The sequence below is a fragment of the Dermacentor albipictus genome, chromosome 10, assembly GCF_038994185.2.
Source record: "Dermacentor albipictus isolate Rhodes 1998 colony chromosome 10, USDA_Dalb.pri_finalv2, whole genome shotgun sequence".
NCBI classification, from domain to species: domain Eukaryota; kingdom Metazoa; phylum Arthropoda; class Arachnida; order Ixodida; family Ixodidae; genus Dermacentor; species Dermacentor albipictus.
This window is the reverse complement of record NC_091830.1, coordinates 92,913,717-92,977,000: the sequence shown is the minus strand read 5'-3', so window position 1 is coordinate 92,977,000 and position 63,284 is coordinate 92,913,717. Positions and strand designations below refer to the sequence as shown.

General features: G+C 45.2%; 1 protein-coding gene across 2 annotated transcripts; it reads left to right on the top strand.

Moving 5' to 3' along the window:
- The first annotated feature begins 3,440 nt into the window (after positions 1-3,440).
- Positions 3,441-33,125, top strand: LOC139050637 (cathepsin D-like). 2 transcript variants are annotated; one of them, XM_070527227.1, is made up of 8 exons: positions 3,441-3,708; positions 6,292-6,391; positions 6,458-6,754; positions 21,481-21,662; positions 26,978-27,231; positions 27,618-27,756; positions 31,304-31,399; positions 32,899-33,125. In XM_070527227.1, exons 5-8 carry the CDS (start codon positions 27,062-27,064, stop codon positions 33,055-33,057), a joined length of 564 nt encoding a protein of 187 aa, XP_070383328.1. In that variant the 5' UTR covers positions 3,441-3,708; positions 6,292-6,391; positions 6,458-6,754; positions 21,481-21,662; positions 26,978-27,061; the 3' UTR covers positions 33,058-33,125. The 2 variants fall into 2 exon arrangements, with proteins under 2 accessions (XP_070383328.1, XP_070383329.1); XM_070527228.1 differs by lacking the exon at positions 6,458-6,754.
- Positions 33,126-63,284: the final 30,159 nt, after the last annotated feature.

Sequence of the window (63,284 nt, the reverse complement as noted above, 5' to 3'; positions counted from 1 at the left end):
CCTATTACCATAGCGGCTAATTTATTAGTTCGCGCATCATAACTCACTTTTGGAACTACATGGTTATCGAAGGTGAAAACAGATTGGAAATACTAGTTAAGTGTATTCGAAACTACGGTGGGATCGTTAGTAATATCGTCCTTAATCTTGAAAGAGGTACTGCACATTGGGCTAGGTAAATTTGATGTCCGAAATCTGTGAGGTTTAGATTGAAGTAGTATAGGTAGCTGATTTAAGTACTATAGGTAGTTGCACTGAAAAATGGAAATCTTTAGCATTTATAGTACGTGTACAAAAGTCATCCTTGGCTTTTTCAAAAGGAATGCAAAGCGTAGAATTAGAATGCTTTTATTCACGCAGGGTACCTACACGGCGTGACTTGTTCAAGATAACCTGGTTATTCCAAGGAAGTTTATCATTTATCTTTTTTGTTTTAAATAAAACGTAATTACTAGTGCAATATTTCACTAATGTCTCTAAACAATCAACAAGACTGTCAACATGACATCCGGTACTGAGTAAAAAATAATGGTCAAAGTTATCTGCCAGAGTATCAGTCATAGACATATTGTCAGCCTTCTTTAGATTATGAAATGTGCAATGGCTAAAAAGTTTACGTGGAATAGGACAGTTGATGTGTATGAGAACTGCGTTATGATCTGAGAATAATTCCAGGATATCATATTTAAAGCCTAAGGGAACAACACTGTCACTGATAAACACTAAGTGAAGTACGGAGTTCTGCCGCGTATTCTTATCAACTAATTGTATCAGTTTAAGGGACTAAGAAAACGTTATTAAATATCTACAAATAGAGGCCCTAGTGACGCAATATGTAAAGGAAGGCCAGTGAATGCCGGGAACGATGACGTCACCATGAGCGATTAACTCAGAACAGTCAAGGCTATGGTCATGTATAAAATGCGAAATGTTATCGAACAAATCACTAGGGCTATCAGGGGAGGGGGGAGCATAAAGATAACCAATTGTTAAATTCTGCTTATACATTAGTAACTTGCACCAAACGTATTATGCATTGGGAGGACTTGGTAGATATTTAGAGGTAGAATTTGAGCGTAAGAGCAGCAGTGTAACCAGGAGGTGAGAATAATGAGCCGTGAATATCTTCATGGCGCCACGTTTCTGTGATGCATATAACATGAGAAGAACATGATGAAACGAGCGAAAGAATCTATTTAACTTTTTTAGTTATGCTTCTTGTAGAAGCGGTAATCTGTGGCAGAGTGATCAGATTGTCAACATAGTGAAGATGATACGTTTGAAAATATTGCGCTAGAATCAAAACCAGGAGTTGTTACTAAACTGTTTGAGGCACTGTCCCAGTTGTAACGAACGTTACCTATAAATAAATGATCGAACCTCATTTTATTATCTGAACTGTCGTTCCGCTGTACAACCAAAGCGTCCCTAAGCTTTTTACGTAGTGGATGAAAGATATTATGAAAGATATTAGGATCTGGATGAAAGAAATAGGAAAGTTTAAGGCTGGAATTTTGAATCTTAGAAGCGTTTTTCAGCAGCACTAGCTTATCGCTGAAGTAAAACATTTCAAAATGATAGGCGAGAACTTCCAGGGCGCACTCTGCATAAGCTATCGAAGCGTTCAATAGGTGGACTGTCAAGGAAAAGCTTACTGAAAACGTTGGCAACCTTGGAGAGCAGTGTCTGACGATTCTCGTTGGTATCCTCTGTATGCCTTAAGGATTACGGGATTTCTTCGTGAGCGGTTTTCATGATCCTCATATTTAGCAGTTAGTTCAGCAACGGTGCGCTTTCGGCAAACCGCGTCATAACTGAAGCTCAGCAGGGTCTTGATCAGACAGTGCCTTCGAACATGAGGTATTGAGAGCAGCCACAAGGAATTCGAAGGCATCGAAACGTGTATTCACAGCATTTTTTTGTTTGAGATAAGTCTTGTGACATATTTTTCTGGCAAGCAACTCAATCGGAAAGAACCTTCAAAGAGAAGGGTTATGGGTTAAGAATACATTGGCAGCTCAGCCGAGTCTCAAGGCCGTTAAAGAGGCTTCCTTGGGATTCGTCAGGTTTGCCAGTTTTAGACGCCGGTCTCCTGGGATCAGCGTTAAGCTCCATGTCACCGCTGAAGATAAGACGAATAAGGTAACCGACGACATAGCAAAACTTTCTCATGAGTCTGCTACCCCAATAACTGTGTGGTCAACACAGCGTTCAAGACCGCAGTATTCATAAATAAAAAATGCAGAATTTAAAAATTGTTATGTCATTGTCGTCATGCCTTCGCTGTCGCACCGCGTCTGTCGTTCTGTATTAGTTACTGCGTTGTAGTTACCCTCATAGGCGACCTTAGCAAGCGACTGCTTCATCAAAAGGCATGGATACCGCTGATGGCCTACGTTACACGTAGCCAGGGCAACGAAGCCTCGCAATATCCATTGTACGTCACATGTAGCTGAAGCAACGGAATTGTCGTAAGGACCAATACTGATTCTAAGAAACGTGACTTAAAGAACACACTGCTACCCCAGTATATTCTTAGTATATTCTTATCGGCAGTTCATCTAGTTTACGGATTGATATCTGCTCTTCTTATGGTATCTTCGACTGATCGCCTGTACGCCCCGAAGCAGAGTCGGGTAGATCGGGCGTTTCCCGCGCTCAAAGATAGAGGACAAGCGCGGAAGCCGAACGTGCGACTCGCTCTCGGAGGAGGAAATAGCCGATGCGAAACCACGTGACTACTGCCAACATCCGATGATTCGCCTATCCAAAGCTCCCGGCGCTTCCGGAAAAACCGGCGGACGTGCCGGCGGGACGAGCGTTCGTCGAGACGCCAGCATGCAGTGGCCTAGGTTGCCAAGGTTACGGTGGACCGTCGCCAACAGCAGCGACGCGGCGCTGCGATGACGTTTCAATCTCGATGACTGCTCCGACGACAGGGCTCGGAGCGCCTCAGAGCGCTCCAAGATGGAGGAGAGCAATCGAGAAGAACCAGCCGAACGCAGGGCGCGCACCCTCTTTCAACCAGCCGAAGACAACGCCGCTCGCGAGAGCGCTCCAGAGCGCTCAGAAACGACCAGCCGAAGATAGCATTAGTCTAACATGATGGCAAGGGATGTTAAGTCAAATTTTTTATCGTTTTCACAGACGTACGGTGAAAAAATGCATGCCTCAGGTCACAGACACTATAGGTGAATAGACGTGCCGTTTTTATTACACCGCCAAGTGTAATCCTGTCGACTCCGTTCCTGACACCTGTCATGTCGTTATCCGCATACTAGGCCGTTGACTTTTGTATATGTCTAAAAACAGCGCCTTGTTGACCCCTCCACTCTAGAAAGTGACGTCAATCGTCATTTATACATTGGGCCGCGAGAAGCATAAAAGCGCGTAGTCAACACCTTGCCTGTCGTGGAGCGGTTGCCGATAGGTGCAAGCTTCCGTGCCGCTCTGCCGTCCACTTTTTCCAAGCAGCGAACGAAGCCAGTGCCATCTTCGCTGACCTAAGCGCCTGGTCAGCGTCTGCCGAACAGCACGCTGCCTTAGCGCACTCGTACTAGCACACAGAGGCTCAACAACTTCGCACAAGCAGGTATAGTCTCCGTGAAACGAAATCTACCAGATCTTGGAGCAGCTTTTCATTGACGCAATGAATTTCTATGCCGTAACGTTCCTCGCGCTCTTCAGCGCGGCATCAGCTGATACGAGGTAAGTTGCCTAACTTTCAATTGAAGCTGTCTTCCATATTTTACTGGGTTTCGTTAAACCACAGAACTGTTCTGCTTTTAATCACGTACGCATTTCTCGTGACTGCGGCCAAACAAACGTCAAGCATGCTGAAGGTTCTTGCATGAGCTTCTTGGTCTATCACGTACATGTGGTGTGCTTTATTGGCTTCGTCGTGTTCTGACAGGCAAGATTAAATTAATTCTTCACAAAGCTCTGCTTGCACGCATTAAATAATAATTAATTAATTGCATTAAATAATAGCTATAAATTATAACTGTTTCATGTAGGAACATTTCAAAAAATGCAGCAACATTCAGAAGTTTCTACACAATATGACAGTACGTCATACAACGATTGTTTGGGGGCGAAATGCGAAAATATTCGTGGTATTTAGAATTAGGTGCGCTAAGAACCCCAGGTGGCCGAAATTGCCGAGTCCTCCACCACGGCGTACCTCACGATCAGAAAGTGGTTTCGGCACGTAACGCTTCATAATTTAAGTTTAATATAGCGAATGTGACCTACCTGCCAATATACGGCGATAAGCGCAAACGTCTTATTTCCGAAGCGTTCCACATTCATGTTAGCGGAGAAGCGGGTGTAAGCCTTCCCTCTATCGCTCTTTCCGAAAGAGATTGCCTTCCTTTCGCATTAATTGTATTTTTCTCCACTCTGCATGCTGAATTCTGTTGATTCTGTGCTTCGAGATAGCGATGAAGTATTTATATGCTGACCTAAAGAATAAAGACACTTGGTTGTTAGTCATCGCTGGTGTCCCTCTCCCCGTCCTGTTGTTTAGCGCTGTTTTACTGGTCGTAATGCGAGACGTCTCATCCATGCTTTTATTGCTTTGTCTTGTGTGACGACATTGTCGCTCTCAGTTATATGAAAGGTCGGGCCGGCACAACACAAGAAGTCTCGAAGAAACTTCTTTAGCAGCTTGTAATGCTGACGGCTGCAGATTTCGAGTATGCCTCTAATCAGACTTAAAATTTCGCTCCGTACACACTACGTACCATTCGTTATTCCACCTCAGCCACCATTTGGTAACGATGAAATGTTTGCGGAACCAATTATGCCGTTTTGATTCACGACACGGTTACCGATCGTTCCCAGCAACCGACTGACCTCTTCTTCGTTCTTATCTATTCGCCCAGCCATATGTCCCGTTACACACACACACACACACACACACACAGACACAAACACACACACGCAAGCGCGCGCGCGCACGCACGCACACACGCACACACGCGCACGCACACACGTACGCGCACACACACGCACACACGCATGCACGCACGCACAACACACATACTTTTATATCTAGAAGTTTCTCGTGAGTTAGAGCACCATCCGATCCCAACCCCGTGATACGTACATGCGATTATGTGAGGTGCTCCAAGATGTTCTTCTGGGTGGTTTATCTCTCCTTTGTGGTCATTGGGCCAATTTTCTGCTTTCCTTATGTTTAACCACAAGCTGTCATTTCTCATAAGTTACAATCCTTTGTGGTCATTGGGCCAATTTTCTGCTTTCCTTATGTTTAACCACAAGCTGTCATTACTCATAAGTTACAATCGAAAACAAACGAAAGAAGTATCTAAATAATGAAACAAATAATAAATAATGACCCCTTGTTATTCCACAGTTCTGCTTGACATCGCCTCCGATAAACCTTGTATTTGACATAACAGCATTTGTATAGTACAGTGAAAGCTCGTTAATTCGAACTTCAATAATTCGAATTTATGGATAATTCGAACTGTACGATTTGGTCCGGCCAAGCTCCACAGAAGTCTATGTATAAAGAAGTCCGATTAATTCGAACACGAGAAGGTTCCCTCACGGATAATTCGAACTACGTTCGCCTGGCACACGGCCAGAGAAACGCGCCTACTGCTTACACACAAGGCTGTATTGCCTCCGAAACGGAGAGAACGGCGAGAGAAGGCAAAATCGGAAAAAAATCTAACCGACGCGGGGTCAGCTAGAAGGCAGCAGCGGCTGCCGCCTCTCCGTTCTACGTAACCTCCGAGACTTCTTGCCCGCTGCGAATCTCGGAGGCTTCGCAAATCTTGTACAGCTGCTAATGCTGTGCGGAGATGGCACGGCAAGCGCCAAAACACAGCGAATCAAGTACGTCGCAGCTGCGCTTGCAATCAAGAACCAACGAATCAGGGCCTTCGCCACCTTCACATGTTCAGCGTCTTTGTCTCGGCAGCCTTCATCGGTTGTGCACCTCTGTTTTCAGCTTGGGAGGCATCGGCCGTCGCGATTCATTGTGATGGTGTTACCCTCGGCTAGCATTCGTTTCATTGGACATCGGTGGTGTGGCACAGTCGGACCCAGAGCTTCGACTCGAAGATGGCGTGTGCCCGCGGCATACGCCAGCACTTTTCGACTCGCCAAATTTCTGACATGCCCTACTGCTTCCAAATCGCAGTAAACTGTTGCTCTCCTTCACTTTCGTTAGTTCGAACTTTCGTTAATTAGAACTGAAGCGGCTTCCCCTTGCGGTTCGAATTAACGAGCTTTTACTGTATTTGCCTTCGTCCCTAGGCCTCGACAGAGCAACCAAGTAAGAATCAGTGGACATAACTACAGCGCGAACCAATGGGACCGTGGTGCCGTCGTGACTATACCTCTGAAAAGGAGCAATGTGAGTATACATAAAGTGCTCTTCACAAACGCGCTACTAAGATTTACTTTGTTTCTTGTGTTGCAGGGTTTACATGCACAAAGGCAAATTGATGAAAGGGCCTCACAAGCCAGTCTGAACCCAAGCGAGCACGAGCTTCATCCTTGCGCGTAGCGCCCACAAACTGGGTTCCGCCGCTTTCTTCTCTACACTGGCACACGGGGAAAGAAGAACCATCCTGTTGGATCAACGCGTAGTTAGTGTAGCTGGGTCGTAGTCTGGTTTAATGCGACTGACGTATCTATTTCCTCGAAGAAATTGATCAGGGCTTGGTGTCATAGGCTGGACATTCCATTTCACGGACGAGGAGAGGGTGACTATGCGGTAAGGCTTCAATATCGGCCAAGCAGTTTACTAGAAAGCGCACCACTGTTCGGTTAAACCTGAAGCTAACCGAGGGCACAGGTAGAGAAAGCAGGATGAAGCCGGTCACCGTCGTGTCACAGTTCTTGTCGACCATTGTTGTGTGTCGTTAATCAACGGGTGAGATGTACACAGAACTCCGCTTACTTGGAGACACAGCAACAGGTGTGCATATGATGTGGAGCCAGGCCTGTACGAAAGCAAAGTGTTCAGCAGGCACGATTGCTCGCCTTCATACAATGCGAAAAAAGCAAGGAGCGGCTGGTCGCTTGCGTAAGGGGGTTCTACACGTATGCAACGAAAGGGAGGACGGTTTGTCAGTTCGTCTGGTCATATGCAGTGCACGTTGTCAAGTGTGAGGATTGAAGCGTTCCGGTAAACAACTAGCTTGTTGACGGGTGTATGGTCGACGTGCCATGAAATATGTGGTAGACGTACAGTGCTTGCATACGGTATACGTTCAATGCTTGAATACCATAGTACAAGAACGCAGATTCTGTGTAGCTCAAAAGTTTAGGGGGAACATCCTGCCAAAAAACTAAGTTGCATAGCATGAAGAAAGCAACTTCTCTTGCGGTTGATGCGATTAGAGCTGCACTCTGGGCGTGGCGCGTGAGCTGGCTGAGGCTAACGGAGAATCTCCTGCTCTGAGGAGCGGTGGAAGGAAGCCGTCCATAGAGGTCAATAGCGACCTGGTCTGAAGTACGGCAAGTGCAACGTCCACGCAGACATCCGCCGGTAGCCCGTCGCGTGGAGCCTTCCATTATTGGCAAGTGAGACAAACACGAACTTGCACACGAAGTCATAGTTATTTTTTTAAAAGTTATTTTGCAATATCGTCGATGTTTTCCCAGTAGTTTTAGGCACAGAATCATCAAAAACGTTGAATTTTATCAATATCTTCAAACATGTAATATATGTCGAAGGGGACTAATGCGAAGGCAATGTATAACCATTTAGACTTTAATATTGGGTCACCTATATAATTGAAAAGTTGCTTTGCCACACTTTACAGAATCAATACTACGGGGTCATCAGTATCGTAACACCACCGCAAACTTTCAATGTTGTCTTCGACACAAATTCTAATGTTACATGGCTGCCTTCAGTTGGTTGCAGCAAGGCACAATGTGATAAGTATATTTTCCTGCAGCGTTAAAACAATACGCTTAAACAAATATTTTGACAGAGCTTTTTTTATAATGGCCTCTTTCTTTCACATAAGACCGGTTGTAGCTGAACTGTACAAGAACGCTTAGGGTGCTATATGAATTCGCGGCGCTCGTACTGCTTAAATCTTCTTCAACAAAATAGCTTGTCGAAAGAAAGAGCTACCTTCTTTCCGGAGCTCGAGATCATACAATGAGCAATGCTGCTTCTCTAACAGTTATCCTGGCGCAGTTGTCGTTGCCACGGATATTTATTTTTTAATAAAGCAACTCTCGGTGGCCAGCAGATGCGAATAAATTGTTTGTGCACAATATTGTGCGCTCTCGCAAATTGTTGCACCTTGATAAGCAAAAAAACTGCCGGAACACATCTCCCGATGAATGTCGGCGTCACTGCAGTTGGCGTTGAGACAATGTAACGATACGCTCTATTGCAACCGCCATAACGCACCGAGCATAATGCGTGTATTGACCGGGATGCACTCCAAAGCTTCCTTCTATAATGTCTGGGCAGAAATGTGCGCGCCTGTTTAGAACAGAGAACGATGCGACAGGTGCGTTTCGTCTGTCATGTGCTGTTGGTCGGAACCATGGCGAGCGCTGAAGTTACCTTCCAATCACGCAGCTCGGCCGTGAGATCAAAGCCTGCCACTACTCGTCGACTATCCGGGTGTTCATGCCAAACTGCGTTGTGACGCTATCTGACGCCGCAGGCGATTATTGTCGAGATATTGCATTCCGCATACGTGTCCATTAGGGACCCTGTGCCTGTCAATACACCCCTGACTTAAGGACAACAGGTGCGGCGCTAAGCAGACGAAGATGCAATGCGAGAAACACAAGGTATACGGGTACCAACTTCCAAATGTTTATTCGTCATAAACCACACCATTTCATACATGACACAAGGTGCAAATTATTCATAGTAAAAATCAGCTAATAAGGGTGGTAGGAGCTAACATCCACTCTTTAGCCTGTGATCACCAGTGTGGATAACAACGTAACTGCAGTGACCTGAACTTAACTACCAAGGCAGGCGCATGCGCATTACAGGCGTAAACCGAGTTGAAAACCAAATGGAGCAGCTGTACGTTCTAATCTTTGCGGTGATTACAGGCTACCTTTCATAAATTACATGCCATTGTTCGATACTGCTTGTGATGGCGTGCTAACAAACGTATTGCCTTCACTTTTTGTTAAGAACGCATCGAGAACCTCGATTTTACTGTGGTTTCTTGCTTTCCCTAGAAAGATTGTTTGGTCCAGAACTGGCACACAACCATAGTGCTTCCAGTAGTATGCCAAGTGCCCACCCATGTTGCTGTTAACCGCAAACCGGTGTTCTCTCCTACGATCGTAGAAGCATCGTTTGGGTTACCCACTATACACCCTGCCCCTGCGTACGGAAATATTGTAAACCACATCGCTAACACAACCGTGTGGTGGGCTTCTTCAAGCCTATAACCGGCAACTTATTCGCCATCAAAGGGCAGACCTTGGCCACTTTCCACGGAGTGAAAAACACAGTGCGCACATTGTATCTGACTGCGACCTTCTTCACATTGTGTGACAGTAGATGTACCTACGGTATTACGAGCGTATTCATCTGTTTCCTTGGCTCCTGCACTTTTCTGTGCGTGTGTTATCTTCTGCAGGAGGCTTTCGTGCAACCCGCAATATCATCTGTTTCGGAAATCTAGTTTTCCTCAAGACGCTAATTTGATTTCTAAAACCTGTAACGAGATTGTGCTCGCATGACTTCATTAATGCGGAATTGAGGCATATCTTAGATACTCCCCTCTTGACCAGTTAACTTTGTGCGTTCTAAACTGGTAGAAGGCTTTTCGTTGTCCTTGAGTTATACATCCAGCACACGTGTACCTTTGTGAGGCTTGAAGTGAATTGAAGATATTGAATTGAGTTATCCTGCTGCAATTGCTAGCTGAAACCTAGTCTGCCAGATTCTGCCAAGAAGGTGTTTGTTGATTTTTCCCAGGCAACGTCGAGGCTAGTGTCAGTTAGATTTATTAGCCCAAGATATTCGACCACACACTGATAAATCCTAACCGCATTACAATCGGTGATTTTTCGTAAATGCATTTGTGAACGAATGAATAATAAATAGCGCGCCAAACCAGAGCTACGAAGAGGTGATGCATATACCGTCTTTTCCGAAAGCATTGTCGAAATACTTCAAGCACAATAGGAAAGACGATATGAGCGTTCCTGCTTTGAGTATGCAGGATAAAATTATAAGCGCTGATCAAGAAAAAGCGGATGTTTAGAACGAATAGTTAAAATCAGTTTTTGCTGAAAATGCACCTGACGAGATGACAGCGGTCCCATTTGCCCAGCCTTCAATGACAAACTTTCAGATTGGTGGTAATGATGTTGACTGCTTGCTACGACAGGTAGAGACATCGAAGGCAGCTGGTCCTGATGGATTATCGCTGGTTCTTTTCCAGAAATATCATAGTATTTTTGAAGATTATTCGAGCATTATGTGTGAAATAAAGCCTAATACTGGAATACTCCACAGGATTGGAAAGTTGAAAACGTGATGCCGGTATACAAATGAGGTGACAAAAAAAAAACGTCGAAAATGACAGGCCCATCTCGTTAAAAGCAATTTGCTCTAAGCTATTTTAGCACATCATTTACAGTGAAATGATCTAATACCTTGATTCTATTAGCTTCTTCGCAGTATCTCAGCTTGGTTTTAGGTATGGACGCCCCTGCACTACGTAGCTAGTCGAACTTGAACCTTACATTTTACACTCTTAAGACATTAATCCCCATGTGGATGCAATGTTTCATGGTTTCCGCAGAGCTTTCGACACCGTATCACATAGCCTATTAGAATTTGCGATGCTTTCTGCAAAAGCAAGCCTTAAAGTTATTATTTCGGTAAAAAAAATTACTTACACGGTTTCCAACAAAGTGTAGTTATTAACGCCTCAAAATCATCTGCGGTAACATTGACGTCTGGTGCGCCACAAGAGAGCCAATTGAGACCGCTGCTGTTCTTAAATTTTATTAATAGCATCGTTGAAGATGTCACCTCTGCCATTAAATCACGGAGAGATGCTGAAACGTTGCAGAGAGACTTGCGCCCAACATCGTAATGGAAAATGAGCCAGAACGTCCTCAAATGTTGCCGCATAGCGTTCACCAACCGTATCCATTAATCAGAAACAAACTATACCATTAACAGTTCAATGATTCTGACAGCCATAAGTGGAATAACCACAAAGAAGTTTTAGTGACAAGGGCAAGTAAGATGGTGTATTCTGTACGAAGGAACTTTAAGGAGGCTTCATCAACCGTAAAACAAGCCCTTACTGTTTGTATGTACGATTCATTGTAGAATATGATCGTGTGTTTTGGGACTCCCATAAGGAGTACCTAATTGAAAGAACAGAAAAAACTGCAAAATCAAGCACTATATTTAAGTAATAAGTATAAATAATTTCCAAGTATTTCCGAAATAAAAAGTGAATTGGGATGGGTGCCACAACCAATAAGAAGAAAGCAACTGCAGTTTAAATTTCTTCATAGTGACTATTATAATAATAAATACATTATTCTCCACCAATACCTCCCAGAACAGACGTAAGTCCCGCTTCGTCGAGATAATTTCCGAAAATATTAGACTACCCGTTCAAAATACACAATTATGGTAGTGCATTCTTTGTGGAAAGAATGCAAGTATGGAACCGCCTCCGAGACGATATCGTTAGCAAAACCAATAATGAACTCTTGTTCCGTTCCATATGATAACATCGGCATCGATAATGTCTACACGAACAGAAGTATTCTCCCGAAGTGTTTCTATTGTTTAGTATGTATGTTTGTGGTAATGTTTATATATTCTGTATGATTTCGCATAATTTGCGTGCTATATTCTGGTTTTATCACAAACCTTGAACAACAATCTATGGCTATTTGTGTTATGTTGTGATCCATGCACCCCCCCCCCCCCCCGCCCCCCAACGCTATGCGTTATGGTTATGGTTATGGCGTTATGGTTATGGTGAAAAGTGTAAAAAATAAATAATTAATTAAATACATAATAGCAGCGGGTAAAACACGTAATGGCGGGCAGTGCGTAGGCTAGTAAAATCTCTAAAACCTGATCAGAATTGATTGCCGCATTGTTCTGGAAGCAAACTGCAACCGTCGCTTCTATAGTTTCACAACTGCGTTAAACAATCCAAGCTGAGGTACGTAATAAAAGAAATTGGTGCACGTCAATCGAAAAACCACTTGTGCTTGCTAGCTTGCCTTCTTCTAGATCTTGAAGTAGATCTGTCGGGCTACGTACCAACAAAGTTTCCTGTACGACCACAACGGTAAGGATGCGTTGCAGGAAACTTCGAACGTCTTCTTGCCAAGTAAAGCACCTTTCTCGGATACAATCACTCTAAGCGGGCCGTCTGGCTAATGTGTCTTACTCGTGAAGAAAGCTTCAAGCCTGTTATTACCACACTTATTACGCAGTATGGGTGGTCACTTGAGAGACCATATCAAGCGCTGGTGTTTTGCGCCATTCCAGCCCGAAACTATCTTTCTAATGAAAGCAAGAGGCAGCAGTGCCAGGGATATGATCGAGGTGCTGCTTATCAAAAGAGCAGACACTAAGTGCGTTAGCACGCCATCACGAGCAATAAGGGACAAAGCAATATCATTCATAAAAGATAACCGGTAATTGTCGCGAATTTTAGAACATGCTGCTGCCCTATTTGGTCTGCACGGGAAATTCGTGCGTATTCCTACGTGCTTGCCTTGATAGTTCAATTCACGTCCCCGCAGTACCATCGTTATCCACTCTGATTATCACTGTCTCGAGACCGGGTGTTAGGTCCCACCACAATTGTTCTTTTTATTTTTAGTGTAATTTGTTAGCCCCTATATTTCATGTATAAAATGGCGCAGTTTCTCGTGAAAAACCAGTTCGAAGTTGGCGCCCGCATATGTCGTTTGTGTCTCATTTGGTCGTCGTCTGCTTATCACTTTACCTTTTGTGCTTCATTCATTAACCAACCACCGTAGCGAGAAGTTTCGTTCAATAAACCCAGTTCTTGCCATCCTGCTGCAGGAATCACGATGATGGCTTACGATTATGCAAGGAGCGTGCCGTCTGCTTCGGCCAGCGGGGCGTGCAGTGTATTGTCACACGTCACTAATGGCCTAAAGTAACACCGCTCTCCCAGCGTTATCTTCTACAGTCATCCCATAGTAAAAGCTTGAAAAGAAAATCTATATGGCCAGGACTCGATGGGTGTGATGGCCTGACGACGACTGCGTGATGACAATGAGGTTACAATGCTGGAAGAACGACGGTGACATGGAGATGATGCAGTGACAATGTCGGCGTGACGGCAGTGAGATGGCATCGCTGGTATGATGCCCACGTCATGAGGACATTGACATAAAGAAGCTGGGTTGCTGACGACAAAATGAGGATGGAATTAACGCGACAGTATGACAATGAACACATGGTGAAGATTATATGGCCATGACGGGAGGAGCACGACGGCATGACTACGAGGCCATGATAATGACTAGGATCGCGTGTTTTCGACGGCGGAGACAATGACATAATACGCTGGCAGAAAGGCGATTATATCGCGATGAAATGACGATGAAATAACGAAGATAGGCTGGTTTGTGCTGGAGCGCACCTCCACAGTTATGTGCATCATTCAGTGGCCCGAGCCGACTCAGTTTTCACTATATACGGTGCTCGCTTGCACCCCATCGTGTACGGGCCATTCGTGCAAAACCCCAGCCAGGAGCCAGTACCTGTAAAGTAGGGGTAAAAAGCAAGGAAAGCATCGCTTTTTTACAGGTCTGTAGAAATCACGGATATACATGGCATGAAAATGCTTGGGCGAATTGCACCAGATGTACTTAACGGGGATTGCCAAAGTCGGGCATACTTCGATTAGTTAAAGAACAGACCTCGACGAATTCCCAGAAGTGTGACCACCCCCGTGTGTGCTCTCTGCATGTATCTGTCAGAGGTCGTTATGTCTGTTACATCTTACTTACCCTATACTTGCACCGCTAGACATGTGCCAATTTGACACAATGGGTATAAAAGCGTTAATTCATGAATATTTCGCTTCGAACTTCTCTAATCCATATAGATGTCTTCACAATTTGTGTTTCTACATCACACTAAACATCGCCTTCACCCTCATAGCATAGCTCCATCGAAGTCCCATTTGGCCTTGACATGTCCTGCCCATGCCCATTCCTTTTTCTTGATTTCAACTAAGACGTCATCAACTCGCGTTTGTTCCCTCACCCAATCTGCTCTTTTCTTATCCCTTAACGTTACACCCATCATTCTTCTTGCCATAGCTCCGTGCGTCGTCCTCAATTTAGGTAGAACCCTTTTCGTAAGCCTCCAAGTTTCTGCCCCGTACGTGAGTACTGGTAAGATACAGCCGTTACACACTTTTCTCTTGAGGGATAATGGCAACCTGCTGTTCACGATCTGAGAATGCCTGCCAAACGCACCGCAGGCCATTCTTATTCTTCTGATTATTTCCGTCTCATGATACGGATCAGCGGTCACAACCTGCCCTAATTAGACGTATTCCCTTACCACTTCCAGTGACTCACTACCTATCGTAAACTGCTGTTCTCTTCTGAGACTGTTAAACATTACTTTAGTTTCCTGCAGATTAATTTTTAGACCCACCCGTGTCTGCTTTGCCTCTCCAGGCCGGTGTGCATGCATTGTAATCGGTCCCCTGAGTTACTAAGCAAGGCAATATCATCAGCGAATCGCGAGTTACTATTATATTCTCCATTAACTCTTATCCCCAATTCTTCCCACTCTAGGTCTCTGAATACCTCCTGTAAACACGCTGTCAATAGCATTGGAGAGATCGTATCTCCCTGCCTGACGCTTTTCGTTATTGGAATTTTGTTGCTTTCTTTATGGAGGATAACGGTGGCTGTCGAGCCGCTATAGATATCTTTCAGTATATTTACATATGGCTCGTCTACACCCTAATTACGTAATGCCTCCATATCTGATGAGGATTCGACTGAATGAAACGTTTTTTTTTTCGTGATAAATGAAAGCTATATAAAGGGTTGGTTATATTCCGCACATTTCTCTATCACCTGACTGATAGTGTGAATATGGTCTATTGTTGAGTAGCCTTTATGGAATCCTGCCTGGTCCTTTGGTTGCCGGAAGTCTAAGGTGTTCCTGATTCGATTTGCAATTACCTTAGTAAATACTTTGTAGGCAACGCACAGTGAGCTGATCGGTCTATAATTTTTCAAGTCTTTGGCGTCCCCTTTCTAATGGATCAGGATTACGTCAGCGTTCTTCCAAGATTCCGGTACGCTAGAGGTAATGAGGCACTGTGTATACAGGGTGGCCAGTTTTTCCAGAACAATGTGCCCACCATCCTTCAGAACATCTGCTGTTACCTGATCCTCCCAAGCTGCCTTCCCCCTTGGCATACCTCCCAAGGCGTTCTTTACTTCTTCCGGCGTTACTTCTGGGATTTCAAGTTCCTCTATATGATTTTCTCTCACAATATCTTCGTGCGTGCCACTGGTACTGTATAAATCTCTATAGAACTCCTCAGCCACTTGAACTATCTCATTCATATTAGTAATCATATCGCCAGCTTTTTCTGTTAACGTATACATCCGATTCTTGCCTATTCCTAGTTTCTTCTACCTTGATATAAAGGGTTTTGTATTCCGTGTTTTGTTTTATAACATTTAGTGCACTTTTTACATAAGCTTTGGCTCAGGTAGCTTCCAGCACGTGCATTTGATAGGAATATGTTTTCTTTAGATGCTTTCCTAAACGCGCATACTTAAAGCGCATAGGTATCATTGAAATATGTTTATATTTTAATTGCCTTACAAGGGACTTCAGTTTATTAGCGACGACTTCTTTATGAATTAGTATTTCGTGCCCTTAGACATTTTACCACATGACGAAAACATGTGGACATGCCAGGCCATGATGTAGAGGTATATGGGCTCGACAAGCTGCCTACGCAACATTTTCCGTGCTCCTCTCTATGAAGCCGTAGACGCAAATGAACTTCAAAGTATGCATCGTAAATAAATATGCGTATTGTCGCGTGGTTCTTTGTCTTGCGTGTCAGTTTGGCCTTGGCGTCGGGCAGGCACGTACCCAGGGGGGGGGGGGCGCCGGGGGGGTCCGCCCCCCCCCCGATATCAAGTGGCACCCCCCCCCCGCCCCACCCGCGCCACCACTCCTCACACAGTCCTAAAGCGCCACCAGATCAATAATGAGACTTGACAGCAGTTCATCGGTCAGCATTATGCTGCCTTTTTCACTCCTTCTATATGGCGGTAGTTATCGGCACCTCTTGTAATGTGAAGGACAGGTTTCTCATAGATTCCGCACCCGCGCGATTCACTCGCGAACTCGTTCAGTTGTCACCATCTATTCAACCATCACGCGCATAGCTGTTGCTTTTGTTAGTTCAACCTTCTTTTTTTAGGCTGATCCTGTGACCAGGAGAGGGATGCGGCTGTTACTCAGCTGGTCGGTACTCTCATGGAACGGTTGCGGCCGGAGAAAACGCCAATTGCGTTTAACTTATCCCTTTGCTTCATTAATTCCTTGAGTTACGGCTCGCCGCGACGCTGGCAGATGCCCGGAACCATATACACGTGGTATGGGTTAGATAAGGTGGGAAATAAAATAATGTGAAAGAGCGTCCATCATGCAACCCTGCAATAACCCTCAAACCCATAAGCAAGATGACTGTCGCCCGTTACCTCGTCTGTTTTTCCCTAACTGTATAGCACTTTTCGGGCAATATTGGCAACTGGAAACAAAAATCGCAAGGAGTAAAGTAGTTAAGCGATATACTAAGGGACACAGCCAAGGCAAGAACCAACTGCGAGCAGAAGCGAATAATAAAAAAGTTAAGCTTTGTTTATGAGACTATTTATGGATCAACATCTTTTTGTTGAAAAAGGAAGTAGAGAAAACGCCGCCGGAAGTGGAGAACAATTACTTGTTTTGAATGACGCTTCTACAGTTATCGGTCGAACCGCCTCACATAGCCACTTCTCTGCTGTGCTTATGTGGGTGTTTTTCTAACCTTTCGCGGTGAGCGCAGTACGTCTAGAATCGCAGAGTCCTGTGCTCTACCCAGTTGTATGGGACTGGCGGCCGCACAGCATTACGCAATTCGCGGAACTGTCGAAACTGATCAACAAGGCGAAAATAACTGATATTCAAAACTATAACATGAGAAACACTGAAGAAGCCATAAAAAATGAACGCGGCCTGAAATCAGTAAAAAAGGAGCCTGGCATAGGACAAACCATGATGTATGCACTAAAAGATATAAAGGGGAATATCATCAGCAATCTCGAAGATACAGTAAAAGCAGCGGAAAAATTCTAATCTGACCTGTATACAGAACCAAGAGGAGTCACGATACCTCACTTAGAAACAGTAATGAACAGGATACAGAAACTGCTATTTGACAAAAACCCCGTTTGAAACCCACAGAAACCCAGAAACCCACGTTTGACAGCTTCTCCAGAGTATAAACACCTGGCATTTCCCTGGCATAGCGAATCTTGTTACATAAAGATGCTTGAGGTCTGCCTCGCGAAATTACGCTGCCGTATTCCCTCCCTAAATTTCAATTTATACAGGTCGGGTTTGGTTCCCTCTCCCCTTAGTTCTTTTTGTGAGAAAGAGGAGGCGATACAGCACCTTCTTCTATCTTGCCGCCGCTTTGCTGCGTTAAGAAAAAGATTGTTGGAGATACCTTTTCGAAGAATTGGCATGTACTTGATAGAACCTGCAATTTTTTTGTTCGGGGTGTCCACTTTGGAATTCAGCCACAGGGATGCATGCTTCGCTGTCCAAACATTCCTTACAGAATCTAAACGAATGCCGTGGTAAATTCTATTCTTTTATTACTTTTAAATTAATTATTCCTCATTCAACAGCACCTTCCTGATTTTATTTTAGCCGGCAATTCAACCCTATTCAGTGCTATTCGCATAGATATTAGGAAATTTATGCTCTATATTATTTTGGAATAATCCACCCATTTCTTGGCCAATCCCCCATCGTGGGTAGGAGCCACACGTGCCACAGGCTACAACAACAACAACAATAAAGGAACAAGAGATCAGGATCGCCAGTCGGCCACTAGAGACTGTGAAGGAGCACGTTTACCTAGGCCAATTAATCACAGGCAACCCTGATCATGAGAAGGAAATTCACATAAGAATAAAAATAGGTTGGATCGCATACGGCAGATATTGCCAGCTCCTGACTAGAAGCTTACCATTATTATTGAAAAGTAAGGTGTGCAATCAGTGCATTTTGCCAGTGCTGACATATGGGGCAGAGGCTTGAGAGCAAGTTAAGGACCGCGCAAAGAGCGATCGAACGAAGATTGCTAGGCACATCGTTAGGAGAGAGAAAGAGCGGTTTGGATCAGAGAGCGAAGGGGTATAGACGATATTCTAATTGACATCAAGAGGAAAAAATGTAGCTGGGCGGGTCATGTAATGCGCCGGTTACATACCCGTTGGACCATTAGGGTTACAGAATGGTTACCAAGAGAAGGAAAGGGCAATCGAGGACGATGAAAGACTAGACGGAGCAATGAAATTAGGAAATTCGCGCGCGCTAGTTGGAATCCGTTGGCGCAGGACAGGGGTAATTGGAGATCGCATTGCAGGGAGAGGCCTTCGTCCTGCAGTGGACATAAAACAGGCTGATGATGATGATGATGGTGATGATGATGGAGGTGGTGCCACCCCCCCCCGTGAAAATATCCTGGGTACGTGCCTGGCGTCGGGTCATGGCTGTGTCGCGCTGACCTGTGGGTAGAAAGTCGCCTCGTTAGGTCTTCCTTTGTCGCTGTATCATTTGTTTATTGCTCTGCTTTACATCCTCCGTCGCCGACGAAGGCGCCGCCATCCCGACGAAGCCAACCGTACCTCCACCGGTTGCTGGTTTTAGTTTTCCGGATATTGGCTTGCAGACGGGCCCTAGGCTGATACATGTATGCTCAGCGTTGCCGTGACAGGTGGCGGCCAGGTGACGGCGAATGGACGGTCGTCGAGGTCTCCACTTTGTGGCGGCGCGGTAGTCGGCGATGTCACGGTCTTTGGTCGTGGCGCGTATATAGGGAACCCTCGTAGACCCATCTAGCTGTATGGGCATCAGTGGTAGACATCGCCCGCTTCTCCGCAGTGATACGAAAGCGGATGATGGTCGGGGGCGTGCTAAACGCCAGTCTTCCTTTGAATGCTGAGGAGGACAACGGGTTAGAGTGCTGGCGGCGGTGGCGGTTCAAGACGAAACTGAGGCCTTAGCCGGACCTGCTCCGGGCGTGAAGTACGAACGCGACGGCGGGCTACGGCGGCGTACGTCAGCCATTCCAGGTGACGCTGCGGGGATTGAGGGATCCCTATTGACTGCTCAGTTTCCTCGCCGGAGGTTTCGGCAGTCAAATCCAAGGGAACAACTTGCGAAGCTTTTTCCTCACGACAGCTCTCATGACCTCAAGCAAGTCGTTGGCGCTGCGATACAATTTTGGTGAGATCATGCGGCCCTTGAATTCTTGTTTCCAGATTTCAAAAGCTTCCTTGATACTTGTGCGCTCGCGAAGAAACTCTTTGACGGTCTTCATTGCCTTTCATTACATTCTCGCAGAAAGTTCTTGCCTGACCCCACGCCTGACAAGGCGAGCTTTCTTTTCCTTGGACATTTCCGGGCCGGCGGGGCGCAATAGACGGTTCAAATCTTCCTTAAAAATGGCAACGTTCTTGTTAGGGAGCTGCAGTCGGGCTTCCCATAGAACTTCGGCCCTTTGCTTTCGGAGAACGCTCTTGAAGGTCCTGAGGAAGTTACTGAGGAACAGGTCCCACGTTGTAAGGGTGGACTCATGGTTCTCGAATAATGTCATCGTGGCGTCTTCCAAGGAAATGTACACATCACCAAGCTTATCCGCAGGGGTCCGCTTGTTGAATGCTGAGTTGCTTTTGAAAGTCTCCAGCAAGATTTACAGATCCTCCAACAAAGTTACACGGAAGGCCGGTGACTGCCATTGCAGTTGTTGACTTGGGCACGACGTTGGTGGTCGTCTCAGGCAAAAGTCCTTGTTTCGCGGGCACTCCTTCCATTCTGCGGCTAGCTCGCTGGTCCTTGGACACGTTGGTGCTGTCTTCGCGGTTCGCGTTTCCATCACGGCTTTGGTGGGACTTTTGGTACATCAACGCACCAGCACCTCCACCAATGTCACGTGGTAATGACCGTCGAAAACACAGTAGCAAAACTGTGAATGACGGTCACTGCCATGTGACATCTGGTGGAGGTACTAAGGCGTTGATGTTGGCCGTCGTCGAAGCCAACAGGCGGGTTGCCACGCTGCCCTACATAGCCTTCGCTTACAACACGGCAGTGAAATAAACGCAGGTCACTCCGTTCAAGCTTGTTTAGGGCCGGAACACGGCGACGACTACCTAAGTTATGCTGCCGCACGTCACCGCAAAGAGAATCTCGATGTTACCGCCTTTCAAAAGCGCGCCAAAGGAGCCTGACAGGCTGCCCGCCTGGGCATAAAAAACCAGCACAGGCCCAACATCCGACACTACAATCTTCGACGCTACTGCATCGAGTATCTGTCCAGCGACCGTGCTTGGGTCTGGAAACCTAAACGCCGAGGAGGACTTAGCGAAGAAACTGTTACGCCTCTATTTCAGACCCTACAAGTTCATCCGACGCATTGGCACAGTGGACTGTAAGGTCGTGCGAGACGGCATTTCGAAAACACAGTGGTGCTGCGCATGACCTGAAGTCATGCACGTAATGCTTTTAAGCCTTTATACGCTCGCTCAAGAGCTTAGGGACTTAATTTGTTTGGTATTTTGTCATTATCCGTCCTTTTTATTATGGGTGGTTTTGTTTTCACATTTGTGTTTCTTTGTAGCACCGGTACGATGTTTCATCAGAAGGGGGTACTGACACGTGTACTTCTTTATAGGGTGACCACGGTTCACCGTCTAACAAATTTTATCGCTCAACACAGTACGCGCGCACATGGATACCAGTTTCGCGAATGTTATCAGTGGTTCTACGGCTTTCTGTTGTTGCCGAAGCATGTGTAATCTGATTGCATGTATGTGTGACGCGAATTGTGTAGACGTTCTGGAAGACATGCGCGCAGCAGTGATTACTCCCGAACATTCGATGAGTGATGTATAAAAGCCATCGGGTTTGACCCGTTGATCTGATTCTGACGGTCGCCGCTGTCGTGGTGCTTTGAGTGTAACCTGCTTTTGTGAGCACAAGTTTCCCTAATAAAAGTTTGTTTCGTCATTACCAGTTTTGCTTCTGTATTTTGATGGTCACAAGACAATATTATGTGATGCAGCATTATTAAATTGTGTTCTTAACATTTTTATAAGCACTCCCTCCATACAAAGTTTCAACTGAGCTTACCTTATCCCCAAATTTAGGAGATCGCAAGCTGTACGACAACCGCAAGTCCTCTTCGTACTCTCACTACGGTATATGGGTCGACGTCCCGTCTTTTGCTGGGAACGGCATCAAAGGAACTGCCGCACGTGAGACCATTGACATAGGTGGTATCAAGCTCACGGACCAGCTTTTTGTTGAAGCAACCGTCATCGATCCTAAGGTTTGCTATTCTTTTGGAATGAACTATTTCTTTCTGGGTCAGCCACTTCGGCAGTCTGGGTTGAAATAGATATTGATCACCTCTCACGGCAGAAAACGATTGAAAAATATTTGAGGCAATGTGTAGGAATAATGATTTACTTCATTTTTTATAGGTTTACGTGCCAAACAGATGATATGACTATCAGGCACCCCTTAGTGGGGAACACCAGATGGATTTTTTAGCATCTGGAGTTTTTACATGTATTTGCTGCCAAGTATTTGGGGCTAACATTACAGCATTCCATTCCACGGAGGGTCATCTTACTTTAGCACTGACCTAGCGAAATTGTGTCCTGAGCTCAAGACTTACTTTAAAGTAACCGTTTTTCCAAGTGAAGGTGCCTAAAACTGCCTATTTAGTGGCTACAGAAACTAAGTGGCTAGAGTCAAGAAGAACTAAGATAGTTGCTCAGAGTAGCTCATATGTTGTAGTAGTCTCAAACAGTGCAAAGGGAAAAACGAGAAGCAAAAACTTTACAGTGATCACTTCCGCCAATATTTATAGCGTCATTCGCGCTAATCCGTTGTCCGGAGTCTATAAGCGCGACTGAACGAGGACGTAGCAAGAAAGAGATACGCAGAGGCAGCGCTTCACTTTCAACTATAGATTTTATTTTCGCATGCATCGATGTATGTATACTGTACGAGAGGAAAAAAGCGTGACAGGAAAAAAAAAGCAACATTCAGTGGTGCGTATCGATAAACTGTACCCGTGTGCAAGGCATGGGGAAAACTTATACCCCAATGCTTACAAAAATAAACCGAGGAACCGTATCTCAATTTCAGGTAGCGACACTGAAGCCTTGTTCATGCGCCTTTCCTGTAATTTTGCTATTTCGTAGGCTTCCATTATCTCCCTTGTCATCCTTCTTTGAGCCCTATACAGAATGGAAGTACTTTCAAACATGGGTTTGCAGGAACAATCTCAGCAATCAATACCCAAACGTACCAAGATTACCCTAGTGACGTTATATCGATGCTCTTTTAATCTCTCATTGATGCATATGCCGGTTTGGCCAACATACGTTCTTCGGCACGAAAGTGGAATGCCATAGACAACGTTATGAGTGCAGGTTACAAAATGTTTTCGATGCTGAGTAGAACATGCGTGCCTTTTGTTAATTTCTGTATTAACCTGTTTGCACAGCTTCTGTAGACGTTCAGGGGCAGAGAAAACCACGTCCACCTCAGATGTTGCCGCTATTCTTCAGAGAATATAGGAAATGCAATGAATGTATGCTTCCACAGCAGCTTTCTTTGCTCTAGCGGTGGCACGCCTTCCACTCGATGCGTTTTTACATTTCCTGCTGAAGACTTCCGTGACAGAGGTGAGCATACGCATCGGGTAACCGGAACCTGCCAGGAGCTTGGCCTGATCTCTAAAACTGGCTTCCACTTTGTGGTCAGATGACATTGTCATATAATTATTGCATCACGATGTTACTACTGCGCGTTCTACGAGTTCTAAATGAACAGAATGAAATGGTTGGACTGGCTTATTGCCTCTCGGCTGATAACTCCAGCAGGTCGTTTTGGGGAAAAAGTGCAATCCCAAGTCGAAAAACCTTACGAAATTGCCTATGGAGACTTCATGTTTCAAAGAAGCGCTGTCTCTGTGTATCTGTTTCTTGCTACGTCCTCGTTCAGTCGCGCTTATACACTCTATCATCGATTCTAACCAACTAGCCCCCCGCGTGTTTTGAAAAGTTATGCCCTAGCAGGAGGAGAGTGTTACGACGCATTGCAAGATACATCCTACGGTTTGCCTGGGTTCGCCTTCACAAGTAGGCAGCCATCAATGAGTTCAATCTCTTTATCTAACAAACTAATTGAGTTGGTGCTTACACAGTCTGCACCTTTCGCTGCGATCCTGCAGGCTTCACAGATTTACTTTGTCCGTTTAAATGTGTACTTTTGCAGTGTTGCAATGCGTACTCAAACCAGGAAGGCATCCACATTTTTTACCAAAGATTGGAGTGGTTGCTACTGGTCCACGATATTAAAGAATTTTTATGCTGCCGCAGCCTCTCGGTGCATCACCCGATGTTGTGCTATGTGTAACTGGCCACACGATAAAGCGATGTCGTAGACGACTCCTGTACAGCAGGCGGCGCACACGTTACGGCATATCTCGATGCATAATGGGGCTTTTGAGGCATCCGAATTTACTTTTCTGTGCACTTTTTTTTGTGTGGTGTGGAATAGACCGCACGCATCCCTGCGTGGCACGCCGTCCTTTTAAGCTTGAAGGACACGTTGTGCGCACACGGAATCCAAACAGCGGGCTTCTTTTCGTCTGTCAAGGTGCGCCTCTGCACATTTTTCTCTCTTTAGCACTTCTGCTAGGTTGCCAAGGAAAGCCTCTGCAAATCGCGCTTGAATCAAACTGGCGTTGTATATGATGCAGGCATGGAGGCACTAAGGCATTATTAAGGGCTGCAATTTGTATGCCTCACTTAACGACCTTCGAGAGAGCCGACGAGAATCGCAGAAGTCTTTTCTTTGACCTGGTGTTATATCGACTGCAGGTGTGATGCTTTTTAGGCATTATCACAAGGTCCTAGAAGCGGAACCCTCCTTTTAGTAAAATTTTGGCATGCATGGTATATGTGGTAGCGGGGAACAGACGTAGAACACCGTGCCTCTAATCTAAAGGTCATAAGTTTTAATTATGCTCAAGTCCCCCATATTTTCAAGCTTGGAGAAGTGCCTGACACCGGCAAGAAACTTATCGAGAGCCAGTGGAGCTATACTAGTCCAGGCGCAAGCAAATTAGATTCAATTAATGTTCAACAAAGGAACTCCCTTACCCGAACAATAATTGGCCGCCCTGGTGCAGTATTTTGCCACTGCCTCTCTCATGACTCCACCAATTAACCCATGGCCGTCAGTCCCTAGCAGCGGCTGAGCACCTGACCAAGGAGGTGGTCAGACCTGTGGTGCGGTAGAGGGTGTTAAGAATCTCTGTATCTAGACAGAATACCACTGGAAATCATGGCAACGTTTAACAGATAAACCCTCTCAAGTGAGGCTGACTTAGCAGGGCTCGTTGAGGAATTATCAGGCAATGCGTGGGATATTATCGGCCTTATTGAAGTTTGAACTGGTGAGGCTTATACAGTAGTGACTAACGGCCACGTCCTCTGCAAGAGAGATTTTCCAGTTAAGAGAGATTATTTGTTAGGGATTATAATCCATAATAACACACCGTGCAATATTGAATAACTATACAGCAATAAATAGAGGGGAGCAGCCATCGTTATAAAGCTGAGTAGCAGGGATAGAGTAAAGGTATTGCAAGGAGCGTACGCTGCGACCTCTAGTCATGATGAAGAAATGGAAGTTTTATGAATACGTTGAATGAGCACTGAAAAAACGTACAAGATTAGTATACTGTAGTCATGGGCGACTTCAGTGCAAAAGTGATGAAAAACCAAGCTGGGGAACAAGCACTGGCAAATACGTCATATATTTTAGGTACACTATATATTGCGAGAGGTTGGTAGAATTCCGAGAAAGGAATAGGCTATGAATAATGAATGCCTTCTTCAGGAAGAGCATAAAACTAATTGGATCTGGCAAGCCCTAATGGGCAAACAAGTAGTTACCATAGGTTAGTGAGGACTTGGATGTCTCTCAGTAGGAAGAGGTAAACAGCAAAATTAGTCGAGAAGACCTACCTAAACGCAGTAAGGGCAAAAGGAGATGACTTCAGGCTGGTGTTCGTAACAAATGTGCAGCTTAGAATAGGATGATGAAGACAATATAGAGGTAATGAATGAAACCGTATAGTGACTGATTTCATAAAGAGCAATTGAGGTGGAAGGAAAGACACCAAGGCGACCAGTAGGTATACTCTCCCAAGTAACGAAGGACGTAATGATGCAATGACAAAGCATAACATTGACCACCTCATGGGATTCGTTAGAGTTCGATAAACTGTCAAAACTGGTCAACGAGAAGAAAGTATGGAATATTCAAACTTATAACGTGGGAACAATTGAGCAAGCAGTCAATAGTGGCAGCAGCGTGAAATCAGTGAGAAGAAAACTTGGCATAGGAGAAAGCAAGATGTAAGCCCTGAACGATAAGGAGGAGGATGTCATCAGCAATTTCAATGATATAATAAACGCAACAGAAGGATTCTATACTGACCTGTCCCTGTACACCTATAGAGTAGCCGTGCTACCTTAATTCCAAGGAGTGATGAACAGGATATTGAGAGTATTTCTATAACTAGCGATGAAGGTATGAGAGGCTTACAAGACATGACAAGAGGGAAAGTGGCAGCAGAAGGTTTAATAACGGCATGTTTAATCGAAGGTGGATGAGATCTATTGCTTGAAAAGCTTGCGACTCTTATACGCAATGCCTCTCGACTTCAACTGTACTAGCGAGCTGGAAGAATGCCAACATGAAACAAAACCATAAGAAGGGAGAGGTCAGACAGTTGTAGAATTATATGCCCACTATATTATTCTCAGTAGTGCGTAGCATATTCACCGATGTAATCCCCAATATCATATCGGCAACACTTCAATTCAGTCCACCAAGAGAACGGACTGGCCGCAGATTACGGAAGGGATGCTCTACAATGAATCACCACCATGCCACATATCAGGTAAACGAGGAGTCTGCGCAGTACAATAAACTTTTCTATATTACTCTCATAGATTACGGAAAGTGATATAATTTAGTAAATATATCAGCAGTCATAGAGGCATTGCGTAATGAAGGAGTACAAAAGACATACATCAATATATTCGGAAATATGTACAAAAATTCTGTGCGTAGTGAAAGTAATGGATACCTGAATAAACAATTCACAGCGACATCGGCCTTTTTAAATTGATATTTCTGAGTTCGTGGGTTTGTCTTAGATTTTTTACATATGCGGCCGTTGTTTGTTTTCCCAAGTTCTCGTCAGATAACAAACGACAATAATAGAATAAGCAGTCAAGACCTCGCGACAGGGTTTGCTTCGGTATATGGGCGTTTTGCTGTGATTTCCTACGTTGCGTTGTTGCTGTATTGCAGCTGTCATCAGCCGTGTGCTCATGTGGGTACTGCCCGTCGTCATCTAGGGCCCCTTGTTTGCTTCGTGTGATAATAATTGAGGAGTTTCTGTAGTATTAAATGCGTTATTTCTAAACACACTCGTGAGCACTGGCGGGAGTCTGGGAAGTATCCGGCATCGCACTACTTGAGTTCGCAGACGCACAATAGGCGGAAGGCTGCAACTTTTCTTATTGCACTTCTAAATCCATATTACAGATTTACAACGGTCTACCCTTCGATGGTGTCGTAGGGCTTGGAACCGAGCCTGAACTTCCTGAGCACTGGTCCGTCTTCGATACGATGAACCAGCGACGCCTACTGTGTATGCCTTTATTCGGCTTTTACCTTCATAAAACACCTGACGGCGCAGATGGAGAGATTAAGTTCGGGGACTATGACCCGGATCATTATCAAGGAGATCTACGTTTACTGCCTCTTCGTGAACAAGACTGGTCCATTCGCATGTACTAGTAAGTACTCGCTTGGTATCGTACTCTATGTAAGGTATGTCATTTCAATAATTGCCCTACCAGAGACATGTATTGCTATACCAATTACTAGCAATTTCCTTTGTGCTTGAGTGATAGAATGCCTGCGCGAAATATATTAAGTGATTGCTCTTCAGGTTCTGCATGAGATCGTAGTAGATGAACAGCATCCCACCTTAAGCAAATAAACTGTGTATAAATAAAGGGAGGTAAAGGTATTAGGCGTCTAGGATGCGCAATAGATACCACTGATCCTAATCAGTATAATTAAAGGTGAAGTCCAGCGCTTTAATTATAGATATCTCCGCAGGTATCGCATTCTATGGAATCACTTTCTGATTCATTTCTGTCTTGCATCTCATACTCAGCGTAAAAATCACAAATTTGGCTTTATGGGGGACATTCGCTGCCAAGCCTGCTTCCGCACTGCCATACATCTATGGGCCAGAGAAGTTCATTAAGTATATCCACTGGGCCCTTGGAGCAACACGAAGCGCTCAAGGTGAGGTGCGTATCTCATGCAATCGATTTATTAGCTTCACCGTAATACTGGCAGTAAATAAGCAAGTGGTATTAGGTGTCGTGTCACTGCCAGCTAATTAAATATACATAAAACCATTTGCTTGACTTGACTATGAAGAAGCAGCGTAGTAAATCGTAAATAATCACTGGATCGAATTTCAACCAGCTGAAAACTTGAAGTAAATTGAAATGAACCATGCAGAATATCCTATTTGAATATCCGTATATCCTATATACGTAATTGCATCTATTATAATGGAGAGAAAAACAGATCCTTCCGAAGTCCTTCTTATGTTATTTCAAGTACCCTCAAGGCTTACATGAAGCATTACAGAAGGGAGGTGCTAATAGATACAGATAACTATACAAAGAAGAAAACACAATAATCAGATAATAGTGCATAGTCCAACCTTAAGATAACGCGAGCTGCCAGCGGATCGGGAAAGAAAGATATCATCCAAGTATAAAGTCGTAATACAGATATTTCAACCTGAATGACTCGACACAACAATCAGGTAATATATACATACTAAACACTCCACTAAAAACAAATATCCACGCGGACACGTCGATTGAGCGCATGATACCTGATCCTTTCTGCGAATGTGCTTTACTTAATTGTCTTACGCGCTACAGCAAGGTGTGTTTATTCAGTTTGGTTAATGACACAAGGTTGTTTTTCTGGAGCATAAATCTCTGAAACGATCTGTTGCGAAAGCATATTTGCAAGCTTGACGAAGGTAAGCGAATCCGTAGTGCACCATAGTACCACGCTCTGTCATGGCCGCATTGGGAAGCCGGGAAAAGTAACGGAAGCTAGGAAAAGGAACTAAATTACGCAATGTACATATTGTAGTTCCTCAGAGTTTAGCAGTGAGGGCTTAACTTTCTCTCTCTAGATTCTCTTAGCTAAATAACCATTGCTTCTCACCTTACGGGGCAACAGAGATAGGGCTGGTGGCACACATAAGATTGCGTTCTTTGCCGCGACAAAAAATCAGAAGGAAACATACTATCAGGAAAATAATCTGGAAGCCAGGTATAAAAAGAACTCTAAAGAAAAGTGCATTTCTCGTTGAGTCGTTAACGATGGCTAGATCATTGTCGATTTAAGCCTTCAGTGGTTCTTATTGACTAAATCAGGTAATTAGCATGCACGGCTTCCCGTCTATGAAACCACATGAAGGAGGTCATAATCTCCGCCTAAAATTAGAATCCATAGATATTTTTGCTTTCTTACTGTATCGACAAGCTCTGAAGCGCCGCCAGCAAATCTTATTGGGCGAGTTTCATTTCCGACAGCCATGTTCTTCCTGACGCTGTTCCCCTCCCGCAGTCACTTGCTAAAGCTGCTGAGAGCGAACTTCAGGGCTGGCTGGAGAGCAATTATAGTGAGCAGTCTTTCTGTGCGCGTTTATCTTGCAGTGTTTTTACGTTTCCGAAAGATATTCTGCGGTTGGCACGACCATTCTCGGAAACGCCGCGTTGCACGTGGAACCTGGCCAGACGTGTGACAGCGTTTGGCGTTTCATGGCGTATGCACTTCCTATGAAGCGCCTCGGTTCTTACACATTTAGGATTCCTGGGCCCTTATAACAAAAAACTATTCCAATATGTTTTTCTTCCAATCTCCTGACGTCAAATTTGCATAACCGCCGACGCAACCATTGGACGGTGACACGCAGGGTTGTTTAAGGAGACCAATCAAATGATTTCCTCGCTTATACGAGGTCACTTGGAGGTCACCTGGAGAAACCTGGAGGCTTACGAAAAGGGTTCTACTCATATTGGGGAGGATGCAACGAGCTATGGAAAGTAGAATGATAGCAGTAACGTTAAGGGATAAGAAAAGAGCAGATTGGCTGAGGGAACAAACGCGAGTTAATGACATCTCAGTTGAAATCAAGAAAAAGAAATGGGCATGGACAGGACATGTAATGAGGACGGAAGATAACCGATGGTCATAAAGGGTTACGGTTTGGATTCGAAGGGAAGGGAACGTAGCAATGGGCGGCAGAAAGTTAGGTGGGCGGATGAGATTAAGAAGTTTGCAGGGACGACATGGCCACAATTAGTACATGACCGGGGTTGTTGGAGAAGTATGGGAGAGGCATTTGCCCTGCAGTGGGCGTAACCAGGCTGATGATGATGATTAATGGCAGAAAGGCGTCGAATTAGAAATAACTATTTTTCTTTTGTTCTCTGCAGTAATGCATAGTCAGTGTGATAACATCATATCAGATGAAAAGAAACGGCGGTAACACTACGGTTTTGGTGACGTCGCGTTACAGACAGACGAAGAGGGAGTTGTTAAAAAAAGTTGTTCGTCAATGGTGGAGCGATGATTGCAGAAATGGAACAGAAAAGTTTGGAATAGCTTTACCTCATAGCGCCCCTGACTGCGTACATCTACCGCAGCCGCCTTTTAGCACGTTTTATTGACGTGAAGCGTAGTTTCCCCATTCAACACATAGCTTCTTAAGGGAAAGCTTTAGCTCGGGTGCTTCTATCTAAACACATGTAAAAGAAGAATTCCTTTTTGTCGCGAACCACCGCACCAAATTTGACGAAGTGTGTTGCATTTAAACAAAAAAGCTTAAGATCTAGTGACTGCTTGTTTTTAATTTGTTATTTATGTCGTAAATCTTTAATAAAATTTGGCGAAAATCAGAAATTTTTAGAAAACGAAACCATAAAGTTTACAACTCGGTTTTTCAGCAAGGAAAAAGGTATCACAATTCTGTGAATTCAGTCTAATAGCACATCTAACGGGGTCAAAATTGATACCTCACACAGGAAGATAAGAAAATTTGCTAATATAAAGGTACAGCTTTTGCAGAACTCTTATACACAACGTAAGAATTTCACGTAAGGCATAAGATGACAAATCCAATTTGTCCGCTTTGAACGATCTAATGCATACCGTTTACAGAGCCGCAATATCTGTTCTTGATGCAGAGCTATTAATTTATAAACTTCGTGTTTCTATTTTTTTTCAAAACTTCCGAATACTTGAAAATATTTTTTTAATAAATTCAGGCCCCCAAACCGAAAAGCCGCTTCCAACATTCACTAGAATTTATCCTTCTCTCTCAAATACAGCAAACATCATTAAAATCGGTCCAGCGGTTATCTCAGAAAGACGTCTTTGCGTTTTTCATCTTTTTTGAATAGGCAGCGTCGGAGTTGGACCCGAGCTAGAGCTTCCTCTCATGTCCCTATAATGCGCGTGTGCCATTCGGGCCGCGGCTGCAGCGTGTCCCTAGAAGCGGCGTAGACTCCGCTTCAGGAGGTCGGGAAGGACATGGCGCCCTACGCAGGCTGCGAGTGAGGGAGGGTCGGGAGAGGAGGTTAGATGTCGCTACTCAGAAGAATGCAGATATTCTAGGGGGTTTATTTATAATGGGATCTAATCGCCTTCACGAACCGCGGTATGGATTAAGATGAACAACAAACGATGTTAGCTTGCTGTTTGCAGCGCTGCGACAATGTTGTTCGACTTCTCTTTAATTTTTCTTGTTTTTCATTACAGTACACAGTAGACTGTGAAAGAGTTCCAGAGCTGCCTATTGTCGTACTTGCTGCCGGTTCTGCGATGCTACTGGGTCCCGAGGACTACGTCGTTAAGGTAATAGCTAGTTAATTCGTTGGTTTAGGGATCGTTGTTGTAACTGTAACTTTTGTTGTCTGTTTATTTCTTGAAACAACTAGAAACTCGAACTGGTGAATATGCGCCCCCCACGCCGTTGCCAGTCAAGCTCTTTCAACTTATTTTCCACCCATAAAGAAAGAAACGAGCGTATTTAGTACGCTCTGTGCAACTCCCAATTTAGAGATCTTTACATGCAATTTTCATTTGGCAATCTAAACGCATGATAAAAAAAAACGAAATTATTTTAAGGAAAAGTGCACACATATTTTGTGGACACAAACTGTCCCTCTAGAAATACAAGCTCCACAACCATCGTGCACGGATATATAGACGTGTTCTTGTTAAGGAAGAGAGTACACAGAGCACAATGCGCCGTTGCCGTTCACTAAATGTCTATGGCGTCCACTTTATTTTGTCACGGCGTACCTGATTTGAACGTGGGACGCATCTGGGCAAGGGGGCGAACTGCACCACGAGAACTCAGCATCTGCAATGAATCGTGGCGTGGCCAAATGCACCGTCGTGCAAGTTTCTTTTATCGGATCCAGTAATGCATTGAGTGACATGCTATTGTTTTTCGAGTGCATCGTATTGGGAAAACGGCTCCGCGGTTGCTCAGTTTGTAAGAGCATCGCACGCGTATGACGAGGACATGGGTTTATGCCCCATCAGCGTCCAGTTGCTTTTTCATTTCCATTCGGTAATAATTTCTTTAATTCAAATACTAAGTACATGCAATTTCCCAGATGCTCTCCCTGGTGTCTTTAGTTGTTCGCTTCTTGTGGTATAAGTAATACGAAAATTGAGCCCTCGGTTTCATTTCATCTCGTTCATCATGCTGATAATTCAAAGGAGAGGTGCGAGTGTTCAATGACAAGAACGTTGCCGACAACTTTTATAAATGTTATATATGACTTTTTCTGTAGACAACCTTGGCGGACTGTAGATATGGGCGGCACACTTCTGCGCAGTTTGTCCATTTATTTGCATTCACCCAGATTGAATAACAGGATGCCTTTTTCCCCTCTTACTTGACCATTTATTGTTGTCATCCGCACCTTTCTGAAACGCCTGAACGGAACAGAAAGTAATTAAATCAACTGAAGTTGGTGCAGATCAACACGTTGGATTTGGCTAAAAGACAAAGACGGAAGGAACGAACAGACCTAAAAGCACAGTGGCATAAAGTGTATTCGTCTTACTTTGGTAGTCACACTACTTTTACTGATAAAATAGCGTGAGAAAAAGAAAAAGAAAGAAGGCTCCATGCTCGTTGAAAACCACTTCCCATTATATTTTCTATATGATGGCTTCGCATAATTCTGTGTCCATTTGCGACCAATCAGAGTTTGCTATAGTACATATTGAAGAGCAGAGGTGGAGAAAGTTCCAAGAATCATCTATAGTACATGTAACACATAACACGAGAGCACTAATCGATGTGTCTGACTTACAACTTTACATGGTGATCGCAGGTTGGCACTGTGTGCTACAGTGGCTTCGCTGTAGGACAAGAAGGAGTCTGGCTCTTGGGACAGAACTACCTTCGCTCTGTCTGTATGTTCTTCCATCTTGGCGTATGGAACAACCGAAAGGAAATTGCCCTCGCATACGTCCAGAAACCAAGCAACTAAGCAGCGCTACGTCTACGTCGTCAAATGATAATTTGATTTCAGAACTTCGCAAGTGCCCGTTTGTATTGAAGAAGCAGGCAAGCTTGGGATTTGGCTCGCATAAAAAACATTTATTTTGCCGTAGTCTGTGTGAGAACATTTGTCTTAAAACAGATTACAGCCGTTGGCATGACTTGTTGTCAACTTTTTCTTCTGCCATTCTGCAAAAGTAACAGCACCCACGTGAGGGAGGAATTCCCTTCATCACACCAAAACGGAACAGCGTCTACAAAGGAGTATACACAAGAGGGACATTTTTGAGCGTGATGTGGGTAGAATCGAGTGACGTCAGCCGGCGCGACGAATTCCCCGCAGACGTGCCCCGCTCACACGGGCGAGTCTACCGAGCAGACAGATCAGTGTTGGCAGACTACTATGGCGGCTTCTTCTCTCGACAGCACTCTTCCTTTCTTCATGTACACTTTGTTTCACGCTTCATATTTAGCGTCCCCAAGGGACGGAAAATGTTTACCCAGCCGCCCACCCTGCCCCCCCCAGGAAAAATATATGAAGGGCGTCGTCACTTACCTTAATTGTCCTCCTGGCACACGTGGAACCTTTGCAATTGTGACGGGACCACCGACCTCATCAAGGAAGAATTTGTGACACCGTTGCCACCCTATTGTGCAGCCACATTAGTCAATGTCTTGTGACAACATCACAAAATTCCGCTTCCTCCCCCGCCAAGCGCGGATCGTTCGTTCCGTTCGGACAGGAGTTCTCCTCTCCCCGGTGATACGCAGCGGCGGCCCGCCATATCCTAAAGCTGTGACGTCGATGTAACGTAATGCGCAGCTGCCGTGCCGAAAGGCAGGATTTCTAGCCGATGTGAAGACCCCTCAAAGGTTTCCCCAGCACGCCACATAGGGAATTTCAATTTTAGGCAGGAATAAGTTAGATGCCCTTTAGGGAGTGTTCTACCGCAAGAATTGCTCAGATTGGTTAACTAATATTGAGATACAAATATTTCATTGCCGTGAACCCATGATTTCGGGAGCGGAGTTTCGGCGCCTATACAGACACACGTCACTTGCCCCTTCTAGCCTTGCAGCAAGATGGACGATTTCGTAAAAGCTGACCCCCACATTCCTAAACATGCCTTCACTTGAAGCTTCTCCTCGACTCAGCCAAGTCGAGGCGACGGGGCTTCCTTCACTCAAGTTTCCGTTGCGTTTCCTTAACACTACTTCACCTGTTCTCCGCCAAGGAACGCCTTGAAAGTGCGCCCTCGACTCAAGTGAAGTGTACCGAACGAGAAAAGTGTCTGATATCGAGACTATTCTTGAATGTGCTTATCAAAAGACCCATTATATAAGAAAAATATGTGTTTCCGTTAATTCGTCTTCCTAATCAAACGACTACATGGCGCGATGCACAACTTTAGCTCGGCAACGCTGCCACTGTGAGCGTTCGACTGATACAGCAAGCGGGAGCTGTGTTTGAAGTCTGGCAACAATCGCATCCAAACAGCTGGGGGCATGGCGCATGGCTGAGAACCAAGATTTCTTGCGCCGGCATTTGTTTGCTGCTCTTTGTTTCCTAGTGTTTCATTGGTGACTGACGTTGCGGTTGTTAAGAGCGGTTATGATGGGTGATTTTGTCCTTGTGCGTATGGTGACCGAGCCTGAATGACTTCTGAGGCCACAAATGGTACGGCCGATGGGCAGCTTTGTTTACCTTCAAGACCGAGTAGTGCTGTGAGTTTGCTGAAAGCAACAACAGGACAGAAAATATGGGTGAGTAAGCCATTTTTTCTTGGAAGCACAGTATGCCAATGCGGTTTTTGTGAGGTTACAAAAAATTATGGGGTTTTACATGCCAAAACCACTTTCTGATTATGAGGCACGCCATAGTGGAGAGCTCCGGCAATTTCGACCACCTGGGGTTCTTCAACGTGCACCTAAACCTTAGTACACGGGCGTTTTTGCCCCCATCGAAATGCGGCCGCCGCGGCCGGGATTCAATCCCGCGACCTCGTGCTCAGCAACCCAACCTCATAGCCACTGAGCAACCACGGCGGGTTTTCGTGAGGTTGCTGTTTCTGATGTGCACGAGCATGATTGACTCCAGTTGCTGATGCTGCCGGCATTAATTAGTACCTGAAACATATTCGAGTCAGCATAAGCTTGTGCAAAAGATATATATTGTTTTTGCTAATGGGAACTTGTGGCAGATTCGGCACGGCAATCTGTTGTCGGTTTCGCTTTTTTAAGCAAAAATGAAGAAGGTACAGATCGGCGCAGCATCCAACGATCATTCCACTATCGCGTATGAAATCTTTCAGTAGAGGAGAAGCAGTTATAGTGTACATGTGGCAGAATGCGTATATGGTTGAGTGCGTAGCTCCGGCAGGGTGAAAAAAAAGACAAGCGTTTTTTGAGTCCTGTACTTTGTTTTAGAAGCCATGGTGGTCAGTCGGTTTGCTCAACTTGTAGCACATAAGGTCAACGAACCAGCACTGGTGCCTGCATTTCCAGTGCTTCCTCACTTCACATATACGCTACGCAATGTTTTAATCTCCCAAAAATTCACTTGTCAATAGTTCATCACCGGCATTTGTTTTTCTTCTTAACTTTTTCAGTGTGCTGTGTGGTAGCAACTGATGCACGCTCCATAAGCTGCTTTCAAGTTCACGCAATGTCCAAATTTTTTTAGTTGTGCTACGTCTTTTCATTTCCGTTGCTTAGGTATACTGAATTTACTAAGCGCGCGAGCGCCCTGTCTACATAAAAGCTTCGGCATTCTGGTGCAAGATGTGAGCTTTGGAAGGACCAGCTGATGAAAAAGATCAACGTCTGTGCTGCATGGTAAGGCTTCTGGCAGACCTGAAAGCATCGATAGATATGGTGCCTGCCTGTTGGAATTGCACCAGCTCGCTTCCCTGAAAGAACCTAGGTGCTGAAGTACTTGACTAACCTACCCGCTAATTAGACTGTGCTTATTTTCATAAACTTTGTAAAAATATTGATGTTACGTGTCCACACATTCACAAAATGGTGGAATGGACGCCGCGTTATTTCGAACCACGAACATGAAACAGCAATCCAATAATAAAATAAAATAAATATTTTATTCCTCTTCAGCTGTCATATTTTTCTTTTAAATAGCATGAATATGATGGGCGAACTCATCAGTCACTCGTGGTGCGTTGCTGTTGCGACGGGAGCTTTTTGTTGCCCACAATTTGTGATACAACACTCTCGTAGCATTTGTAGCCAGCACTTCAGTATTTATGGCATGCTGAAGTTACTTTCAGTAAAACATGTTGTGGGGCTAGTTGGTGCATAGCTTTCAATAAATGAAGCGCCAATAGTGACGGCACACAAGAAGGAATACGGACAGGACAAGGCGTTTGTTCTGTCTGTATTCCTTCTTTTGTGCCGTCACTATTGGCGCTTCACCTATTCAAAATGAAGCTACTTTAGCATGAACAAGTGTAGAATAAAAATATGCCATAGCTTTTCTGAAATAACGGTAGTAATGCGCTCTATACTGTATTTTTCAGCATTGTCATTGTGACAGTTTGCATCACCATTTGGCCTATTTTGGTATCCCACAAGACACGCTGCTACCCTGGGTTTTGTACTTCGGTCAATTGCTGACGTTCGGCAAGCCTCATTGAAGCCAACTGTCATCCGCATCCAATGGAAGAAACTCATTCTTCCGGCTGTCATAATTTATCTTAAGCTGAAGCTAGAAGCAGGGTAGAAACAGCATATATTCTACAAGGATTTACCACTGCATGTCTTCGGGTGGCTACACCCGACAGACTAATACCTTGAGCAGATACGGTGTTTTATTCTAGAATATATTTGTCAGCAGTACTACTCCTTCTGTTTATATCCTTGGAAACAAACAAGCGAAGACACCAGCGACAACATAGGAGAAATTACTTCTAGTTACTAATAAATTAAAGGAATGACAAATTAATGACAATGAAAGTGGTTGAGAAGAATTGCCATAGGCGTGCGATGCTCTAACCAATTGAGCTACCGCGGCGTAGCTTTCCCATCCGCTGTCTTGTGTATATATATTTTACTACTAGAACCAACTACTACTACTACTACTAGAACTAGATCATTCCCCACCTGCGGCAAGTTGTTTTTTATCCACTCTCATTGCTGTTATTTTATCATTTCTTTAATTCAATTACTAAGTTCAAGTAATTTTCCCTATGTTGTCTTTGGTGACTTTGCTTGTTGGCTTCTCATGATATGATTATTAAAGATCGCGCGCCTCGGTTAATCCCCTTTCTTCTCCTTCCTTACTGTTTCTGTTTGTAGGATAAGAGTTAACGCTGTATTGCATACTATCAAAGTACAAAAAAGGGAGAATAACGTTAATTTATTGTTTTAGAAAAAAATTGGCACTTGAATTGACCTATAATTATTAAGGGGTACATACTGTCTTAATAAATATGACTGAAGAAAGGACATCTGGATGAAAAATACAATGACTTCAGCTACAACGTGTCTATGAAGGCAAAACCATGCAGTCACACTGCTTTTCGTGGTGATGTTTGAGTTCGTAGGATGTCAGAAAAGTGATAGATGTTTTAAGCAGAATGTTTCGACCGCTACTATAGTGCAGGAGGACATTAACTGGACCTCTCCTCCACTTGCACACCAATGGAAACGCAGCTCACACAGCGCAGTTGGAACGGCAGTTGTTCTTCGTGCGTGCCTAGGCAACCTGGCTCCTGCATAAGAGAAGGGGTTGGTGATAAACATACAACGATGTTAAAAAAAAGGTCCATGAAAACTAGATAAGGTACTGTATTCGTTTTCTTTAGTTTACATTTCGTACTAATACATTTGTTTAAAACTTTTGTGTTATCGAGCGCGATTTTTTTTTACGTTAACGAACTCAACTGTTTTTATTTATTTATATTTGCAAAGATACATCTTTCAGCTGGTCTACCGCTTGCGCAGGAAGATCGACATACAGCGATCTAACCCTTTGACAATGAACCCTATAGAGAGCTGGAAAGAAATTGTAACGATAAAAGTAAAAGAGAATATATCGTTGAAAGAGGCTCGAAGGCGGGTAGCAAACCTGCCAAAGAAAAGCTGTGCCGAAGTGACGCGTCAGGGGGCAGCGTCAAAACGGCCCCCGGCGTCTGTCCGACCCACAAGCAGTGAGTCGGCAGTTACGCCATCTGCCCCCACGGTGGTCGCAGCTAGTGCTGCTCCACCAACCAAGCAAAAGGGAGTATCGACCCCGAAGGTGGGCGCAGCCGAGACTGCTCCAACCTCCCAGGCCCCTTCCAGCGCTGTCAACAGCCGGCGCAGCCAAATCCCTCAGGGAGCCCCATCGACCTCCGGGCTGGTGGGCGCAGGGGTCTTACCCTCCAAGGCGGGACTCTATCGGGAAACTTCTCGCTCGCAAGAGCACGTGTCCGGCGTCTCACAAGAGGCAATGGACACTACACCTATCCTCAAGGCAGACCAAGCGTCTAAGGAGCGGCGAGGTTCCCTCGAACGCTTCAAAAAGAGAAAAACCCCGGTTACAGGGCCTCGAAAGAGCTCTGGAATATAATCTCTGAAATCTCTGTAATTATTACTACTGTTTCCCTATACACAGCACCTATTTACTTCCAACATGGATACACCAATAATTCAATGGAACGTCAGAGGTCTTCTTAGGAACCTTGATGACGTGCAAAAACTTATCCAAAAACACAATCCAAAAGTGCTGTGTCTACACGAAACACACTTAAAACCACAACACACAAACTTTCCCCGACCGTATGTCAAGTTTCGCAAAGATCGCGATGATGCTGTCGTATCATCAGGCGGTGTTGCCATTTTTATTCATAAAAGCATTTCAGGTCAAACGCCCCTTGAAGCAGTGGCGGTTCGAGTTCTCCTAAATAAACTCGTCACGATTTGCTCGATTTACGTACCCCCACACTACAAATTAAACAAACATGAATTTCAGTCATTTACAGATCAATTGTCAGAACCTTATGTTGTTCTTGGCGACTTCAATGCACACAGCTCCCTGTGGGGCGACGCTCGTATAGATGCGCGAGGTAGTCTTGTTGAACAGTTCCTTTTTTCTTGTGGTGCGTGCCTTCTGAATAAGAAGGAACCCACATAATACTCTCTAGATCTCAGCATAGTTCCTCCTTCTACTCTTCCTGAAGTCAAATGGGAAGTTACAAAGAACCCTTACGGAAGCTATCACTTCCCCATACTAATACGAACACCTAAAGAAAACGAATATCCACCACAGGCACCTCGGTGGAAGATTCAGACAGCTGATGAGGATAAATTTCGCACTCTTACTGGTATCTCATGGCATGACATCTCCTCGTTAAAAATTGATGCTGCTGTGGAGTATTTTACAGCCTTGATAATAGATGCCGCATCTAAATACATGTCACAAGTGAATGGCTTGCAATGTAAACGGCGTGTGCCGTGGTGGAACGGCGATTGTAGGATCGCTCGTAAGAAACAAAACAAAGCGTGGTGGTTGCTACGTGCGTCCCCCACTGCGGAGAATCTTATAAACTTAAAAAAAATGGCTGTGGCTTAGCTAAGGTTAAGCCCAGGATGCGAAGCATACTAGCCTCTATTTTAGTTGTTGAACCACTGTTTAGCCTGGTGAACTGCTGTTGCTTGGCTATATTTGGTTCGGCTAGACGAAGAAACAACTCATGCGTTACTCTGCTTCGCCTTCAAGAGTGGAACGCGACAGCGTTTCCGTCGACCCGCCAAGGGGTGTAAGAGAATGGGCTACGGCGCAGCGACTACGCGCCCCGCATTGGACGCGGTGAGCGTCGAGCAACGCAGCGTTCGGGGCGGCAACGAAATGTGCGCCTGAGCAAGAGACGCACGCCTGAGAAACAGCTCGTTTCTAAGGCAACACCGCATTCACTGGAGGCGCTTTTGTACCGCTTTAAAGCATCGTACTCGTGGCTCAGTGGTAGCGTCTCCGTCTCACACTCCGGAGACCCTGGTTCGATTCCCACCCAGCCCATCTTGCAAGAGTTGAGCCAAAGCCACCTAGAAAATCAGTCTCTGTAGCACGCCGCAACCTTCGCTTCTCATTCCAACGAGCAGCTCTGTCTCCAGGAGGCATCTCACCTCGTGAGTGTCTAGCAGAGGCAAGCGCAGCTGATTATATACCGCCGCGACGCCGCGAGCGACGGCGCGAGTTGCAGCCGCGTTTCTCCTCTGTCGTGACGTCACGGTGTCACGTGGTATTGAAGGCGACACCACCGCGCCTGAGAAGCTGGGTTGAGCTCTCGTAATATGCGTCGCATAAAAAGAAAAATCCCAAGGCAGGCGAACCCGCCGACAGGCCAGAAGAGAGAGTTGGGAAACGTTTTTATCCGGTATCAGCTCGCATACAGATGAGGCCAAAGTCTGGAACAGGGTTAGTAGGATAAGAGGGCGACAAACATACTCCGTCCCTTTGGTAAACACAAAAGGCGAAACCCTTCAAGACCAGGCAGATTCACTCGGGGAGCACTTTGAGCGTGTGTCGAGCTCTCCTTTCTTAAACCTAAAGAAATAATAGAACGTAAGCCAATCATTCGAAAATCCAGGCAGAATGAACCGTATAACCGGCCTTTGAGTATTGCCGAGTTGAGAGCTGCCTTGAACACATGCAAAAGCACTGCACCGGGACCTGACAGAGTCATGTATGACATGATCAGAAACCTACATACTGACACACAAGTTACACTACTTACACTATTCCACCCTATTTGGGCTTCCGGATACCTCCCATCCACATGGAAAAAAGCGATTGTGGTTCCTGTTCTGAAGCGCGGAAAAGACCCCTCCTTGGCGGCAAGTTACCGTCCGATAGCTCTAACTAATTGTCTGTGTAAGCTTTTTGAAAAAAATGATAAATCGCAGACTTATACATTTCCTTGAGCTCAACAATATGCTCGATCCTTATCAGTGTGGATTCTGAGAAGGGCGGTCGACAACCGATCATCTTGTGCGCATTGAAGGAAATGTCCGCGATCTATTTATACATGAACAGTTTTTCCTATCGATATTCCTCGATATGGAGAAGGCATATGACACGGCATGGCGTTACGGGATATTGCGAGACCTGTCGGAAATTGGCATCCGTGGAAATATGCTGAACACTATTGAAAGCTATTTGTCAAATCGAACCTTCCGAGTAAAAGACGGTAATGCACTGTCACGTCCTTTTACGCAGGAAACTGGTGTACCCCAGGGAGGCCTGCTCATCTGCACTCTCTTTATCGTTAAGATGAACACGCTACGTGCTTCACTGCCACCGGCCATTTTTTATTCCGTATAAGTAGACGATATACAAAAAGGCTTCAAATCCTGCAACCTCACAGTATGCGAGAGACAGGTACAGCAGGGCTCGAACAAGGTTTCCAAGTGGGCAGACGAAAACGGATTTAAAGTGAACCCCAACAAAAGTTCTTGTGTGCTTTTCACAAGAAAGATAGGGCTCATTGCAGAACCCAGTATCGAAATGTATGGTCAGCGAATTCCTGTGAACAAAGAACAAAAGTTCTTAGGCATGATACTTGATTCTAAATTAACCTTTATTGCACGCACAAAGTACCTGCTTAAAAACAACGAACTTACTTAAAGTGTTATCCCACACAACATGGGGCGGCGACAGGAAATGTTTAATGAATCTTTACAACAGCCTCATTCGATCACGGTTGAACTACGGTGCCGTGATCCATCATTCTGCAGCCCCGAGCGCGCTAAAGATGCTAGATCCGGTCCACCATCTAGGAATCCGACTAGCCACTGGAGCTCTCAGAACAAGTCCCATTGAAAGTTTATATGCAGAATCAAATGAGTGGCCACTTCATCTGCAGAGAACATACATCAGCCAAACATATTTTCTGAAAGTCCACTCTTATCCTCAACATCCGCGTTTTAATACCACAAAGGATATGACATATGCTACACTCACTCATAATCGTCCCTCCGTAAGACAGCCTTTCTCGCTGCGTGTGAGGGATCTTAGTGATCAAATGCATGACCCACTCCTCGAGCTCCGCCTAATGCATCCAGCCAAGCTGCTGCCTCCTTGGGAGTGGCAGCTCATGCAATGGGATATATCTTTTCTGCAAGTCACAAAGCATGCTGCAGAGATTGAAATCCAAATGCATTTCCGGGAACTCCAGCACAAATACTCCTGCAAGGAGTTCTACACAGACCCATCCAAGTCACACGACGAGGTGTCCTATGCAGCCGTCGGTCCATCCTCGGAAACCGATGTACTGCATTCGGAAACTAGTATCTTTACGGCTGAGGCTTGCGCACTGTTCTCGGTCGTAAAGCATATAAGTAAATAAAAACTCCAGAAATCAGTTATTTATACAGACTCCCTTAGTGTTGTGAAGGCCTTGATACCTTTCTGTAGCCAAAAAATCCGGTAATTCATGAACTTTATTCAGTGCTGTGTAAGCATACTTATCTAACCAACATGTGATTATATGCTGGGTGCCTGGACATAGGGGCATCGAGGGAAACGTACTACCGGACCAGATGGCCACGTCAATGTCATTGCGTGCAGTTAATGGTACTGCTTCAGTTCCTGTGACAGACCTGGGGCCTTTCTTGAGAGGGAAACTGCGGGACCACTGGCAACGTATGTGGGACGCAGAAGTAAATAACAAACTGCACGTGATAAAGCCACAGTTAGGTTCTTGGCCCTCCATAACAAAATCACGGCGAACAGATGTCCTATTCTGTCGCCCAAGAATAGGACATACATTTGGCACGCATAACTTTCTGCTCACTGAAAATGATCCTCCAACTTGCGGTAGATGCGGGGAGAGGCTGACCGTCCTCCACGTCCTCCTGGAGTGTCGGGCAGCCGAATCTGAAAGAAGGAAACATTTTTCCCGAGCATACCGGCAGCACATTCCCCTACATCCCGTAATGCTGCTCGGCCCAGAACGTTTACATGACACCAATGCAGTACTAAGTATTCTGAAAGATGTTGTCTTGCATGTTTTTAGCCCCACATGTTCGTAGCGGGTCCTCTCTTCAGAGGATGCCACTGTGATAACTCTTTCGTATAGCACGCTCCTCTAGGCCCTTGTGTTTCAAGGGCTCTGGCGAGGCAGCAGTGCTCCAGGTAATTTTACCATCTTATATATTTTCTATTTTGCATCACTATTCTACGATGGATTTTAATGTTCATAGTATTCGTCATTAGTCATCGCCATAGTATTATAGCACGTAGATTTTACGCACTTTAGAGCGACTATTTTTAGGCCACTATACCCAAGTCACATCTTCTTCACAGAACTCATCATTCCACCACGAAATCACTAACACTGTCTTGGCGCTCTTTGGCCATATCTGGCCCTTGCGCCACTAAACCACACACATTCATTCATTCAGAGCTGGAATATTCGCAAGAAAGATGTGCGAGATATATGTGCTACTGCTTGCTAGCAATCTCTGTATAGGAGGTTTCATACACTGCTACACCTCTTTTATCGGAATAAAAAAATTATGTGACGTACAAAAACTGTGCTCTGTTGTAATGTTATTCTGTCTTTTTTATTCAAACAAAACACTACATTCCCCTGTGTATACATGCAGGTATATTTCTGATTGCCATTTGATGGTTGGTGGCAGCTGATCGATGGCAGCTACCGCTCTCCCGTACTAATTATGGATCAAATCATCTATCCAGTCGCGTCCCATCCTTATTAAAGAAACTTCATGAAAATGGTATAGAGATAACTGACATTACTAGGAAAACATTACGAGGCTTCCTCATTCAAACTGAGTAATTATTATTTTTTTAAAGTTACTTTGGCTAGGGAAAGTCGCTACTTACCTCCTTTAAATTAAGTAGTTTTTCATTTTGATGCCATTTTCGCATACAGGATGTAACCTGCAAGAAATTTACGCACATCTTCATTTGCTATCTATGTTTCTGCATGTCAAGAAAACGTTATATGATAAATTTTACAGCAGTAGAAAATAATTATGTATTTCTGTTATATACTGTATATTCATATATGTCATTTGTACTGTATCACTGATTGTATTATTACTATTTGTATTGTATCACTGATTGTACATTTCGCCTCACACGTTTTTCACTTATACATTTGTGCATTGCATACACTAAAGTGTACAAACATTATTCTGTCCCCGTTGTCATGGATATGGACAAGAACCTTGTCAAGCTGCAAAAAAAAAAGCAGCTTTTAATTCTTGTACTTGTGTTCATTTTTGTAAATGAATGAATGCTAAATAAAGATTGATTGATTGATTGATTGGTTGACTTCCTAGATGAGCTCGGATCTTCATAGGGATGATAAGGTAGTCAAACTGAATGGTTTGAAGCAAGGATTATGTAAATATTGCTTATGAATCTAAATTGCACCAACTGCACACGGTCCACGCGAAATCACAGTACATTTATTATTTTCCCTAGTGCAACTACCTGCATCAAATTAAATAAAATTGCAAAAAATCAAAGTGAACGTACCTCCTCGTTTAGAGAGATGCTTGCTTTGCTGCGGTGTGCTTCGCCGTCCTTGGATTAGCGTAGGCAGTGACGATCTACCCGAGTACAAACAGCACCGACGAGGCGTAGGCCGGCGCTCGCGCAAGCAACACACACACACAGACAATACACGCACTAATGACAGAAATCTTCGTAGTTGTTTTCTTTTTATCATATCGATGTCCGCCGCAGTTATGTATCGCGCCGTACTTGAACTGATGCCGCTTTGTATGATCAGCCGCGAGAAACACGTGAATGCACTGACGCCGATAGTAGTTTTGGAACACTGGCACGAAGAATACTCGTATGCAGGTCATCAACTGGCTCGTGCACTGAGTAAGATGACAGACACTGCACTAGTTCGCAGTCTTCTTGACAGGATGGCCGATCTGTGTCGGCGCCGCAGTGGAATAATTCCGGTGCCGAAGCGCTCCAGAAGACTGCAACGAAGCCCTTGAATATGCGCAGCACGGTTAACCTAAGAAAAGCTAAGGAGGCAACTGGCGTCCTTCGGAAAAAGCTGACGAGGCGAGCGACAGATCGCAAGACAGCCATGTTTACGCACTAACTTCACTCGAGGAGCGATTCAAGGTAGCTGCGAGGCTACCTTGAGATTCTCGAGTAAAGCGCTCGAGCTTTCCTTCACTCAAGGAGCGTTTCCAGTGGAGGGCGACTTGTGAAATGAAAAACCGCCCTCAAGGAGCATTTCGAGTGGAGGGTCAAATCAAGGTGCGTTTGTGAATACGGGGGTGAGTCACACCGGTGACTTCAGGAGGTCGCGCAACGATTTGCGACCACTTGCGAAAAGCGACTGAAGGCGACCAATCATAGAGAATTGAATATGGACCAACGCTCCCACCGGCAAGTATGGACGAGCGCGATCTGTAAGTCGCAATCGCGCAGCTTATCGTTCTCAGCGACAACACTAGGGATCTACGCAGTTCGCGCGCACTTCGCTGCTTTCACGTTCAGGCAACAGCCATGGATTCCCATTCCAGCGAGGAATAAGACGTCGTCACTGTGCAGATGTGCTCTGCGGTGGAAGCGCGGAAGCCTCCGACGCAAGAGCGACACTAGTGTGTGCGCGCCCGCACCTCCGTTCGCTATGGGTTGCCGACCATGCATGCCGCCTCTTGCCCGAACATCGCGCGCGTGACGTCCTCAGGAGTAATATATACAATAAGCAGTAATTTCTAGTTCCCCTTGCGTGGGAGTCAAAGCATAATTTTTGAGCTTTCTCTTGCTGCTGCTCAGTTTCCTGCGAGGGCTACCGCGTACACTTGAGAGAGAGAGAGAAAGCAAGGGTAGGGAAGGCAGGGAGGTCAACCAGAACAGCATCCGGTTTGCTACCCTACACTGGGTGTGGGGGAAAGGGGAATAGAAAGAGGAAGAAAGGGAGAGAGTCAGCACTGAGTACGTGTGGGAGGGACACCTTACACAATGACACTATAGGCGGTCTCTTAAGCCCGTGCACTTCAAGTACCGCACTAGTGCACGAATCGCTTTTCGAGCCAGTGACGGTTGTGGCCGCGGCCTGGGTATCTTTGACTCGGTGAACGGTCTCGAGTCTAGTCTGTGTAAAGTTGCCCGCAGAGAGAGGCGTTGTCCATCGTAGCGAGGGCAGGTACACAATAGGTGCTCGATGGACTCCTCGCACCCACAGGAGTCGCAAATCGGGCTCTCGGCCATTCCCATACGGTAGGAGTATGCGTTCGTGAACGCCACTCCCAACCACAAGCGACACAACAAGGTTGCTTCGCCGCTGGAAAGGCTAGATGGCAGTTGTAGCCGTAGCCACCCTGCGTACACTTGAAATGTTGCTGGAAATACTGGGCCCCAGCACCACGAGGAAAGACACCAGTTGCATTCCTGTAAACCGCCATTGTGGCGCGGAGTTTGCATATGGTGCGACGCGGTAGGACGCCGAATAAAACACTTGCTAACATGACTTTTGGCGCGCCGCTGATTGCTTTAGCAGTGTTTCGACCAAGGGTCACGCATCTGAAAATTTTGAAAAATCAATCAGCGAGAGACTGACTCAGAATAGTAACTTTTTGAGAAAAGCGAGCGTGTGCGGCCTTTTGCGACTAATCGGTTTGCGGCCTCTTGGTCACGCGACCGCTGTCAGCTGCGAGCGTGAATGCGCCTTTATTGAACATGTGCCTACGTGTGGGCAGCGTAACCAGAAAATTTGGACCATCTGGGGTTCTTTAACGTGCACCTAAACCTGAGTACACGGGTGTTTTCGCCCCCATCGAAATTCGGCCGCCATGGCCGCGACTCGATCCCGCGACCTCGCGCTTAGCAGCCCAACCCCAATGAGCAAGCAGGGTGGGTGTGGGGACAAGAAGACGAAACGGAAGCGCTTCTCTCTTGCTACGGTACAAAGTAAAGCAAATGCACACAGACATTCAGTTTGTATATGTTATTATTTCTCTAAACTTTCATACGTGTCTTGGAGCAACAGAATTAACAAACTGATGTTGCCTTGAATAATTCTTGAAGTGACGCGTCGCTACGAGCGACGTCACAGCACAGACATATGCGTAGACGCACTTGCGCATATACGTCACCTCTTCGGCCATGAGCTCGGCGCCTTCGAGGAGAAGCGCAAACGGCGTTCGGTTTGAAATTTTTGCTCTTCCAGTGGCGTGTAGCGACGTGATGCTTAGCAGACATGATTGTTAGCGCGGATTCCAAGCACAGCGCTTGTCAGTCCAGATTGCCATACCTGCTGAGGGGCTCTTTAAAAGCGGATTCACATGACGGGAAGGAGCAGGGATTTGTGCAGGTGATAGCGCATCACGTGAAGCGTGCGTCAGCGAAAGGTTCAGTGCTCGGAGAGTCCGACCTTTCCAGCTTGCAGGACGGAATAAAAGTGCTGGAACGTACTTCAGTCTGTGCGCTTTACGGCTCTCCGTACTCCATCTAGCGCAGTCAGCGTGAAGTCGGTCAACATGGGCTGTGAAATCGCGTTTGTGTCCGCAAAGGCGAAATTTCGCTTTGTTGTTTTGTTGGCGATAAGCGCAAGCGCTACAATCGGACAGAGGCGCATAGACGGACGCTCTCGCCTGCGCTGCTGTGGTAGTGGCTCGAATGCATTAAGAAATTCAAGAGCGGACACTCCCATAGAGCCCAGTGGCCGAAGTAACTGTAGCGCATCAAGCAGATGGGTTTAACATCTTGCGGTTTGGGTTTTGGGAGCGCGCGTTTTGAATGAGAGCTGGTACATGCCACGGCAGCTCCGCTAATCGCCGCGGCATTTTTTTTCACTTATACTGCTGAACCACGCGCAGCCTTGGCGCGGAATAGATTTATCATTTAGTAACAATGCTTGCGAAAGATCTTTGCAAGCCACCACCGAATCTATGCCACATGCAATTTCATAAAGTAAACGGAAGCCGTCTTCTGAAATGATGAAATGTTTATTTTGCTCTATATAAATGCTTGTTCTGGGATTTTCGTGCAATAATTCAAAGCTGTGGCACCAGGTAAGCGGCAGTAGTTCCTGTACGAAGCTCCACTGGACACCATCAGGTAAAAAAAGCAAATTGCAAAAATGTATCATTTTGGTATATAGACCTAAGAAGAATAACACCTCTAGAGGAGAAAGGTGCTTATGTTGTGAATGGGCGTCATTACAAATAAATAGACTTTTATATAAATTTCGAAGCAAATAGATTCCTCCCATACAATGCAATAAAGTATGAAGAAAACATCTCATTTTCATGCATCCTTCCCCTCCCTGGCGCTATTTCCTGTATTTTAAGCTCACAAATACACGTGTGACTGTGCGTTTCCAAAACAACTTGGCATTAGTCAACGCGATTATACGCCCAAGTACACAGAGCTGGCCACATCAGAGGCTCCCAGCCATGTTACACGCTGGCAGAGTACCTTCCACTCGCACTCAAGACAAATCTGTGGGTGCCAAGCCTGTTTTCAGTCGCTCAGAAGACAGAATTTTGAAGTTCTTGGTTTTTGAGCTCCTTGGCGTTATCTCTTGCGCGTCCTACCTGCCCAAGCAAGACACTCCCCAGTTATCACTCTTGGATATCGCTCGTCGCGTTTTCCACAAACGCGAGTACCGAAAGAAGGTATTTGTTGTTGCTGGGCCATAAAAAAGCGACACAACAAACTTGCTTCTAAAATTCTGTACACGCTAAACTAACTGGCAACGCGACCGGTCTGCTTTTTTGCCAACTGCTCAACCACAGCCGCGGCGAGCATGCCTCAAAAGTATCCCAAAAGTTAAGAATTACAATAAGGTTGGAGGTCAGGGAATGCGTCACGACCATGTCCCAGTAAAAAAAATTGTATTCAAAATATGAACGTACACAGGAAATATTCAACAGGACATCCGAATCCCTAGCTCAAGGCTAGTTGGGATCAATACAAGGCAAAATTCACAATCTTAACAGCAATACGAAAAAGTGTCAATAAATCTTATATAGATAAACATTCATTCACAAACACAAGGCAGGGTACGTGTAGTAGCTACGAGAAACCCACAGAAAGGAATTCGTATTTCGTAATTTATACACTGCAAGTGTAAAAGGTAAACATATGTACACCATCGAGATGAAAACTCTATGCAGATAATAGCAGTGAGTGATAATGGGATTTCACTGATATTGAAAAACATTTTGCTTCTTTTACTTCCGATGGTAAGCTGTTCCATAGGAGTGCTCCAGTGTTGTTTAACCTTCGCCTTCCATCTACATTATGCATTTTTGGCAAGAGAAAATGTCCCTTAAGTGCGCTGCGTGTATTGCTTCTGGATTGCAAAAAAATTGATACACTCAAAGGACAGTTAGTGGTTCTGCTATTATGAGTATGCAATATAGTTTTAAGATTCAGTAATAAATTAAGTATATTTGCAGTATATTTAAACTTTGAAACAGCGGCATTGATTTAACACTGTATTCCGAAAAAGTAATAAATCGCAAGTTCCTTTTCTGAAGAAGTACCATAGGTTCTCCATATTAAGCGTACGTGTTAACCCAAGATGCAATACATTAGGACAGATGGCTATGGAATATGCTAAAGTAACTTGTTGTCAGAGTGGCAGTGTCCAAGTAATAACGAAATTTGTACAGCCTAAAATAGGCCTTGCTCAACTTTTTACACAGCAATGCAATGTGAGGCTTCCAATGAAGATGCTCGTCTAGTGTGACACCCAAGTATAGAATTGAACTCACCCGCTCAAGTATATTATGGTTTAGAGAAAGCGAAGGACAATCTCTTAGTGGTGCTTTCCACGAAGAAGTAAACAGAATATATTTAGTTTTCTTGATATTCAGAGTTAGTTTATTTGACGGGAACCACTGGTTAACACTTCGAAGTTAATTATTAGCCACTTGAAATGTTTTCTCCAAGGAGTCTAGCGCACAAATTAGAACAGTGTCGTCTGCATACATAACAGCAGAGAAGTTTTCTAAGACATCAGGAAGATCGTTTATGCATAAAGATAAACATATTGGACCCAGTACTGAGCCTTGTGGTACCCCTGTAACAATGTCAGAAACATCTGATTTGGTATCTGCAATGGAAACTAGTTGTTTTCGGTTATTGAGATAGCTGCGGAAAAATTGTAGACTTAGACCTCGAAAACCATAGCATTCTAACTTATTTAGCAGTATGTCATGATCCACCGTGTCAAACGCTTTTCTCACATCTAGAAATATTCCAGGGACACTTTTGTGGTTGTTCAAGTTAGAATTTGTGTAGTCACACAAAGCTAACGCTGCTGTGCTTGTCGATCTTTTAGCTCGAAAACCATGCTGGCAGTAAGACAAAATGGATTCACGTTCAAGAAATGGAGTGATTCGCTGGGCGATAAGTTTTTCAAAGACGGTGTTTAAGCAACCTAAGACAGATATAGGACGGTTGTTTTCTAATAAGTTATGGTCCCCGTTCTTGCAAATTGGAATAACCTTAGCGATATTTAGTAAGTCTGGATAGGTAGCAGTATAGAAAGAGAGATTGAACATTTTTTTCTAATGGCACGCACAGTATATCACTACAATGCTTTAAGGCCACTGTGGATATTCCATCGTGACCAGTAGAATGTTTGAATGGCATGCCGTTAACTACGGACACTGTCTCCTCCGCTGTAATGTCCACAAAAACAAATGAGTTTGTCGTCCTTTCTGGGTAAGTAATGGACGAAAGAAGAGGTACACTATTAGATATGGCGTGACCAATCATACAGAACTACGAGTTCAACGACGAGACTAAGGATTCCATAAATATTACTGAGAGTTTCAAGTCTGATTTCAGATTCCATACACGCGAAACTGCGGCACACAGCCGAGCTGCTATTCGCTAACTGCGGCACAACGCCAGGCGCCGCGCACGTAGCTCTGAGGTATTCCAAGGAGTAGCGAGATACAATAATGTGGTGGTCAGGGAAAGCGTCACAAATTTCTCCCAGTAAGATTCAGTACACGCGAAACCGTCATCACGGTCAAGCTTCCTTTTGCTAACTGCGTCACAAAGCCGCGTGTGGGAAGCGTGACCAAACACTACCGAAACAAGTTACACTAATGTTGGGGCTCACACGAAGTGTTGCAACAATTTCTCAGTACGAGCCATTTTGGGGCAGTACTCAAGTTAACTGCCCCAAAACGGGCGAGCCGTCTTTCGCTAACTGCGACACTGGTCCTGGTTTTGTGCCGTAAGCCTAAATTTGCTTGAAATCCGTCGCAGATAGTCAAATAAAATTTCTCACCTTGCCGTAGTCGAATGGTGCACATAGACGAGCTTTCTGTTTTTTTTTTATCTACTCCGCATGGCCGGTAGCGCCGCTGCGGCCCATGCGCGTACGTGGGTATCAACTGCAGGTGCTCCAAGGTGGCTTCCTCCGCGTTCCTGCTCATGCTTCCCCTGCACCTTCATCTCCCACTTTACCCCTCGCGCTCTTTTCGCTCTCACCACATTTCAGCCCCGCTGCGCTCCGCGTTCAGTTTTTAATCTTTAGCCGTACTCGTTACTCAAACCTCTGCTTTCGGGCTCAGCAGCCCGTTGCTCTAGAAACTAGGCCACGCACACTACTTTCGTTCCAAATGCAACCAGCTCTGCACGACGTTTGGTGCCTGCGTCACCCTGCCAGTTTTACAGCGATGTTTTGCGGACCCTGAGCTGTCAATGTTAGACTTTGCTAAAAGTATCATCATCAGCAGTGCCTCGAGCGTCGTCGTCCTCTTCTACATCTGGCTCCTTGGCGCCTGTCGGCGCTACCGTGCGAACGCGCTCGTGCCACTCCTCCCGCGATCGTCGTGGTCTGCTTCCCCAGCAGGCTCTGTTGCCGCGCATCATTCCAGCGTAGAATTTCAGTTATGTCGTTGTAATAGGGGAGCTGCGGTTAGGGTGGTATGAGCCATCCATTGACTTACCTGATGGACAGATTTAATTAGAAGTAATTTAATTTTGTTGAATCGCCAGCGGTAATGCCGGGAGGATGCTGCTCATTACGCCACAGCAATAGGAAGACAACGAGTAGCGCGTACTACTAGGAAGAAGCTGCCTACCGCCAGCGTCAGCGAGAATGGGCTCGTCTAGGGGCCCGTTTGTAGGGCCAAGCCCGAGCTGTGAGCCAGAGATGCCGAGTTTAAATGGTAGTGCCTGGAGGCAGACCCCAAGTGCGCGAAAACGCATCGGCGCAGCCGATGTGTTTCCGATGTCTGATGTTCTCAGGACGTCGCTTTCCTGGACGTCGCTTTCCTGGATCGAAGAGACCACGTCTCGCGGAAAGAACCCGTGGATCTGGGCCCGAAAGGTACGCCGTAGGGTGCGGCAATATCCCCCCTTTTATTGAGTATTGCCATGTCCAAGCTATTCAAATCACTCTCCAGAGTCAAAGGCATCAACCACACTCTCTATCCCGACGACATCAACATCTTGTGTGCCGGCTGCAGCGAGGGCGAGGTCAAAACTGCGTTTCAAGAAGCCATTGACCAAACAGAACGTTTTCTGACCAACACGGGCCTTAAGTGATCTTCGGGCAAGTGTGAGCTCCTCCTATACAGGCCCGTCAGGAGGATGCCCAAACCTAAGGGCTGGATGCCGCTCTCGGCGGTCAACATAAACCTGCGCACGAGTACTGGTAATGTCATTCTCCGGGTTAGACGTCCTTTGAGTTCTTGACATACTGAAAGACACGAACGGCTGTAACGGCTGAACGATCAACAGAATCCCTACGAATACGGAGAACATGATCATGCTAATCAACGGAGTCTCCTACAGACAGGCACGTCTCAGAGAGGACAATCTTCTGAGGCTCTCTCACGCCTTCCTTATGAGCCAAATCACCTACACGGCGGCCGTGCACTGCAGGCAACGGCTCGAGAAGAATCAGCTGGACATAGTAATTCAAAAGAGCATAAAGAGGGTGCTGGGCATTCCCATTCAAGCGAGCACCGAGCAAATTATGCAGCTAGGAGCTCACAACACCTTGGAAGAGATCGTCGACACACAGGAATCTGCCCAGGTAACTCGACTGTCGTCTACGCCGACCGGGAGGAAGATGGCCGTGCTGGGTCTCAACCCCACGCTCGTTGTGGAGTGGCGCCATCAGATTTCTGACGCCCAAAGAGCAAGCATTCACGCTTCTCCTTTTCCTCGCAAACGTTCATCCACAGCACAACGGCGGAAGGAGCAGGGCCAGGGCTGTCGCGCTTCTCAGCCATGTTAAGAACGAACCTTGGTCGACTTGCTTCACAGATGCCGTCCAGTATGGCTGCTCCCCCTGGTTCGCTGCCATTGTCATCGGTCACAAGGGTTCGATCTCCAATTCCGCATCTGTCAAAGGCTCCACTCCCTCGAGGGCCTAGCAGGTGGCCATAGCTCTCGCCTTCCTGGATGATAGTAGATGGCAAATCTATACAGACTCTAGATCGGTAGCTAGGGCCTTGGCTTCTGGCTCCATCTCTGTCGAAGCATCTAAGATTCTCGGCAATGAAATTATATCCCCACACACCATTACTTGGTTTCCCGCACGTCTCGGTTCTCAGCTAGAATCCCTCATCAACCTCAACGATACTGCTCACTCTCGGGCACGCGCTCTAACCCCCCGCGCCGGGGAGGACGCATATCTGCAGAAAGGGCATGGGGAATTTAAAGACATTTTATCCACCTTCAAAGAAGTCACCAAGCACTATCAAATGGGCATGCGTGCATTTCAGCCTCCGCAAATTAACTCTACAGGTCTCAGGCAATCACACTAGAATGTTGCATACTTGATGATATCCCAATTTAGCTTTCCTCAGCCCTATCGCCCCGGTCACCTTCGAGCCTACGCGGCAGACTGCTGGTCGGTTAGCAGCTTAGAACATATCCTCCGGTGATTCGCTTCATGGCGGGGACCCAATCAAGCCACCGAGGAAAAGTGGAGCTTTGCCATCAAGAGTTCCGAGCTTCTCCCTCAACTCCGGGCTATCCAGAGAGTCCATAATGCCGCGGTGAGGCTAGGCCTCCTCGTCCCGACGTGGGAGCGCACCGCGGCGCTGCTCTAAGTGCGGCGTTTCTCAGGACCTCATTAAAGTTCTTTGTCTGTCTGTCTGTTCCCTCGAAACAGCGCGTGCTTTGATTCGCTATGTTCGAGTGTACCCGCCGCCTCGGCGATCGTCCTTAATAGCCGAGTGCTTTGCTCAAAGCAGCTTACGCCACGTAGAAAGGTCGCCATTCTGCGCCACCGTAATGATTGGCCCTGGTCAAACAGGCTTTGGCACTTCATCGGTGGAATTCAAAGGCGTTAGTCGTTTTAACATACGCCACATGACATACTCATAGGTACATACTATGTTATAACACGTAGACGCTCATGACGTCGCAACCACGTTTCTGTCCCCTACGCCCTCGTCGAGTACCTATGTAGAACAGAAGAATCGGTGCGCCGTAAGCTGGTGCCGAACGGCCGGAGGAGTATTCTTTCCGTGGGCTTGCCACGATCCTCGTCACTGTCGCCTTGCAGCTCTCGTCAAGCACACGCTCGCATCTGACATATCGTCTTACGCAAACACGCAGTTCGACCTGGTAATGTTTTGCGCAATTCCAAAGGATGCTGGAAACTGGGCCTGGCAACGTTCAACATACGAACTTTCTCGAGAGAAGCTAGCTTGACAGGACTGTTGAGGAACTATCAGGCAGTGTGTGGGATGTTATCGGCTTTATTGAGGATAGAACTGGTGAGGCATATACAGTGCTGACTTACGGCCACGTCCTCCGTTATAGAGGACTTCCAGATAAGAAGCTATACGAGGTAGGATTTCTACGAATTCTACAGCATTAATACGACGGTAGAAGTACTTGTAATAATGCGAAATAGGAGGTAGAGAATAAAGGTAGTACAAGCCAACGATCCAACCTTCTGTCATGGTGATGAAGAAAACGAACAGTTTCACGAAGATGTTGTATAAGCGATGACAAATGTGCAAACTTAGTATGCTGTAGCCATGGGCAAAATCAATGGAAAAGTTGGAAAAATGCAGGCTGGTGAACAAGCATTTGGCAACAACGGCATCAATTCCAGGGACAGTAGAGGAGAGATGTTCGTACAATTCACAGAAAGGAATAATCTTCGAGTAATGAAGAAAGCATAGCAACGGAAAGTCGTCCTGGAGAAGGCCTGATGGCGAAACAAGAAATGAAATAGGTTTCCTACTTTCTGCCGATCCCTGTATAGCGCAGAGTGTAGAAGTGTTAGATAGGGTAAACTCCAGTGATTATAACTCAGTGAGGTCTAGTATTTACCCCAATTCGAGATAGAAACAGTAATGTTGGTCAAAAAGAAACAGGCCCACCTAGACGCATTAGGGCAAAAATAATACCAATTCCGGTGGTAATTGCAAACAAATACGCAGCCTTAGATAATAGAGTTGATGATAACTTAAACGTAAGGAATGAAATCGTAACTATGCTGGCCTCAGAACTATAAGGCATCAAGGCAACAAGTAGCTAAGCTGTCCAAATTAACGAAGGACCTAATAAAGAAACGACAAAGAATGGAAGTATCCAACTGAAGAATTCAAGGAACTGTCAAGACTGATCAACAAGGATAAAGTAAAACATATTCAAAATTATCACTTGAGCAAAAAACTGAGAGAGCAGTGAACAATGGACGCAGCATGAAATGAGTGAGAAGAAAACTTGGCACAGGACAAGTGAAGATGTATGCACGGGAAGATAAGAAGTGTAATATTATCAGCCATTTTGAAGATATCGTAGAAGCAGCGGACGAATTCTGGAGAGACATGTACAGTACCCAGAGCAGCAATGCTACCTCCATTCGAAGTAGTAATGAACAGGACACACGGACTCCTTCTATTACTAGCAATGAAGTTAGAAGGGCCTTGCTACACGTGAACCGGGGAACAGCGACGGGAGAAGATGGAATAAAAGCAGACTTATTCAAAAATGGACAATATATCAGCCTCAAAAAGTTTGTGGCCCTTTTTACAAGATATCTCACGCCTTCAAGGGTTCCAGAGAGCAGGAAAAATTCAACGTTATACTAATCGTCAAAAAGGTAGACATTAAAGAATTGAAAAAATATGGGCCCATTTGCTTACTTTCAGTATTCTATAAAATATTCACGAAGATAAATTCAAAAACAAAAAATAAGGCAACTATTGACTTGAGTCCATTAAGAGAAGAGGCTGACTTCACGAAGTGATAATCTACCATAGATCACATCTATGTCATAATTCAGGTAATCGGGAAATATGCAGAATTCAATCATTCTCTCTATATGACTTTCATGGATTGCTAAAAAGAGTATTTGATTCAGCAGAGATACGAGCAGTCATATTGGCATTACGTAAACAAGGAGTACAGTAGGCATACGCGAATATCTTGGAAAATATCCACAAAGATTCCACAGCTACCCTGATTATCCACAAGTAAAGTAGAAAGATCCGTATAAAGAAAGGGGTCGGGGAAGGAGAAGCAATCTCTCAAATGCTATTCATGGCTTGTTTGGAAGAAGTATTCAAGGTATTAAGCTGGGAAGGGTTAGGAGTGAGGATAAACGGTGAATATCTCAGCAAGTTTCGGTTTGCTGATGAGATTGTCCTGTCGAGCAACACTTAGGATAAGGGCCGCGTAAAGAACGATGGAACGAATAATGTTAGGCGTAACGTTAAGCGACAGCAAGAAAGCGCTTAGGGTCGGAGAGTAAACGGGATAGCCGATGTTTTATTCTACATTAAGGGAAAAAATTTAGCTAGGCAGGCCATGTATTGCATACAATAGATAATCGGTGGGCCGTTATAGCTACAGAATGGGTACCAATAGAAGGAAATCCCAGTCGAGGACAAGAAAACTAGGTGGGGATATGAAATTAACAAATTTGCAGGCGCAAGCTAGAATCAGTAGGCGCAGCCCAGGGGTAATTGGAGATCGTAGGGAGAGGCCTTCATCCTGCAGTATACATGAAAGTGGATTACAATGATGATGAAACAGTGCTGGATTGCAAGCTCGCAGCAAAATTCCTCGGATAGCCTCGATTCCGACAGCGCGTGAGATCTGCTTCATTTGTTTTAAAGAAGCAACCGTTAAAAATTGCGTTAACCACATAAATAAATTATGAAAATATAAATGAGCTAGGGGAAATGTAGTTCAGATGTAAGCATTAAAAACCGGTTCAAGTTTTCCTAAAAATACACCATAAAACCCACGCAATAGGTTGGAGAACGTGCACAAAAGGCACAATATGTTGTTTTGTTATTCCTTTTGTCTTCCTCTTGCCTTGCAGTGATTTTCTGTACTTTCAGCCAAGTGAGGTACCATCAGCGTCTTTCGTAAAATTTACAACGAACGGCTCCAGAAATAGACATTTCAATAGACAGTTTCTGTAAATAGACAGTTTCAGTAAATGTACTCGTGCCGAGTACATTTACTCGGCACGAGTAAATGTACTTCAAGATCGCATTCCGGCGTTTCATATACAGACGACCTATCCTTCTCGGAATCCGGTTGCTCTCATCCGGAAACGAGCACTTTGATGCCAGTAGCCTACACGTATTTGTCGGTGGTTAGGCACATGAAGGAAATAAACATTTATTAAGCACAGCCAGAAGCTGAATTTCTAAAAAGAATAAAAATTCCGTCGTTACTGAATCTTAGTCAATGCTCTGCGCTTTGTAGCTATCTGACCAACATAATAATAAGCTGCATAGCAGGATACAGAGTCATCGCGGGTAATACGTTTGCTGAATGTATAGCCGCATCAGTAAACGCAACCTAATTGTTCCGGAAGTGTTCTGTCATGAATTGAAAACCCTTCCTTCGCAAGAAACAGAGGTACTATTGGAAACGTGCGTGGGACATGGAGGAATTTGATAGATTCTACGTTATTAGACCATGCGTCGAAAAGTGTTACCGATAAGAAAAGACTGGGGGACGCTAAAGCTTCGATTTAAGAGTGGAACGCAATAGCGTTCCGGTTGACCCGCCAAGGGGAGTAAGACAATGCGCTAAGGCGCAGCGATCACTTACGAGGCGCCCTGCATCGGACTTTGCACCCAGCAATCACGCGGTGAGCGCCGAGCAACGCAGCGTTCGGCTCGACAACGACACGTGTGCCTGAGCAAGCGGAACGAACCAAAGAACTCGGTGTCTCGGAGGGAGAAATGATCTACGCGAGCCAAACGTCATGATCGTCACGGACAGCCGGGCCGCGACGCGCCTCCGCACCGGTCCCCGCACGGCCGCGAGAAGCGGGCGGGTGGCGCGCCACCTGTCGGGGCAGCGCCGTACATTGCGAGGAAAGGGTCTTCTGTGTTTGCAGCAAAAGGGCTCTGCGTGTGCGGTAAGCGCAGAAGAAATGTAGCGGAAACGCACTTCGCTACGCGTTCAACTGCGACTTTTGTAATTTACATGCTCATAATTACCGATATGCACCGCGGTATAATTTTCTACGGCGCGTTTCTAAGGTAACACAGCATTCACTAAAGGCACTTGTGTCCCGCTTTGGACTATCGAACTCATGGCTGAGTGGTAGTGTCTGCGTCTCACACTCCGTAGACCCTGGTTCGATTCCCACCCGGTCTATCTTGCAAGTGATATTTATTTATGAATTGCTTTGCGGGATATTTCGCTCACGGCCAACGCCGCCGACACCAGCTTTTCTGCGTCACGAGTTTCTTAACGCTATCACGGTAAAATTGGAGAAACTTGGTTATTTTCTGCCGTCTTGGGATAGGCCACAGCTGCGACACTCACTACTGCCTAGTGACCGGTGACGATCCTCCTGTCCGCGGCAAATGTGGCGACGCACTAACAGTCCTTCACGTTTTGTTAGAGTGTCGGGAAGAAGAAACTCAAAGAAAATGGTACTGTGCCGTGGCATATACAAAACACGTGCCCCACCTCCTCTTAATGTTTCTCGGCATTGAGTCACCCTTTGACAATAAGTTAGTTGCAATGATTTTACGAGACATTGGTACATTGCGTGTTATCAGGCCAAAGTATATGTAGCACATCCTCTGATTTGAGGCTGTTATTGCCATCGCATTTCTATACGGCACGTGCGTCCCACTCTTTGTGCTCAAGAGCCACTGGTGAGGTACGAGTGCTACTGTTATTGAAACGTATGATTCATCATCCCTCCGTAGTAGAAATAATATGCTCATAGTGCATATCACTAGTCCTCATTATTTCACCAGCTGTATATTTTGGGTACTTTACAGTGACTAATTTTTAAGCCTGTCTACAGCGAAGTTGCATGTGCCATAATCTATTAGGATTCACAGTGCGTACGATTGTCACGTTTTACCATTGAGAATTCATGTATGGTCTTTTTCGCGGCACTCTGGAGCCATACCTCCCACTTCCACCAATAAGATACGTAAATATTCATCTAACTTCGTGCCGTCGTTCTCACATCATCGTCATCACATAGCCCTTGCCATGTGATTGTCGCCACGGCGTCAGTGTCACGCTGTTTTTTTACCATCATTACGATATCAGAAACGTCAGCCTAAAGTCATCATAATTCCTTCATCATCATAACGAGTTTTTCATTCCGTCGATTACGTTACTTCTTCATGACTCTATCACAGTTATGTTGTCGTCATTCCAGCCTTATTATGCCGCTGTTGTCTTGCCATCATTGTCATTGAGTCGTTGTCATAAAGTACGTGTCCTCCATCTATCTGATACAGTCATGATGCCGTCATCGTCGTGAATTGTCACACACTGGTCGCGATCCCACTGTCCTAAAGACGTCATTGTCATGATCTTGTTATAGCATCGTCATAATTTGAACATCGCTATGCCATTGTGGCCATGCCTTTATTGTCACACTCCGTTTGTAGTTCTATATTAGTGAATGTATTGTATTCATGCTCATGTGTGACCTTACAAAGTGACTGCGACATCAAAGCGGGCCGATACCGCTGGCCGTGTCCTTTACATGTTACCAGGGCAGCGGAAGCCTCGGAATATCTAATATGCGTCACATGTAGCTCAAGCAACGGAAGTCTTACACATTTCGGGAGTACCACTATTCATTCAAATAGGCGTGACCTAAAGAAACACACTGGTACCCCATTGTAATCTAATGAAATTCTTATAGGTAGTTCATTCAGTAGAAGGGATTGATGTTTACTCAGTCGAACCTGATAGCAAATGAGTTTAAGCCTAACTTTGCACCGTGTTCGCAGCAGTACGGTGTAGTAATGCATGCCTCAGGTCACTGCCGCTACAGCTAAATAGACATGCATGTTTCTATTACATCGCCAAATGACATCCTGTCTACTCCGTTCCTGACACCTGTCCTCTTGTTATTCGCATATGAGGCCGTTGACTTTCATATATGTCATAAAACAGGCCCTTGTTGACCACATCCACTGTTGGACATGAGGACAATCGCCATTTTTAGATTCAACCGCGCGAAGCATAAAAATGCATAGTCAGTACTTTGCTGTCGTGAAGCTGTTGCCGTCAGGTGCAATCTGCTCCGCCACAGTCCACGTTTTCCAACCCACGAAGCACACAACCTTCACGGGCTCGCAATTGGACGTAGAGGCAGAATAACTTTGCAGAAGAAATTACGCTCGCTGTGAAACGAAATCAACGAAATCTCGGAGCAGCTTGTCATTGACCTAATGAATTTCCAGGCCGTAATGTTTTTCGTGCTCTTGAGCGCCGCACCCAGTGATTTTCGAGAACTTTGTTAGCTTCAGTGTAACCTTTCTTTCAGATTTAACCGGTTCCATGAAACCATGTAACTGTTCTCCTTTTGAAACGCATACGTATTTCTCGTGAATGCGGCCAAAGAAATCTTGATAACGCACAAAGTAGGAGCACCTTGATCTATCACGAGCGTGTCGTGTGCCTTTTTTGGCTTCGTCGTGTTTTAGAGCGCAGCTCTTTGGCGTCCGTTCCTGGGTTTCGCGTCGTCGTCGGCGTTGTCGTCGGCGTTGTCGTCGGCCTCGTAACCAGCTCGCCGACGAATCTGCTCCGCCGCCGCGCATGCGCGCTGTCGGCTCTCCGGGCGAGGGAGGATGATGGAAGGGAGGAGGAGAGACTGTGGAGGAGGGCTGGCTACACAAATGGCTCTTTGGCGTCCGTTCCTGGGTTTCGCGTCGTCGTCGGCGTTGTCGTCGGCCTCGTAACCAGCTCCGCCCCCCTTTCATCCCCCCAGCGCTAGCAGCGATCGACTGATACCGCTTTCGTGAGTCCGCTACTGCACTCACGAAAGACGTCGTGCACTTCCTGCAACTCGCATTGACCGTCCATCGATCCACACCGATGTTAGTAGTGGGGGACTTTAATGTTGACATAAAGACAAACAGCAATTTCCTAACACTTATGCGGGAGAACATCCCGTTCCTCTCGCTCGTAACGCGTCCCACGGCTGTGGCAACCTCGCGAGGCACTTGTATAGATCTCGTCTTTGAGAATCAAGCATTGGTGTACCAAGTCGAACATATATCAGTCTATTTCTCCGACCACAAAGCTTCCTTCATGACTGTCAAGAACTCTTAGTGGAGTCTTTGTTAAAGGAATACGTGTGAAAAATAAAAAAAAAATTCTGTGATAGCGCATACATGTGTTGCTCGATTTCTTTGCCTCAATCTATCGAAAAGGTGAAACAGCTTATTTGCTGCGCTCAAATTTCGCATTAGGAAGTAACGTAATCGTCGGTAATTTTTTACGAACAAGAATGAATCACTGTTTTATAAAGCTCTGTTTGAAATTATCGTTAAATGCTGTAATCTTACATGGAGAACTTTCAGGTAGGAAAATTACAAAAGAACTTGGAACATTCACGAAATTCTGCAAAAAATGACGCTGCCTCATATAACGAAAGTAAAACACGATGCGCAAATAAGACCTATTTTCAAAATATGGCATATTTAGTTTAGGACATTATATGATTTGAATGTACTAATAAAATACATGTGGACTGTTAAGGAACAAGAAAAAAGTGCCACATAAGATTATGTGTCTAAACACAACCATCCAACATTTCATATACACTCGGAAATAGAAGCACTTGCTGACCCCTTTCCAGAAGACATCGTCGTTGAAACAGTTTACAATTGCGCATATCTACTCTTTTACACGACCTCGAAAATGAGAATACAGACATAAAATGCTTATCCCGTGACAAGTGGCAGACACTAGCAGAAGATTTGCTGCTTTTAGACGCACACAGGCTGTTTACTATGAAGGGATTATTACATCGAATTGAAATATTTGTGTAATGCTTTTGATATGTTTCTGAGTTGACTAATTTATTGCTTCTGTAATGAGGTTTCTGAGTATTTGTTATTATGTACTTTGCGTTTTCTCTAGGCTGCTGTTATGTGGCCTAAAGTTAATGGTAGTCGACAATGGCTCACTATACCAAAAGAGTGGCCCAAAGCTTTTGACTATTTTGAGTAAATTGAGTATTTTGAGTTAATTGTGACGGGAATTCTGTAAAATTTACAAAGAACCCCTCAAGAAATACGCGAAAAAATGCACTTCCTAGAACTTCAGTCAATGTACTCATGCCCAGAATTTTGCACTCATGCTTCAAGATCGCATGCCGGCGTTTCTTATACTGACGATGGCGCATCCTTATCGGAAACCGGCTGCTCGCAACCGGAAACGAGCATCTTTATGACGGAAACCTACACGCAATCGTAGGCGGTTAGGCATGTGAAGGAAAACAACATTACAGAAAGGAACCATATGTATACGGTCATTAAGCACTGACAGAAGCTGAATTTTTGTAAAGAATACAACTTCTGTCATTACAGAACTTTATTCAATGCCCTGCGCATTGTAGGCATCTCAACAAGATCGTCAATATGCTGCTAACTTGGCCACATAGGCATCGAGGGTAGTATGCTTGCTGAATGTATAGCCGCATCAGTAAACATAAAATAAACTAATTCTTCCATATGTGTACTGTCATAGATTTAAAGTGCTTTTTTTCGAAAGAAACAGAGGGGCTATTGGCAAACTATGTGGGACAATGAGGAATTTAATAAATACTACCTTATTAAGCGAAGTGTCGGAAAGCGGCCGCAAATAACGCAAACGGGAAAAACTTGAATTTTCTGACGTCTCAGGATAGGCCACACTCACTCCTACCTAGTGACCATTGGTGATGTTCCTGTCTGCGATAACTTTAGCGAAACACTAGCAGTCGTCCACGTTTTGTTAGTGTCGGGAAGTAGAGGCTCGAACAAAAAATG

What these genes read in the sequence shown, in the direction of transcription:
- LOC139050637 (XM_070527228.1), top strand. Translation starts at nt 27,062, where the DNA reads ATGAACCAGCGACGCCTACTGTGTATGCCTTTATTCGGCTTTTACCTT. An exon ending in TGGTCCATTCGCATGTACTA is followed by an intron (nt 27,232 to 27,617) that starts GTAAGTACTCGC and finishes TCTCATACTCAG; the next exon opens with CGTAAAAATCACAAATTTGG. An exon ending in CACGAAGCGCTCAAGGTGAG is followed by an intron (nt 27,757 to 31,303) that starts GTGCGTATCTCA and finishes TTTTCATTACAG; the next exon opens with TACACAGTAGACTGTGAAAG.